Below are 72,089 nucleotides of genomic sequence, written 5' to 3'. Positions count from 1 at the left end.
CTGGAAGAGGGATCTTTAACAGCCATTTTTAAAGAGGCCCCCACCAGACTGGCCTCTAAGCCAGTAATGTATTTTCTTTATTAATGGTCAATATGGGAAGGGCCAAGCCCATTGTATGTGGTGTTATTCCTGGCAAGTGGTCCTTAGTTAAATAGGAGATGGCTGAGCAAGACATTCCCATTGGTTTCTGTTTCAGTTCCTGTCTCTAGGTTCCTGTCTTGTGATCCTGCCCTTGTTTCCCTTCATGACACTACAACTATACGCCAGACTAAACACTTTATTTCACAAGTTGATTTTGGACATGGTGTCTTTATCATAGCAATAGAAATCAAACTTAAGGAGCTTCTTAAAGAGGCTTTTGAAGAGGAGCAAAATCTTTCCTCCTGAAAGTGCCTGAGCTGCTATATTGTCAATGTGACACGATATAAAATCACCAGAGAAGGAAGTCTTAATGATGTATTTATTACCTAGACCAGGTTAACTAGTAGATATGTCTGTGGGCAGTAGTCTTGATTGTTAATTAGTATAGATAAACCAACCCCACTATGGGTGACACTATTCCCTAGGTGTAAATTTTTGTCTATATAAGAATGGAGAAATTTCACTAAGACTAGGAAGCATGCCTCTATTCTTCTCTCTTTCTTCAGGACTGTAGAAGTGATATGACCAGACATTTCAAATAGATGGTGCCTTGATTTCTTTACTATATTAGAGCTGAAACTGTGGGATAAAAATAAGCCCTTTCTGCCCTCAGTTGTCCTTGACTACTCTCTGCTTTGTTTTCTGAGCAGGGTCTTTCCCTGCGTTCGCAGTGTTGCTTCAGCTGGGTTGGCTGGCCAGCCAGCCCCTGAGATCTGCCTGTCTCCATTCTGAGTGCTGGGGTTACAAGACACAGGCCACCAAGCCCAGGATTTTTGTGGGTGCAAAGAGTCTGAACTTAGCAAGTACTTTACCCACTGAGCCCTCTCCTTAGCCCCATCAACCACAGTTTGAGTCCCAGCTCAACTATTTCTACCTTTTGAAGCCTTTACAGATGCATTCAGCCATCACAGTTAGCTGCTTTCTCTTCTAGCTATACTGTAGGCCACACTATTAAAGGACTTACATTCATCTAACCCTGATTTTATTTAATAATGGCTTCAAAGGGCAAGAGTCATGATGTTGGCAATTTGCATATGCCGGAGAGAGGCCATAAAGAGTTTCCCTCCAACAAGAAGGTGAAAGTTCTGAACTGGCTAGGGGAAAAAAATATGCTGAGGTTGTAAAAGTCTGCAGCGAGAACGAATTTTCTCCCTGTGGAATTATGAAGAAGGAAAAAAAAGAAAGTCATGCTAGATTTGCTACCACACGTCATTCTGCAAAGGTTATGACTGTGGCCCATGATAAGTTAGTTAATGTGAACAATCCGTAAGTCATAGAGTACAGTGTGATTTGCAGCTTCAGGCATCCTCAGGGGATCTTGGAATGTTTTCTCCATAGCTGGAGGCACCCATAGCTGATTTCTTTCCTGGCAGTGTTAAATCAGGGAGGGGCAACAGAGCTGGACTGAGTTATAGAAACTTCGGAAATTTCTTCAAAAATAAAAAATGAATGTTAGAGGATGCATGTGGCTTCTCCCCCATTTAAACATTACACAGTGCATACATGGATCAACGCATCACATGCTACTCCATAAATGTATACTTTGTAAATACCCTATGACTTGGTTAAATAGACTTAAATTACAACTGTGCACAAGAAGTCATTTATTACAATGGCTTACTGACCATATTTGGCTTATGGGTCATGGTTGCCAACCTGTCTTGTATTATAAGTATTTATTTATAGGTCATCTCTCACCAATCCTGTGATTCATTTTTTTAATCCGCAGAACTCATACGTAGTAAGAGTGCTTAGGTGTTTCCAAGAACACACATGTGCAGAGGTTTTCAGAGAGAGCTGACATATGCCCCACGGAACTCCAAGTTGACAAGGACTACACTTCTGTGGTCTGTCATCTAAGACACAGTAAGAAACGTTCTCCTCCTTGATCCCTGGCTGAAAGTCACTGGACCCTGCATCACCTGGACCAACTCCACACTCCTCTTTCACATTGGCGTTTAGATTACCAGGCGAGCTTTGTGGTTTCCACCTTGTTCACAGAGCACTTGTGGAAATGGCAGACATTGTGTGCACCTTCTGGGACTTCTGTCTTCCTGAGTCCGCATCAGCAAGCTTTGGTGGCTCACACACAGCTGATGTAGAAAAAGCACGGGTCCTCTTGATGCACCACCGTCCCCTCCAGGCCCCAGACACTTTTTACTCTACCATCCTGCATTCAAAGAAGGAGCATTCGTTATGCAAAAAAAAAAAAAATCAGAAAGTACAGACTTGGGATCACATTATTTTTGTTAAACAATAAAACTATTGGTTGTTCTTTTTTTCTCTGAAAAATGGATCTATCAATTTTTCCTTGTCATGTTTCCAAACTCTGTTTTCTTGACAACATGCTTACGGAGACTACCCTGACATTTTTTTGCATCATTTTTGTGATTTTTTTTATGCTTATAGGTGCTTTTTCTGTGTGGATGTGCACCGTGTGTGTCTGGTGCTCTCAAAGGCCAAAAGAGACTTCCATGCAGGAGTCAGAAATCGAAGCAAGATGTTCTGTAAGATTAGCAAGTGCTCTAAACCACTGAGCCACTCCAGCCATATAAATGGTTTTTTTTAAGAATCTGAACTTGGAGCTGGGGAGATGGTCCAGTGTTTCAGAGCACTGGCTGTTATTCCTGAGGACCTGGGTTCAATTCCCAGCACCACATGTTACCTGACAGGCTTGTGTAACCAGTCCTAAAGGATCTGATGCCACCTTCTGACCCTGTGGGCACCAGACACATACACGGTGGGGCTGACATACACACAGGTTAAACACCCATATAACATGTTTTTTTTTCTATCAAAAGAACCAGAACTCTTTTTTCTTTAGCTCCTTCCATTTGCTCAGGTAGGTATTTAGCTATTGGACAGACATCTTGTTGGCTTCGGAATCACAGAACTTTGCACACACTGCGGAACAGCTGTGTCTCGGCCCAGCCCTATAATCACTGCACTCTAAGCATCAGGTGAGCCAGGGAGCTCTGTGAAGGGTCCAAGATACGGTGAAGTTCCTCCAGCTTGTCCTCTCTGGTGTTCTCACTTCTTCTTTTTCATTAATTCTCATTTTCCTCCCCAAAAAATCCTTTGAATTTTACTCCCAGGACTGGAGGAACAAACACACTAAAGGGTTCTTCACTAAGTAGGAAGTCTCCAGTCTAACCTTTTTCTTCTGTCACATCCTCTCTTTACTGTGTGCTAGAACACACACACACACACACACACACACACACACACCACAAACACAAGTGGCAGATGTGTAGCTTGGTTTTCATGCTGGTCCTCTAATGGAGCTGCTTTGCCTGGCCCTGTGGGAGAGGATTACCTACTCTGGCAGTGACTTGATGAATGTGCCAGGGTAGGGTGACATGGGGGTTGGGAGGGACGTTTTCTTCTCAGAAGAGAAGAAGGGGGTAATGGGGGGTGTGATGGGTATAGGATGAGGGGTACTGGGAGGAGAGGAGAGCTGATATTGAGATATAAAGTGAATAAATAAATCAATTAATTAAAAAAAGACTAGATACCAGTGTGGAACTAGCTCTCAATACTATATTTCTATCACAGGAAGGAAGAAACATGCTCCAATTCAATCGTTCAGTCTTTATTCCCCTCAGTGAAGTCTGATCCCTTCTCTGGACTTTCATGTTTTGTGTCAGATTTCCCTGGTTTAGAAAAAAAAAAAAAGCTCATACTCATCCCTGGAGCTGACATTAATGACCATCTTCTGCTTCCAAATGCCCTCCTTCCCTACCCTTCTGCAAGAATAGAGACTCAACAAAAGATACGGATGAGGGTTCTTTGATGTTATTTGGTATTAACAGCTTTCAAACAAGAGCAAGCCATGTGGGGTTTGACAGTTGAAACAGAGAGGCCTGAACTCTCAGAAACACCAGAATGCTTGCCAGAAGAAATCCAGCTCTAAGGAGTGCTACAGTACCAAAGTTTTCACAGGGCTTCCAGTACCAATCAAGAACAATCCCCTGCAGACCAAGGTGGTCATCTGAGGACTGTCAAGCTCATCAGGACTCCTAACTCCAGCAAGGTGTGAGCATCATTGTCCTGTGTTTCTGCAGCAGCAGGTCTTAGGAGCTGACCTTCAAGGAAGACTTTTTCCCTGTGTAGCTCAGCCATTACAGTCTTAGAGGCTCAAGCATGGGTCAGTCTGTCTAGATCCTGGAGGCTGGTTATCGTGATCTTCTTACCCACAGCAGAAGCATCAGGTGCACGGAATCTCCAACAAGTCTTACCTAGCGGGTCTTAAAGGTATTCCCTCTTAAGAACAAGCTGGATAGGACAATAGGAGCCAGTCCTGAAGCTTACTTCTCTTTCTCGGTTGCTCCTGCAGCCACCCTGGCTCTGCTGTCCTGTACTGCGTGAATTTATAGAAGTACCAGGGTGCCAACCGGGCCCCAGCTGTGGATATGCACATTAAGTGAAAAGGTCGAATTGGTCAAGAAAAAGCTGCCAGATCTGGTAGGGACGGGGCAGAAGAATCGTGAGAAAGCCAAAGGTTGCCAGAAGTTGACAACCAGGTACACAGAAATCTCTGAGAAATCTTTGCGCTCAGTCCGGATTTTTGGTTGATGCTGTTGTTGTTTCGCTATGGTGTTTGCCCTGTGGTCACTGCTACTGCAGTAACAGCCACTTGCAGCCTACCCTCTGCAGCCAGGACATGGCAGAGGCCACCTATCCCTGACATCGTGACGTTTCCTTCCCTTTCTGACCTTGAACTGTCTTCTTCCCACAGATGAGCTTGCACCCTCCGGACGGCTGCTCCAGTCCAGCCTGGCTCTCCTCGCTCAGACCAGACAAGGACCCTGGGAGGAGGAATGCCCCATGCATGGCTCCAGCCCTTGCCTAACACTCGCCTCTGTCACGGAGCCCAAGTCCTCTGCTCTGCAGGCCTCGTCTGGTGGTTGCTGTCGTCACTTCGCTAGACTGTTCCTCAAGCTCGCTTCAGTTCCCAGGAGAAAGGCTGTGGGAGCTACATAGAATTGTGCTGAAGAGGAGCATAGGAAACGGCAGGGCCTCAGTCTCGGCCATTTCAGCTCATTGTTCACCACCAAACAGCCATCCCGTACCCGCAGAGCTAAAAATGACCGAGGTGGAACACGTTTTTCTCCTCTATAGCTGCCATCGCTAGCTAATGTGGGCACCATATTTTTATTTATCATAAATACATATTATTTATTTGTCTTGCCTTTTCACCCATATCCCACTTTGTTAAAATCCTAATTTCATGTAAAGACAAATTTGAGGATTTTTTTGACTGATATTTTCTAATTGAGAATATCTAACATGTAGTACATTTGGTAGATAAATGAATGAGATATTGGGAGGATGAATGAATGAATGAATGAATGAATGAATGAATACAGTCCCACTAAGAAATCTTATTTTCTGTAAGTTCATGGATGCCCAGGTAAGGTCTTTTCTTTCAGGCAGAAAACCACTTCTGAGTTGACCAAGAAGGGGGAAATCATTTGGAAAGTGTAGTGGCACTTCATAATGGCCAAAGGAAAGCAGACCTGGGAAACAGCAGTAGGTTGCTAGTAGATTCTAGTCAGGCTAGAAATGAGGGCTCCCTGTCTATCCAGTGCCTCTGCTGCTCAGCCCCTCGATAGAGGAGGGTGAAATCAGACCACAGACACTCAGAAAGGAACCTCTTCCTCGTGGAATTGTTAAGACAGAGAAATTAATCCTGAGCAAACAAATAGCTAATTCTCCAATGGACTGATCAAGCAATTAGCTTGGATTTAGCGACCCCTATTCCCTCACCAACTCTTAAACTGCCTTCCCTCCTGGACGAGAATTTTAATGTATTTTCTTCTGCAACTGCACGCTTAGATAAGCAAAACCAAATTGTATTAGAAACTTATTAAGCACACTGTAGAATGATGTTTTAAATACAGTTCCAATAAACTTCAGGAGTCAATACCATAAAGATGTGAAATATATTGACTCATTTAAAAAACTCATACTTAAAGCTTTCTCAGGGGCCAATCACAACTCTAGGTTCCAATGATTTATCAATGATTTATAACCTTGGCCATTGTGGCCTAACCACGTTATCTTACAATCAACATCAATCACCAATTTTTATTACAACATTTTGCAAGCTGAGCAAATATATATGTGTGTGTGTGTGTGTGTGTGTGTGTGTGTGTGTGTATGTATGTATGTATTTTGTATTTCTCTTGAGGACAAATTAAGTGCCCCAAAGTGACTCTTGCAAATAAATACTGTGAGCCATAACTCCCTGCACTAAAGCTGACTCACAGAAAACCATCCTAAAAGTGCCAAAGAAACTTAAGGCAATTTTATAATATAAAAAATAATAAAAGAAATATCCAACGCAATCCATATACCATAATGGCTATCTGGTGACTGAGTAAAGATTTCTAGTGGCTGAACGACAACATGTACTTCCATTTTTGCTTCCAATGGTTGTCATCCAAAGGTATTAAGTGTGTCCAAATATCCTTCAGGACAGACCATAACTCACCATTAAGATGATGCAAGGCCCCATTAGGTTGACAGGGAGAGAACCCCACTGGTTCCAGGCGCTCATCCGCCAGCTGGCACTCAGTAGTGAGAAAGCCATGCCCAAACGGAAGAGACTGTGCAGGATGGCTAATTGCCAGCCACACCACCAGTAAATCAGCTGACCCATTAATATGTAATGGGCCTCAATTTACTGTTAATTCAGATACTCCCAGAAAACCCATGGAGCCCTTTAAAGGTAACTGCAGTAATAATTCCCCTTTATGTAAGTCAAATAAAATTACCCTCTAATCCTGGAGTTGTGTCCTGTAGAAATAAGTATAACAATACATTATTTAAGCATTTCCAGTGCAAACTACAGGATTTTGGATTCCTGGGTTCTATTCTGGCTTCCGGCATACTACCGCAGCTCACTCTGTCTTCCTGTGTTTCCGTTGGGAAAATGGGAAGATTCGCAGTATTCCATGGGCAATGCGTACACACAAAGCTAACACTTTTAGCTGCAATAGCAAAACAGTATGCTTCCTTTTGCATTATCTACGTGTATGCGGAGCACATTTTTCCTACTATCAGCCAGAGAGAGATAACGCCCTGTTCACTAAGGAATCTGAAAGTTCATAGCTAATTGCAGAACGGAAGATAATTTTCTCCTCCAGAATGTTTTCCTCTTTTTTCCTCCAACTGTGTGGGAGAGATAATGAAATAGTCTCTTCCCCAGAACCAACGCTTCCCAAGCCACTGTGAACAGTTGTGAGGGTGATTTCTGGAAAGAATGCTTGCGTTTTTGTGGCATCTTTCTCTTGTCTCACACTCTGACTTTATCTCAGGCAAGGGGCTTCAGTGCCAACACCTTTAAGGGTCCCAGCTCCTGTCCCCAGGTTGTTGGAAAGGGAAAATGAGGTAATAAACACTAGTACTCTGCAGAACAGTAAAACCCCGCAAACACACTGGACGTGTGTAGGAAATTATTGATACAATTTAGGAATGACAATATTATACACTTAAACTCTCCATAAAAATAGTCCCTCATGGTCCATTAGTCCAAGCCCTGTCTGCAGTCTTGTATTTATACATGAAGCATGCCCTTGGCGAGCTATTCTAAACCAAATGTACACATTTAAAAAATCATAATAACTTCCAAATTACAAATAATTTGTGAATGCTACATTAACTATTAGGATGGGTTGACATATCCAAGTGGCCACAAAAGCTTTAGAACAACTATGGTTAGCTCTGTTGTACAGTGTGTTAGTCTTCAGAGGACTGAGCTGCTGCATATAATAGGTTGAGGTACCAGGTTCTATTTCTCTTTAACGAGTCCAATAGGAGATCCCTCTTCAGCCCCTTTTCTCTCACATCTGAATGTTAGAAAATGACCCCACCTTCCCCTACCAATATGAATCCCATGGATGATTCGAAGAACTTAGTTTCTGAAAAGAAAATAGGATGCCAGTAGTAGGAATTTCTAACACATGAATTGTAAGAATCCCTTTTGTTTTTGTTTCTTTCATGCATAGATTTTTTTTCAAAATGTTTACATCTAATTTTTTCTTAGTTCTTCAGTACTTGAAGTCGATTTTTCTTCAAGAAAAAGAACCAGAATGTTTAATAACTGTAGGATGATGTCATTATACAACAAGGCAAGCCCAGCCTGTCATTGGATAAGAAGGAAAAGTAGGCGGGGAAAAGTCTTGGAAGGAGGAGGCAGAAGGAGGAGCCGGGAGATTGAGGAGGAGGCAACCTGGAAGCAGACAGGGATGTTTCTCTTAGCTTATCTCTAGATGGATAAGGCTGTTGTGATTATTTCTAAGGGTTTCTATAGGTCAGTTTGTCTTATCTGGGTGGGCAGTTTATATCTTTGTCAACTGGGAACTAACCACTTAGGGGATTACACTCCAGCTCCGCACTGGAGCTGCTGCTGGCGTGGTTCCCGCAGAGTGAGACCGCGGGGCCAGTAGCAACAGAATCATTTTTATATTTACTGTAACAAATAACTGTTTTATGGTGTGCATAATTATTCTTGAGTTTGAATTTCTCAACATCTACACATGTGGATTAAAACAGTTGAATTAGTGTTGCAACTTTAAATTCATTAACATTCATATCCAAGACGTGAAAACTGTATTTCAGCCGTCTCTGAGACCAATCAAGCAAACATCTAAATGAAAGAAACTCTATAGTCACAAGGCAGTTCCTACTGTGAGCGCTCAGAGATGGAAGTTTTTGGCCAACTTCGAGTTTTGATGTGCCACACAGCCAGGTGAGGGGTGCAACTTCTCAGCCTTCAGTACAAATCTGCAGAGGACACAGCTTTCACATGGAATCTCCCCGATAGCGGCCAACAGACCGGCCAACAGACCAACTCTGCCCAGGAACATGGAGGTTTAGGAAGGGACTAGAGAGATGGTTCCAAGCTTAAGAGTCCTCTGTACTTCCAGAGGACCCAGGTTCAATTCCCAGCACTCACGTGGCAACTCAGAACTATCTCCAAACCTCCAGTCTATCCAAAGCCCTCTTCTGGCTTCTGTGGGCACTGTGTATGTGTTGTGTACAGTCATGCACATAAAACAATAAGAATTAAAACTGGAAAAATATATTTTAAAGCAATTGTGCCAGTCTTCGGATGTTGGCCAGCCCTCCCTCTGTCTCCCCACTCAATGGTTTTGTACCACAGCTGTCGTAATACATCCCACATATTCACAGGACGGAGTCAAGGAGGCTCACCAGAAACGTGCAAGACTGGGCAATGAGCGTGAAAACACAGCATCAGCAACACATCCAGTGTTCTACGTACAGGGAGGTGACTATCGATCATAAAGCCTAGTACAAGTTATTAGCAATAAGAAAGAAACGACTCAAAGGTTCAAAGGAGTGATAAGCAGCTAGAGCCATTATTCTAAATTGATAAATATACATTCTATGTATATGTATGGATATACATATGTACATGTGTATGTACATATATACAATTATTATATGTCAGTCAAGAATTTTTTGTTTATGGCAAAGGGAATGCCTCCTATCTTGATTTGATCACTACATGTTTTATACATACACCCACGAATATGAACTATCATTCTGTCTAGCTATAATATCTTGTAAGAATACCATTAAGGTAATAAATTTAACTTAAAAATAAATAAGACTTGCATGTCACATAATTCTTTTATCAGATCAAAGATACCCAAAGAGTCAGAGTGGTTCCATTACATTCCACAATAACTTCAAACAAAACTAGTGGTTATACCAAAAGGCCAGGGACTTTGACTTGTGGTTGTGTCTCCCAGTTACATCAGAAGCTACACCCATGAAGTCTTGCCAACACAACCACCCAAGCCTGAGCTGAACAAGGACACCAATGGATGTGTCAAATGACCCAGGGAAAGTCTACGAGGTTTCAACCCTCTACAGAGAACTAAGAAACTGAGTGAACTCCTGGGAGTTAGAGGGATGCTTCTCCCCAAGGAAGAGCAATCGATTGGTTGCCCAGTGCCAAATGGTCAGCACTAAGAATATATGTATACACACACACATATACACACACACACACACACACACACACACACACACACACACACACACATTTATATATGTATTCAGTAACAACCAATGAAAAAAGAAAAAATCTAGTAGCTACATATTTATTTTCACGGGTGTTCAAAAAAACAACTAGCATATCAAACCAATATCATTTATTGCTTAAAATATGACTAATTTTTTCAACGTGTGTCTATTTAAATTAGAATTGCAAATGTTAATAAGGAATAGAGAGATGGATCAGTAGTTAAAAGCACTTGCTGGTCTTATGAGGGGTCCAAGTTTAATTCCTAGCACCCACATTAGACAACTTACAACCACCTCTAACTGCAGCTCCAGGGAGTACAACATCTTCTTCAGGTTCCCATGGATACCATACATACACCCAAACACACATATAAATAAATAAAAGCATAATAAATCTTTTTAAATGTAAGGAATATAATTGCACAAACAGATAATAAAAATGATAATGATTTGCAAGTTTCTGATTACTTACATATGCTAATGTCTGTAGTCACTAAAAATGTGTATTTTTGTGGATTGTATCCTGGGTATTCTGTCCTTTTTCTGACTAATATCCAGTCATGAGTGAGTACATACCATGCATGTCCTTTCAAGCCAAAGGACCCAATCAATCCCACTTGGGAGGGAAAGGAAAGCAATCACAGGAGTGGGGAGGGAGAAAGGGACCTGGGTGGGAAAGGGAAGGGAGGGGAAAGGGGAACATGATCAGGTATTGGGTGGAGGGGGACAGAACTGAAGCTCTGAGGGCCAGTAGAAATAATGGAAACAGGAAAGTTCGGGAGGTAGGAGATGGGGGACCCTCCAGAATGTACCAGAGACTTGGGAGGTGAGAGACCCTCATTTCACCGTAGATGAAATGCCCGAGTAGATAGGTAGAACTTGTAGAGTGCACTTTCAGTAGAAAGACAGGGCATCAAGTGGAAGGATGGAGTTGCCATCCCACAGTCAAGAACTCTGACTCAGAATTACTCCTGTCTAAAAAACCTGAAGGGACAAAATTGGAGAGTAGTGTGAGGAAAAGAAGGTCCAGTGACAAGCCCAAATTGGGAATCAGCTCAAGGGGAGGCTCCAAGGTCTGACAATATCACTGAGGCTATGGTGTGCTCACAAAAAGAGGCCTATTATGACTGCCCTCCAAAGGGCCCAACAAGCAGCTGAAAGAGTCAAATGCAGATATTAATATCTAACCAGTGAACAGAAGCTGCTGACCCCTGTGATTGAATTAGGGAAAAGCTGGAAGAAGCTGAGGAGGAGGGCGACCCTGTAGGAGGACCAGCAGTCTCAATTAACCTGGACCCCTGAGATCTCTCAGACACTGGACCACCAACCAGGCAGCATCCATCAGCTGATATGAGCCCCCCAACACATATACAGCAGAGGAGTGCAGGGTCTGGGTTCAGTCAGAGAAGATGCACCTAACAATCAAGAGACAGGAGGCCCCAGAGAATGGGGGAGTCTGCTGGGGTAGGGGGTAGGGAAATTCTTGTGGAGATGGGGGGGTAATAGGGTGTGGAACAGTCAGAGTGGGGACAAGGAGGGGGATAAAATCTGGACTGTAAAAATAGATTAAATAAATAAGTAAATAAATCACACACATTTTTTTTGCCTTCCTCCTCCCCCCTCAAAAAAATGTGTATTTTTACTCTTCAGTTCAGGTTGCAAAAAATATCATTGAGAAGGTTTTAGCCTGAAGAGCCTGAGTTTGTTTCCTCTTTGGCATCTGTCTCAGTGACCGGATGAGTGTAACCATGAGCCACGAGGCTCTCCGGTGCTAAGCTGCACCAGGAGGAACTCAGGCAGAGAGGCAGTCAGGCTTCCGAGTGCGGCCTCATGCCGTGCAGCAGCCTGACTTGAATTGTTTAGATGAACTCTATGGACACTTGATTGCCTGAGAGGCTTAGAGACAATGAAGCATGGGTGGGTGCTCCGTGCGTCTGGTTGGGTATCTCCACAAAACAGGGGCAGATAGCACATGTTGCGTTCGGTCACGGTAGAAGGTAAAGGGATGGTTTATGTGATGGCACTTCAAAAATAACTACGAAACAACTCTACTGTAATTGTAGCTATCAGTATGCAGAAGGCCCACGGGTCAATGAAAGTAGAAACAGTCCCCCATTACTGCTCCTAATGTTAGACCGCAATCAACCTCATTTACCGGGAATTAGGAGCAGGCGTACCAGTCTCCCTTTTCAGATGCCACCACTTGTGAACCTGCCTCATAGCCCTCACTGCTCCCCTCAGGAGCAGATACTAAGCAGAGCATCTTTGACAAGCCCAATCCATACTGCAGAATAATGGCTGCTTGCACCAGCCAAGGTCAGCCTTCTGGATGACGTTGCAATCAGCCCATGGGCAGGAACAGAAGGGACCACAGGATGGTAGCACAGGGCAGACTACGTGTCAGAGGGGTGCACACAGCCCCACACTGGCGTTGGTGCAGCAGGCCTATGAAGCAATACTGAGTGGAGGGGCCACGGGTGGCTCACTGTCGCGCGCTCCTCGATCAGCAAGGAAAGACGGCCACCACCAGAGGATTCTTCTCAGATCACGCTTTATTGGTTGAGAGCAGGAAGCAAGGGGCCCTGAACTACCCTAGCTGTCCGCTTATATAGGGAGAAGCACATACGGGCTTGCCGTGATTGGTTGTCACCAGTCTGCTGACACCAGAGGCCTCAGGACTGGCCGGAGATAGGTTACGTACTGCGCATGAGCAGGGTGCAGCGCCTTAGCTGACAAGAGCATTACTATATATGGAGTTGTTTACCTCAAACCGTGAGGGAGCCAGCGCCATCTTGTAATGGCGTCCACATTCGGCTCCCCACAGCTCACCCCCCCCCCACCCCCCGTGTCCTATTGTTCAGGAGGCTAAGACAAAGAGTGTGAGATCAGCTCAGGCTACACAGTGAGATCTTGTCTCAAAAAATGAAAAGCAGTTAAAAAAGAGAGAGAGCCGCAATGTGATACCCAAAAGGATGGCTCCAACATGCAGGCTATCAGGAGGAGGAGGTAGGGCCTTGCAAAGGTGTCCGTGACTGTCCTCAGCTCATCTCTCTGATGTGTGCATTCGCTCCTCTGGCTCCTCACAAAGCTGACAATGCAAAGCATACAAGAGAAGGCCCCAGTATTACAAAGCAAGGACGATGCTGAGTGGCAGGACCTGTCATCTCAGAAGTAACCACAGGAATAGCAGCCAAAGAAGGTGACCAGATAGTAACAAAGAAAGTGGAAGGCCACCTTCTGCCATGCCCCCTGTTCCTGACCAGCAGTAGCTACACAAACAACCGGACAATCAGCTCACTCCATCAATCCACAGACTGCTTGGTTCGGTGTGATTTGATCCAGCAAATATTTCCAATATCCAGCAAATTTTGCCCATGCCGGATCTGAGAGTACAGGCGCCAGTAGGAGATGTTTAAAGTGCTGGATGTTTGCGTGCTGAGCGATATCCTACTGCCGTGCTGGGGGTAGGGTCCTGGTAACACAACATGCTAGAAAGGAGGCAAACCCACCAGGAATAGAGGAGTGGTCCTCTTTCTCTGCATCCTCGCCAGCATCTGCTGTCACCTGAGGTGCTGATCTTGGCCATTCTGACTGGTGTGAGGTGGAATCTCAGGGTTGTTTGGATTTGCATCTCCCTGATGACTAAGGATTTTGAACATTTCTCTAAGTGCTTCTTGACCATTCGAGATTCCTCTGTTGTGAATTCTCTGCTTAGTTCTATACGTAATTTTTTGATTCTGTTGTTTGGTTTTTGGAGGCTAGCTTCTTGAGTTTTTCATATATTTTGTGTATTAGCCCTCTGTCAGATGTGGGGTAAATGAAGTTTTTTTTTTTTTTTTCCGAATCTTTATGTTGCTGGTTTGTCCTATTGACTATGTCCTTTGCCTTACATATGGTTTTCAGTTTCATGAGGTCCCATCGTTCAATTCTTGATCTTAGAGCCTGAGCCATTGGAGTTATGTTTAGGAAATGTTCCTAAAACATTTCCGAAATGTTCCTAAATGAGCTAAAGGTTCTTTTCCACTTTCTCCGCTATTAGATTCAGTGTATCTGGTTTTATGTTGAGGTCCTTGATTCACTTGGATTTGAGGTCCATTGCTGGTGGGATTGCAGGCTGTTACAACCACTCTGGAAATCAGTCTGGAGGTTCCTCAGAAAATTGAAAACACATCTACCTGAAGACCCAGCCATGCCACTCTTGGGCATATACCCAAAAGATGTCTCACCATGCCACAGGGTCACATGCTTTACTATGTTCATAGTGGCCTTATTTGTAATAGCCAGAAGCTGGAAAAAACCAAAATGTCCCACAACCTAAGAATAGATACAGAAAATGTGGTTCATTTACACAATGAAATACTATTCAGCTGTTCAAAGCAAGAACATCCTGAGCTTTGCAGGCAAATGGATGGAGCTAGAAAATACCATCCTGAGTGAGGTAACTCAGATCCAAAAGGACATGCATGACACATACTCATGAATAAGTGGATATTAGCCAAAAAATGTACAGAATACCCAGGATACATAACCACAGAACTCAAGGTTACCAAGCTGAAGGGCCCAAATGATACTCAGTCTCACTTGTGAGGAAGAAGAAAGAAATCACAGGGGGCAGAGGGAGGGGGAAAGCCTGGGTGGGAGAGGGCATAGGAGGAATATGATCAGGCATTGAGGGGAGAAACAGGAATGAAGCCCTGAGGGCCAGCAGAATGAATAGAAATACACAACCTGGGGTGGAGGCCTCTGGAATGTACCAGAGACCTGGGAGGTGAAATACTCTCAGAACTCAAAGGGAGAGAGACCTTAGATGAAATGCCCAACAGTGGGGAGAGGGAATTTGTAGAGTTCACCTCCAGTAGAAAGACAGAGCATCAATAGAGGGATGGGGTGGCCATTCCATAGTCAAAAACTCTGACCCAGAATTGTTCCTGTTAGAGAGAGAGAGAGAGAGAGAGAGAGAGAGAGAGAGAGAGAGAACTGCAGGGACAAAAAGGGAGAAGAGACTGAGGGAAAGGGGGTCCAGTGACAGGTCCAAACTGGAATGCATCCAAGGGGAGGCTCCAAAGCCTCACACTATCACTGATGCCATGTTGTGCTTACACACAGGAGCCTAGCATGGCTGTCCTCTGAGAGGCCAAACCAGCAGCTGACTGAGACAGAATCAGATACTTACAGCCAATAGACCAAAGACAGGGACCCCTGCAGTTGAATTGGGAAAAGGCTGGAAGAAGTTGAGGAGGAGGGCGACCCATAGGAAAACCAGCAGTCTCAGCTAACCTGGATCCCTGAGATCTCTCAGACACTGGACCAACAACCAGGCAGCATCCACCAACTGATACAAGACCCCGGAAACATAAACAGCAGAGGACAGCCTGGCTCAGTGAGAGAAGATGTACCTAACCCTGGAGAGACTTCAGGCCCCAGGGAGTGGGGAGAGTGGACAGGCCTGGTGGAATGGGGATGGGGACAGGAGAGGAGGAGAGGGATGAGGAAGTGTTGGAGAGCAGACTGGGCGGGGGATAATGACTGGACTGTAAGAAAAAGATTAAAGAAAGAAAGCAAAGTCTGAGCCGGCCAGTCATCTTAAAGGCGACAACAACTAATTTCACACGGTTTAATTCACTGTCTTGCGTACTTGTGCGGTTTGCATAATTTAATATAATTATAAAGTTAACTGTATTTTCAAGAAAATAACCAGAGCGAGGTGAGGAGCAATCTGGGCAGAGTGAAGGAGAGGCCAAGTGCCACACGCGGGAATCCGTGAGACACATGAGCGCAGGAGAAGGACCGGACCAGAGCGTTCTTCCACAAAGCTCATCTGCTCCCCATTCTGACCTTGGCTCTGCATGTCTCTCTCCCCATCAGAAGTGCATTTGACTGGCAGCACTCGAAAATAATCGAGCCTCCGGGCAGTATGCTATTCCCATAAACATAGGAACTCGGTTCCAACTGCATACAACTCTAGCACTCCACGTAAGGACCAGTGAAGACCCCGAGGAACTCTGTCTGTGACGTCTACATCCAGGGAGCAAAAGGAAGACTTGAAAATTGAAGGTTGTGGAGGCCAAGCTGACATCGAGAGTGACTATCATGGGTTTCCCTAGAACGTGTATCTACAGTTGTCTAAACTCGAGCAAAGTTTCACCAGCTGCCACTCACCAACCGGAAACTGGGAATTTAGTTACCAGGAGAAATGGAGTTGTATATATACATATATATATATATATATATATATATATATATATATATATATATATATATATAACTGGTGGGTTCTTTCCGTGATAATCTCATTAACCTCTTGCTTCTAGAACTAACTGACTTGGGCTGAACTAGATACGTTTTTGAGAGCAAGAGTTGGATTCCGCTGTGTAAATGCTTCGTGACATCTAGCTCATGCCAAACATTCAACAAATGATGTAGAAAAAAAACTGATGAACACCACATGAAACAAACACATTCTTTTGTGTCGCTGACTTCTTTTCTGTTATATTTTTTAAAATGAATATCCAGAGAGATATTTCATCTTGGCATTTTCAGCTTGATGGTTGCCAAAGTTGGTTATGTTTTGTTCTGTTTTGTTTGGTTTCATTGTTCCAGGGATTGAACCTATGTATTGCTTTATAATTGTGCAGGTTAGTCAAGAGCTTTACCACACAGTAACATTCCCCAGTACTAACTATGGTATTTCCACACAAACTCCTGTTTCTGTTGTTTAAAACTTGTTAGTATATATGTAGATTAATTTCATGGCTGGGCTTCACAAAAATCGTGTGGCCATGAAATTATAAAATGAATGAGATCTACCATCTATAATGAAAATATGAAGATTTTTAATGTTAGCACAAATATTGTTAGACAGTTTGTTTGCTCACTTGCATTAATACAAAATACCTATTAACAAAAGAGAAGCTTCCCCTTCCGTGTGATAGCCCACACTGAAAGGAAATTAAATTCAAGGTCTGAAAACTCATGTAAGTTGGGGCAAAAAGGGTAGTTTGTAAGCTTAAAGGCATAGGTCTGAGAAAGTTGTAAAACAAGTCCAGGCATGTCCAGCTAAGCCCGTTGTTAAAACATTCCTGAGGCTAGGTTAACTGACCATAAAGATACCATAGGAATGCAGGACCTTATCCAGGCTGTCTTTTACAACTGAGTCATCGGTCAAATGAGCCCCTCCTGAGTCTATTTAAAAGTTATATGTTAACCACAGGTTTTCCTGACTTAGATAAGCATCCGCTCCACCAGTGTCCTGACTTCCTAACTGCACGTACTGTTCTACTGATGCATAGTCATGCTGTGGGTGAACCTTGTACTCTCGCTAATTCTTCCCAGTCCCCGACCCTCTCTCTATAAAAACCCCTAGCTTTCAAGTCTCAGGGTCATTACCTCTGTCTCCTGTGTGAGATACGTATCGGCCTGGAGCTCCGTCATTAAACTACCTTGTGCTTTTGCAGCAAGAAGGTCTCTCGTGTTTCATTGGGTAACCCCGTGTCCCGAGAGTTGAGTGGGGGTCCCCCAAAAGGGGGTCCTACAACCCCACAGTAGTTTCTATAGTAATCAACAGTGTTTAGTCCCAAATGTGTTCACTGTTCAGAAATACAGAATAGAAGGCTGAGAGCATTTGGTTTTTGTCTGCTGGTATTTATCTTATATAAGCTGTGGTGACAGGGTTGGCCTTACAGTTGCTAGAAAGGGATCTCACCTAGATAGCCCAGAATTTTAAAACATAAAAAAGTGTTCTAGATCCAACTCTGATGAATAATAAGGTATATAATCAAGTATTTTGCCAACTTGGGCTTTTTTAAAGTATAAAGATGGGGCTGTAGAGATGGCTCGCAGTTAAGAATATTGGTTGCTCTTCCAAAGGACCTGGGTTCAATTCCAGCCCAGACGTGTTAGCTCACAGCCATTTGAACCCTTGTTTCTGGCTTCCAAGGGTATCATGCACCTACATGATACATAAACTTACATGGAGTCAATATACTCATATACATAAAAATAATTTTTAATTAACTGAAGTATAATAATAAAGTGACTGGTTTAAGTTTCTTCTATACTTATAAAATTCCTGTTGAAAGCAATTTCAGGAATGTAATTCTTAAAATAACTTCAACAATCCAGAAGAGAAGCCAGACACAGTGGGCAAACCTTAGACATAACACTCAGGACATTGAGTCAAGAAGATCTGAAATTCAAGATATCAAGTTTTAGGCCAACTGGGCTGTATGAGACTCTGTCCCCTCAAAATGTTAGATTTAAAATAAAGAATACCAAATTGGTTGAGTGTCACATTAGCAGTTACTTATTTCATTATAATAATAACAAATAAGTATTTTTTAACATTATATATATTTATAAAATATTTACTTCTTAGATATTTAACAGAATTTTACATTGTGAATAATCTACATTAGGATTATATTTACATAACACTTACATATACATATGCCATATACACATTTGTACAAATAGAAGTACACATATAAATGTGTTTGTATATGTATTATCCTATTATTTTATGGATAACACAGCCAAAAATAGATAAGGAAAATTGTTTCCAATCCAGGTCTTCCTCAACATGAAGAGTTTACTGGTTCAAATTTATTTCCAATAATTACTAAAGAAACAAAACAATTAAAAGAAAATACTCCAACAAGCTAATAAATGTACAATAACAAGATGATCAATTTTAATCATGTAATAATGTCTTCTTCCAGAGAAACCGAAGGCATTTTATAGACATCAGCTTTCCTGAGAGAAAACACAGACGGCCTCTCCTCCGCCAGGGACCTTGGCTCTTTACACAATGCTGAGCCATTACCTGATATGTGGAGAATTTTATATTAACCACAAGGAAAGGCTGAATCAATAATGCTGCTTAGAGTGGACACGCACTTCTCATCTTTCCAGCACACAACCAACACTGACAAATTAAGCCTCTCAGGGTCCCAGGGAGACTGGGACCGAGTCACTATCTGTCACCGAGGGACGGAGAAAGACAGAAGGCCAGTCCACTGCCCTCAGCATTTGGGGAGCAAGCTCAGTCCTGTACTGGGGTAGGACTGAGTCCTGGGGTGAACTGTGCACCACACCCAGATCACACACAAGCTCCTGCCCCAGCCTTGCTCTGCCTTTGGCGAACAGCGGTCTTGAAACTCAGGCGCCCCATTGTCTGGGGCAGCGTTGAGAATGTGTTTTCAAGCCGATTATCTATCAACCAACACATATCGATTTTCTTTAATTCTCCCCACAGAGCATTCTTTCTTCTGAAGAGCCTGTGTGATTTGAAAAATGTATCACCTATTTGTCAGGCATGTATAATTCATGAAGACCCTTTCGTTCAAGGTCTGCATTCCAAAGCCTGCAATTCATAAGTTATTAACACGTTATTAGATATGTCCTATTAAGATCTACAGACATCCAGCCTCTTACACAAAAGCAAGAGAGACACTACATAAATTTTCACTTGCATGGTTAGGCTTAGAGGATTCTGATTTTAACACCACCCTATGAATCCATCCCACAGAACAGCCTGCCACAATAAAACAATCAAAAATTACCCTTGACTCTAAACTCGTTAGTTTAAAACAAGTCTGCTTTGGATGAGCCTCTCTTAGAATGTGTGTATTCCTTCCTGTGTACAATGCTGTCAGTACTGACTACTCAACCAGAATTTTGGGAAATTTATCACCAACATAGACTCCTGAAATGGTATTAAATAGTCCACTTTATAAGTAACCAACTTAAAAATAAGTAATAGTACTTAATTCATGAAGCAACATGCCATTCATCTTAAATGTCACTAATGCAAAGTAATTGTCCGAGATAAGCTCGGTCAAACAACAGGTTCCCCAGGGCAGGATAGAGGACTGAAAAAAAAAAGAGAGTTAGTCAAAATTGTAACATGACTTCGCCAGTCTGAGGCTGAAGTAAAACCTTCTTTTTTTTTTTTAATTATTTATTGCAGTTACTGTATTAACAAGTGTGTAGCACTGAAGAGTTGAGAATCACATTAGAGAATGACAGGCTTTTCTGTGTCAACAAAAATAGTTTGGTTTTTTTGTTGTTGTTGTTGTTGTTGTTTTTTAATTTTATGTGAGTACACATAAAATTATGTATGTCTTCAGGCACATCAGAAGAGGGCATCAGATCCCATTATAGATGGTTGTGAGCCACCATGTGGTTGCTGGGAATTGAACTCAGGATCTCTGGAAGAGCAGTCAGTGCCCTTAACCGCTGAGCCATCTCTCCAGCCCCCAAACCTTCTTTATTCAGTCCTCTTTTAAACCACTTTAATTACATGCAGAAAGATAACATCAGTTCTGAGTCAGGGAACAAGCAAGTTAATAATCAAAAATCCTGTAAACATCTTTCTGGAGGACAGGTGTGAAGATCAAGGACAAGAGGGGGTCCCCAGAGACAAAGAGACTGCCACACCTACTTCACTGAACCAGCCCTGAGCTGTAGGTGTAAATGACCTGCTCTGAGCTACAGCTCTAAGTGTTCTGCCCTGAGCTTCAAATGCAAATGTTCTTAATCTGGGCCAGTTTCCTGAGTATAGGACAGAGTCAGATTCCTGCCTTGACCAGCTTCTGATTGTCCTGGTGATGTAAAATATTCCTGCCACCAACTGTCCAGTGGTGCCAAAATGCTCTCCACAAGTAATGTCACGTTTTAGTGTGTCTAAAGATATGTGGCAGGGATCTCTGTTAGTCTAGTAAGGAAAGTTTTTTATATCCATCTTTATTTTACATGCAGCAGAAATAGAAAGATAGCTATGACCATTCCTTAGGAGGGATCATAAGTCTATAGTGTGATGAGCTACTTCCATTTAATCTCCACAGCCGGAACTTCAACCTAGTGGGAGTAATAAACATGCATAGTTTGTATGTCCTCAGAACCTGCCTACAACTAGGAATCTCAGGCAATGAGGTTAGTGCAGAGCCTAACAAAGCTGTCAAGACAAGCTTCCTTGGAACGGCCTAGAGCCCAGAGCTGAGGAAAATGGGGTTTTGGCTAGCTTTGTCTTGCACAGGTCTTATGCACATAGGTGGCTACAGCCACAACGCATTCCTGTGTGTGATAACAGGGCAATTCTGATGTGAGGAGAGTCCGGTGAGCAGCAGGAGGCAGAGGTCTCTGAGCAGTGGGATGGAATGGATAGTGGCCTGACAAGAATCCCAGAAGGCTGAGGGAGAAGCCAGGGCCTGTAGGCCACTGGACGGCTGGCCACCGTGAGACCAGGGTTTCAGAAGACACTAGGAGAGGGGCCAGGGCAAGAAAAGAGTCTTGTGAATAGTACAACAAACCATTATAAGCAAAACAGCCCTGAGAGTCTGGATTTTTCTGAAAAGATATACTAAATCAGATTTTAAGGTGACGTTTTCAGCTTTAAAAGAGGGGTTGCCTTCTCAAAAGCTCATGAAATGAGCTCAGTAGCTTACTGCAATGCCATTCTGTCTGTCTGAAGTCCTGGAGGGAGGGAGAGGGTCAAAGATCAGCAAATGAATCTTCTCCCCACTTTTCTCTGATTAGAAGCAACACCACCATGAACCTCCTGGTGTTTATCTCCTAACACACATGTATGTATGTGAACTTTTAACACATTGGAGAAACGCAGCCTATTAAATCGAACCAACAGTCTAGTTGCTCGCCATAAAAATAAGACAGCGGTGTGTTCAGTTTCAGAGAACAGTCTGAAACTGCCATTTCATTTTTCAGGCCATGGCTGAGACTATATAAAATCATCTAAATGGAGATAAAGAGTGGGTACACAGAAGTCGCCCAGAACTTGAAGCTCTGATTCTGTGGCTGGGACTCTGCAGGGTCTGATCTAAGCTTTAAGTTGACAGAGTTGAGTGTGTCTAATTTAAGATCTATGCCGAGGAGACCTAAATAGCAAAGGAAATGAGAATAGATATACTGAGGGGGAAAATGACAGGTCTGGGTGTACATTTCACGGAACAAGTTTCAAACCTCAGGGCTACATCCAACATCCAGTTACACAACAGACGCTGCAGAGAGAGGAGCTCCTCCAAGTCTGATTTTTTTTTTTTCTGTCTAACAGTCTCAGGACAGGTTCGTTTTTTTTATCGGCACTCCTGTGGGGTGATACCAAAGACCCACTTGGTCAGAACGTACCCTCTGGGTAACTGAGGGGAGAGGGAAAATACCTAAATTGAGCAGCAGTCCCCTGTGGGAGAAAGGCAAGGCTCTGTGGAAAGAAACAGTGTACAGAATCCTTCCTTCCCGAGCCAGCGGAGGGCATAGGTATACACCTCACCAGCTGCCATGGTATCCAAGAATAAGTCTTCCTAACATCTGGAAGAGAGCCTGTGAGCTGAGCTCTAAGTGCTGCCAGTCCTGCAGCTCAGACACACCAGACAGCATGTGTCTGGAATCACAAAAGATGGGTGCCTTTGATGTATAAGGAATGGGAGATATCTAAACCACTTAAGCTTGTTTTGCAGGGAGGGGAGCAGTGAGGTATTGTGTTCAAGATCACACAGAAGAATGTATAAATACAAAGCCTCCATTTTATTTTGTGTTCTTTTCCCTGTATTATATGCATTGCACATAATATAATGTATGTTGGCAATTTAAAGTGTTTATTTCCAATGGCTAGCTCGGGAATAGAGCATTTGTCTGCCGTACAGAGTTCCATCCCTACCATATAAAAACCACCTTCCTCCTTTACTTGACATTCATTTTAAAAGTCACATTTCACATGCTGAGAAAGAATAATCCCCACTTTGAAGTCAGCATAATATACACAGCAAATCCAAAATCACTCTGGACTACATGGTTCATATATGGAGAAGGCTCAGCCAATGAGGTGCTTGCTTACAAGCATGGAGATCTGTGTTCAGGTCCCCAACGGCCACATAAAAAGCTGAACACAGCACACATACACTTGTGATCCCAGTTTTGGAGAGGCAGAGATGGGGAGCTCTCTGGGACTAAGTGGTTAGCAGTCCATCTGAGTTGGTGACAAACCTGTCTCAGACAGGAACAAACCCTGTCTCAGAAAACAACATGGAAGACAAGGTGGAAGGCATCAGACATTGGCCTTTGACATCAGCACACATTGGCACACAGGTATCCACATCCACACACCCCTACACACAACTTTCCAGCTACGTCCTCCATAGCAAATTCCGTATAGTAGACAGTGTTAACACACTCAGCTGTATATTCTGCCTTTCTTTGAGAAGATTACACTATCCCACTGAGATAAGGCTTGACCATGCTACAAGTTTATCATCCATATGCTATGAGCTAAATTCCACCGATAGAGGCTGTTCCTTTTGTCGGGATCTCAAGATAAAGAAGAAACATAAGTGAGACTAGCTCACAGTTGATGCTGGGAGTAAGAAATAATGCTTAGCTGTAAACCATTAAGATTTTGGGGGTCTTTCATTGCCACCTAACCCAGTGAAAGCTGACTTATGCACCTAGCAGCTAATAGCAGTAACAGCAAAGACACTCAATCAATCATCATTAACCACGCCCATAAAATTATGAACAGACTAACCTCACATACTATTTTTGAAGATGAGGACAAATCATAACTGACTGATCCTTTTCTTTGATGCAATTGCTTCTGTGTTGCACAGAACCTCTTTTCCGAGAACAGCATGAGAAGCCCACTGTGGAGTCGGCTGCTTTATCCCACTGAATCTCTCTAGGAATGCATACTCTATGCCAAAGATGGACATGAAATGAAGGCACCCTGTGTCAGCACCACTGTGCCTGTTCCAGCTGGTGCCTGGAAAGGAACACGAAGAATAGAAACAACAAAGACTTAAAGTACCCAGAAAGCCAAGACCTTGGGGTAAAATCTCAAGCTGTTTTTCTTTTCTAAATGCTTTTTACTTACCTATTCATTTCTTTATTTATTTACTTATAGCTGCTAGGGATCAAACCCAGAGCCTGGTGCAGGCTAGCCAGACATTCTACTACTGAGCTATATCCTCAACTCGAACGACTTTCCTTTGTGCCTATGACTGTTAGGAGCTGCCAACAGCCTCGGAGGCCGACTGATTATCATACGAACCCAGCAGAAACAGCCATTCCACCAGTGTGGGAGAACAAGCCCAAGTCTCCATCCTGCAGACTTAGCTAAGCTTTTCACGCTACAACAAGACACACCAAAGTTCATGCCAAGAACCACACAATCCAGTTCAAAAAAAAAATTATAAAAGAATTCACAGTGTTTTAATTGACTTTACAATTTTATGTTTGTCCACGATCATGACTATCCTGGAGTACAGCTTATGGGCTACAGGTTAGACATCCAGCAGTACATGATAATTAGGCGAAGCCAGCTGACAACCGTTGGATGTCTACATGTGCAAGCTACTCTAAGAACACAGACTAGGTCCCTGACTTCTATTGATGTATAATTCAGTGGGGGAAAGACATGAAAATCAATTAAACTATAATTAACAGACCTTTGAGGGAAATTTGGAAAGTTAATGAGTGGATAAAGTTAGAAGCTGCAGTACAGATTGTTTCTGAGATAGTAAAAAGCCCTTGTGCCACATGACATTTCAGTTGAGATCCTGAGGATAAGAATTCGGCCATGGAGAGAAGGAGCTGCGAATGTGTATTTGAAGCAGGGGGAGAGGGTCACAAAGATTCTGAGACACACAAAAGAGCATGACACATTCCAGGAGCAGGTTGGGTTTCAATGGAATGGACTCACGACTTGAGTCTCCACCCAACCTTGTGCTGGAATATTTCAAGCTGAATCATAACCAGAGAAACAGAACTTCTGACAAACAGGATTTGAGGAGGGGAGACTGAAAGACAGGCATATCTGATCCTCCAGTGATGGTACGGCTTTGCTGGTGCTGGGCTAAACTCAAACAAGGCAAGAGCATGCACTGTACAAAAAAAAAAAGGTGTTACATCTTAATATGAGGCCTGGGTATCAGAGGCAGGTGAGTGGAAAGCCTGCCTCGTCTCTGAAAACCATCAGAGGTCTATCGTGCTCGGAGTGGGTCTCCAGATGACGAGTCTAATGACAAGTAAAGGGCTATTAAAGGTCACCGCGTCTGCTCCTGGCCCTGCACCTCCTGCTTTTCTCAAATGTTTCTAGACCTCGGCTATATCATTAGGAGGCGTGTGTCACCCTTCACTAGCTTACAATTCACCTGACCTACTCAGTCCAGCAGCAAAGTCCGTGCTACTGTTACAGGACAAGCCTTGTGACCCTCAGCAGGTAAAAGCTCTTAGCCACACAACCCAGGAACACACAAGGTACTGAAAAGATGTTGGCCGCTGTGACTGTCTGCACTGTGCCCACAAAAGACCAATCAAGGAAGGAGGTGGGGCTCACAGGGACATGGCCTTGACCACTGAACCGTTGTTACGGATAGGTTGTGGAAGAAAAGCAATCGTTGTTTGTGGTTGTGTACTCTCTGCTGAGCCTGTCAGGCTCCAGTCAGTAGTTCCAAACTCTACAGTCACACAGATGGCTCTGGTCAACCTTGTAGGTCCCAAACAAAATGAACATATCCGTAAGAGGAGTTGAGAATGGTCAGTGACCAGAACATACATACATATATACATACATACATACATCCCCCTCCCCCTCTCCCTCCCCCCTCCATCCCCCTCCCCCTCTCCATCCCCTTCTCTCCCTCCCCCTCCCCCTCTCCATCCCCTTCTCTCCCTCCCCCTCCCCCTCTCCATTCCCCTCCTTCTCTCCATCCCCCTCCCCCTCTCCATCCCCCTCCCCCTCTCCATCCACTTCTCTCTCCCTCCCCCTCCCCCTCCCCCTCTCCCTCTCTCTCCATCCCCCTCTCCCTCCCCCTCCCCCTCCCCCTCCCTCTCCATCCCCCTCCCCCTCTCCCTCCCCCTCTCCATCCCCCTCCCCCTCTCTCTCCCCCTCCCCCACCCCCTCCCCTCCCCCGCTCCCTCCCCCTCTCCCTCTCTCTCCATAGAATTTGGACATGATCCTTTTTTCTTCAGGTCCTGTCATCCTCCTGCTCTCATTAGTATAAGTAGGACAGATATAAAGCTTGGGACAAGATAATAGGACTGTTAGAACTCAGACCTTCCTGGCTGAGACAGTTTTCTCACTGGATTTTCAAGTGAGCAAACGGAAGAGTTCAGTCTATGGCAGGAAGGAGGGAAGCAGAATGCATATTAGTGTGGAGGAGACTTGGAGAAAGAGAAGCCGGAAATGGACAGAGCCAGGGCATTTCAGGTGGCACCGTGTGACTCCTGCTGCAGGCCTTACCTAGAGCCAGCCCCCACCAGGACATGTGAATTGTACAAGTCCATAGATTAGCATTTTGCTTGGTCACCTTTGACATGGGTTTTTTCTCACCATCAAGGAAGCTGTTAGTCAGCAGACAAACAAGAGAAGGGACTGTATCAAGGAGTGTGGTGTGCAGTAACTAAAGGCTTCAGCTAAGCCAGCAGAGGTCGCATAGGGCTGGATATCCTGAAGGTCATCAGGAGGTTTGGCAAGGTTGGCTACCACACGTGCCGACTTGGAAACAAGATTCTGCAATAGCGTGGAGTGTCATGGCTTCTATTCCATCACGTGGGATAAGGGAACACCCTGGATGGAGCCCATGGGTCTTTGTTTCAGGTACAGATCGGAATTGACTAGCTGTATACTTTGGGGAAATTAAGAAACATATCATAAGTGATAGTTCTCACTTCTTGAGGTTTAACAATATGTGTATGTCTTAAGTCATTCTACCTGTCTGATGCTCAGAAAACCACAAGTGTGTGTGTGTGTGTGTGTGTGTGTGTGTGTGTGTGTCAGAAACTGAGCAAGGAGAGCAGCCACCTGGGTCTTCCCAGTCTTGCTAGCCCTCTCTCTCCACTGCTGTCTATATTCCTTGGGCTCAATCTCATCCCCTGCCGATCACTTTACCAAAGGCTACATCACAGTGTGTGTGACCTATACAGAGCCGCAGGGCACAGCCCTTGCCGCTGACTTCTGCTCTTATTTTCCACGGCTGACAATGTTTCCATGTGTCCTGTTGTACTTCACCACTTCTGCGAACAACCCAAGACAAGTGTGATGGGCTCCTGGTGTCTGTCCTGAAAGGTATCACGGGCCTTCGTCCTAAGAAGGCAATTGTTTCCCGAGTAGCTGTGGTCTTCGCAAAGGTGCTGTTGCTGCTGCTGTGTGTGTGGTTTCGTTGGGTTGGTTTGGTTTTGTGTTTTGAGACAAAGTCTCACTGTACAGCCATGGCTGGCTTGAAATGTGATCTGTAAATCATGCTGACCTAGAAAGTCAAAGATCCTTCTGCCTCTGCAGCTGAAGTACTAGGTATAAAAGTGTTTTGCCATGGTTCTCAGCTTACAGCATCTTTTCCGAGGTCTGGAGTATGTGCACTCTCTTTTTCTTTCTTTGTAGCCTGGGTCCTTGGACGCTGGCCATGAAACAAAACTTGCAGGAAAGGTTGGGAGCCATAAAAAGGCATCCCTCTTATTTAGCTCAGTTGGGATCGGGAGGAGAGAGGTTAACTTTCCAACAGGGTAACACCTACCGTGTATATCAGCCCTAACCATGAGGCTTTTATTTCCCTGAGTCAGCTTTAAAAATAATGTTGACTTTTACGGTCAATACATTATAGATCACCATATTTATGTCAAGACATATTGGCATGAAAATAAATCAATGAAAATATTAATACACAAGCCTTGTGTTCAGATGAAGCCCCTCGCGGCGTCACGGTTCCCCTCATATTTCATGGTAGGGCTCTCGGGGACCTCACCTCGGACATGAGCTACTACTGAACATAAAATCAAGGCTCATTTTCATTCCCCACAACTGCTGCTTTTAATCAGCCTTGTATATAATCAGCTTCAGATCCTTACACTTTGTTCTTTTACCACGAGCATACATAACTGCCTCCCATCATTAATAGGAATGTCAATTCCAATGTATGGTTTATGCTTAAACAAAATGTCTCAGAGCAAAGCCCTGGCTGATATGTTTCTTAATAAATGAAACTCTGCATTTGGAGACTGACGTCAGTTATTATTTTCCATCCATGTTTTATTTTACGCTCATATATTTCAGAATCCAAGCTCATAATTTAGAATTTTAAAAACCAGATTTGAAAAGGGAAGGCATTCTTTTGCATGGGTCTCTAGGGAATGCATTCTTTTGCGTGGGTCTTCTCTTTTGGATGCTCTCTGTCCTCACAGGACACATGAACCAGCAGCTTACCGCCCTTCTAGGGGACCTGTGCTCGCAGAATGGTGAGGCCTGATCATTTAGTCACCAAGTGTGGTCTGTGCCTAACTGCATAAGTGCTGTCACCCCAGCTCTGGGCTCTAAGAAGAACCACACAGACCAATATGAGTGTCAGTCCTCACTGAGTGGCCTGGCCACTGGGACCAATCACCATGTCCCAGAATCATTTCTTTGGATCTGTGCAGAGATTCGATATATCCAACAAGAGCAGAAGCCAAAGGATGCCCTCGTAGGCTTCAGATGCCCAATGTTTGAACATTGCAGCACATCTACAAACCTCAAGAAATACTCAATAGAGTTGCAAAAAAAAAAAATTCTTCATGTTGGGTCATAAGTATCTTGAGCACACGCAACCCAGAGGTCGTGAATTGGGATAGGGAGAATTATGGAAAGCCAGGAGAAAGCAAAGACAGAACAGGGAAGCAGTGAGGTAGACAGGGGGAGAAGGGGGAGACAGCTTGCTCCAGGCAGAGCCTGGCAGGCCTCCCTCATCTGAAACGCAGCTCATCGGCTGTCCCCTTCCACTTCCACCCACTGCCCATCCTTTTCCTGGACTTGAACAGTAGCCCTAACCTGCCCCCAATGACCCAGCTCTCTGCTCTTCAAACAGTAACCATGGCGACCTTGCAACATGCAAATCCCGCCATGTTCAAGTGCACAAAAATCCTCAAGCTGCTACAGACATCACAAATCATCGGGAAACAGTAAGTTGAACTGTATTCTCAGTAAGATGGAGGCTGGTGTTGCGACCCAAAAGGACATGCATGTATGTATATTCCCTTACCCCACACACAATAGTCCGCACGTTACAGTCCACGGACACAAAAAACATAAATGACAAGGAGGTCCCAAGGAAGGATGGTTGAATCTCACGAAGAAGGGAAATGAAATAATCATCCGAGACGACTGGAGGGAGGGAAATGGATGGGAGAGAGGATGGGGAGGGGAACAGGGTTGGAAAGTAGCTGTAGGGAGAGCCAGGGACAGAGGGCCAGGAAAGTAAACAAAACTGGGTGGCAGGTGGGGGGGGCATCTCTAGGATGTGCCAGAGACCTAGAGTCGGGGAGGCTCCGGAAGGATGTTCCGAAGATGCCTCACCTGACGCGGCCACCTCCTGTAACCAAGCAGGACTCCCAATGAGGTGATAAGCACGCCAGCCCACCCATAGAACCTTCAACCCAAAATCTGCTCTGCCTACGAGAAGTGCAGGGACAAAGATGGAGCAGAGAGACTGAGGGGCCAGCCGGTGACTGCCCCACGCCATAGGCAAGAACCAACCTCAGTCACTATTCATAATACGCTGCTATGCTGCAGACAGGAGCCTAGCAGAACAGTCCTCTGAGAGGCAGTTGACCAAAAAAGATGCAGAGACCTGCAGCCAATGGGTAAGGATTGAGAGGCCTAAAGGGGACAGGGATTCCATAAGGAAACTAACATAGTCAACTAACCTGGAGCCTGGGGGGCCTGCGGAGACTGACCCACCAAACAAAGAGCACACACTGGCTGGACCTAGGCCTCCACACGTATGTAGGACGAATGTAGGAGTGCACCTCGGTCTTCATATCCCGTTCCCCAGTGACTGCAGTAGGGGCTGACCCGGAAACTGTTGCCGGCCTGTGGATCCCATTTACCTAACGGGGCAGCCTCATCTGGCCCCAGTAGGAGAGGATGTGCCTGGCCCTGCACTAACTTGGTATACCAAGGTTAGCTGGTTCCCTGGAGGGGACCTCCACCTTCTCAGAGGAGAAGGGAAGGGAATATGGGGAGAAGGAATATGTGGGGGGAGGGACTAGAAGGAAGGAGGCTATGCTGGGATGGGAAGTGAATTAATTAATGGAAAGTAATTAATGGTGTTGCAGCCTTACCCACAGGCAGGAAGTCAGCCTGGACAATAAAGCGAAATCTTGTCACAAAACAAGATTAAGAACTTTTATTTCTCAGAAACCCAAAAGTAAATATGAACATTTCTATAACACTAAGTCAGGAAAGCAAAGTATGAAAAAGGAAAAAAAAATGTGGCATGCATAGCTGGGAAGATTTTTTAACCTAAAATATATAAAGATATATAAATAATCTCAATTATTTAACAATATTCAGCAGATTAGCATGTGGGCCTCTGTTTGCCTAGTCCTGTCCAGAGACTTTGCTCAGTTTCTCAGAGGACCGTCCCTTAGAGCCAGGCACTCTGATGCCCTCTGTGGGGGCCTCCTCAGTAACACACCACCAGTCCCCATACGGTCTCCCTCTGTAGACATGTTTCTCAAGCCCATCCTTCCCCTCCAAAAACAATAACACATGTGGCCAGGGCTCTGCTTCCTGCGGGCTCCAAGCTAGGACAGCATCAGCTGCCCACCCTCCCTGACAGAGTGAGCCTTCCCACTGGTTTGCCACTGTCAGCGTTCTCGGTACACGCTACAAGAGAGTCTCCCTGCCTTGAAGGGAGGCTGGGTGGAGGAAGGGACCCTGGCTCTCTGAGGCCTTGAGCTACACTAAACCAATCTGTATCTCCTTCCACACAACACACAGAGACCCAGGCATGATATATTTAGAGATCTTTGGTGCTAAACAAAAAGAAAGAGAAATTTGTCTTGGACATTCTCTCTTAACGTTCTAAGTCCAGAGACAGCGATGGAGTTCCCTCCACCGAAGAGTGATGTTGCCATTTCTGACCTCAGCGTTAGGTTCAGAGTTATCACACAAGCCCCATGTCTGCTTTTCCAGAGCAGCATTAGCTCCAGAACCTCTGCTATGACCAGACAATGTTTCCATCCATCCCCATGTCCACACTGACTTGAAACTTCCAGTCTTGCCACACCCCTGTCAACAGAAGGAAAATCCCACAGCACAAGCTCACTATGGGAGCGAAGTATCCACTGTATCAGATTCAGAATAATTAAAAAGTTGAGCCAGAGCCCAGGTCCAGAGCGGTCATGAGCTCATACTGTAACACAGAATACAAACTCATTTAAAAGCTAGCACACGTGTTTATGACTCCAGATAGACTATGAAAGTGGGTAGCGGATCACTGTAGATCTGCTTAACAGTTTCCTTAAACGGTACCCGTCCCAAGGCACGCATCCCGAGGAAACCCGTCTGTGTTTAGTACTGACCCCTACATTGGCTATTCACATGCATATGCAAGATGAACTTTAACTTATAATGAGGCACATGAAGGGACTAATAACACTCAGTCATAACAGAACAAAACGACCATAATAATAAAACATTTTGTGCTCTGAGAACATTAGTGAATAAAATGAGGGCTTCTTTAACACAGAATTGTACTGTAGTACTTCATCTGGTAACCTAAATGTCTACCAAGTGACCAACAGGCAGGCAGCGTATGCAGTGTATACACCTGACAGAGCTGATTCCTAGGACAGCACAGCAAGAGAATTTGCTATGCCGCTCTGGGTGGCACACAATTTAAAACTTAGAGATTGTGCACTGCTAGAATTTTCCATTCCATACTTTTGGACTGTGAATGACATTATACAAATGTAATTTCAGAAAGTAAGAACCAGGATAAAGGGGAGCTACTGTGTTCTGTTTAGTGGCTTCTCTGATTGGAGGCAATATTCTGTGGCACGGAGTGAAGGCAGTCGGGACAGTGAGTTGGGAAGGAACTTGCTATTTCTTTACTAAGCCTTGCTTTTAGGGGCGGGGAGGGATTTGTGGTGGAGTTAGGGCGGTAAGAGAACATTCCTAAAAAGAAATCCAAGCTTGCTCTGCATGAGTCGCCCCACAACATACAATTCTACTGAACCTTAGGCTCTCTGCTGTGAAATGGAGAGAATAATGCGGCCCCTGCCTACCTCCCAGAATAGCTAACTGTAACTCTGTTTGTGTGAAAGCAACATTGTAACTATAGATGCAGACTGATAGGCGAAGGGACTGCTGCTAGGATTGGGGGGGGGGGGTCCTCAGTCCTGTTTCTTCTACAGCCAGGATGCTCTGGACAGAGCCCAACCCCAATTCAGGTTTTCATCCACATGAGGGTGTGAAGGGGGTTGAAAACTATCTGTGGTCTTTACTGCCATCCAGTGGTCAGTTGCCAAAATAACATCAAGTTATTCTCTAGTGCATTTGAAACAAAATGAATTCCATTTGCTGCATTAATCTACCATAGAATTAATTGTACACACATCCCCACCATTAAAAAGAAACAATAAAAATTGTTATGGGAATTATTCTCTTTTGTAAATCAATATTATATTGATGTAATATATGTGTGTCTGTGTCAACAAATAAATGCATAGGTACATTGATATATAAACAGATAAGCATATGCTAATAATTTTTGGAAAACAGAACTTGGTAAAACTAAACAATTATTGTCTAGGGATATTTGTCTTCGTTAAATATCTTCCTTTGTGAGAGAGAGGTCTCGGGGACTAGATGTAGCTCAGGGGTGACTAACAGGCATGGCTTCCTAATTTCAAACACCATCACCTCAAAAACATATCTAACAGACAAATGTGTATTTTTACGTACAAGAGTGTGAGACTGTAGTGCTATTGTTACAATTATTGTCACAACTGCTACTAATCTGAAACGAAACCTTGCCATGTAGTTCAGGATAGCCTGTTTCTTGTTCTGTTTGCTGGCCTTAAACTCACAATCCCCTGCCTCAGCCTTCTGAATACTATAAACAGCACCTAAGAGCTCTTTGGTAGGGCCAAAGCCAGTAATCCAAGCATGGGTCTGCCCGGCAGACTGAGTTCCACAATGTGCACTAACGGGTTCTCCAACTTTCTTCACCAGTAAGTGCTCAATGCACAAAGTTAGCCAGGTGTGTGCAATGCCCAGCGAGGCAGCGCTGAGCCTCAGCCTCTCTCTGAGAGCTTCTCACTGAGCTTGGGAAGATGGCTTCTCTGAAACTAACTAAGCATTTTCCAGCACCCTGGCATGAAAGAATACAGGGAACAAAATGAATGAAAAAAATTCGTTTAGTACCCTCTCCCAGGGAAAAAGCTTTCTTCTTCTTGTGCAGTAGATTTTTTTTAAGATTTATTCATTTATTTTATATGAGTACACTGTCGCTGTCGTCAGACACACCAGAAGAGGGCGTCAGATCCCATTACAGATGGTTGTGAGCCACCATGTGGTTGCTGGGATTTGAACTTTGAACTTCTGGAAGAGCAGTCAGTGCTCTAACCACTGAGCCATCTCTCCTGCCCTGTCCAGTAGATTTTAAAGCCAATCTTCACTATGCCTCCAAGGCCGTGGTCTCACCGTGCTGGTCCTCAGCACCAAACTTAAAGGCTCCAACTCCTCAGGTTCGTGCCTCACCGCAGTTCGTCCTGACTCGGTAGTGTCTCCCCGTCACCTGCCTGCTCTATATTCATCCGTGTTGGCTTTTCCGGGACAGAGATGACTCATCCCTCCATCCTGCAACAGCCCCACCTGATCTGCCTGCCTTCTTTCTGCCCCAGGTTCAGGACTACAGCTTCATCCGTATCTTCTTCAGATCCTGTTAGAAGGGAGTTCCAGATAGCCATGACAAATCGAATGCAGAGATCACCTGAGAATTATCACAGTTGACTCATGCTGTCTGAAATTTCCAACAGTGTAATATCTGGAAGCTGGGAGACAGGGGTTCTGATGGCAGGACTGAGTCTGAGAGCTCGTATCTGAGAACTGGGAATCCTTAAAGAACGACCTAGAGTCTGAAGGCCGGAAAGTCTAGAGCTCGGATGCCCAAGACCATAAGAGGGACTTCCAGCTCCAGTGAAGAGGGTGGGTTTACCTTTCCTTGACTTTTTCTTCCTGTCCGGACCCTCAACCAATCGGATGGTGCGATACTGTAAGGGAGAATCTTCCTTAATCTGATTCGAATGGCAGAATCCTCTGGAAGCACTCTCACAGGCAAAATCAAAATAATCACGTTCTATCGGCTCTCTGGCTTTCCCTGCACACCTAAGATGAACCGTCACCGGACTTATTCCATCGCCACCCTGCTTAGGAATGTCCTTCCTCTCAGACCCAGACTCTGCCATCTTTGGTCGTGTGGACCCTCCGCACTTGCCATCTCTTCCGAATGTTCCCCACACGGCTCACCTCCTGCCTCGCAGGCTCCTCTCCCGGAAGCTCAGCTGCTGGCTATTTTAAGAAATCGTCACCTTTTCCCTTCAATGGCTCTATCCTGCCATTTTCCGTAGCTTTTGTGGCCATTTCTCACAAAATACAATTAGCTGCACCCATTTCTAACTTTTCTGAGAGGGTGCCAGATCCTGGAGAGCAAGGGCTTTGTGTGTGTGTGTGTGTGTGTGTGTGTGTGTGTGTGCATGAGGATGTGAGTACATGTACTGTGTGTGTGTGTGTGTTTATGTGTGTTTGTGAATGTGCATGTGTTTATGTGTGTGTGAGTGCATGAGGGTGTGAGTACATGTACTGTGTGTGTGTGTTTATGTGTGTGTGTGAGTGTGTGAATGTGCATGTGTTTATGTGTGTTGTGAGTGCATGAGGGTGTGAGTACATGTACTGTGTGTGTGTGTGTGTGTGTGTGTGTGTGTGTGTGTGTGTACAGGTGCATCTCTATGTGTGTGTGCAGGTACAAACACACACTGTGTACATGTGTTTGGATGTCAGCTGTTTACTTGAGTGTCATACTTTAGGTGGCATTCTACCTTATAGCGATGAGATCTTCAACTGGGCAGGAACTCACCTAGCAGACTAGACTAGCTCGACAGCCCCATCGATCCTCCTGTCACCACCTCCCCAACCCTGGGTGTATGAGAACAGGTCCCCTTGCCTTGTGTTTAGATGTGAGATCTAGGAGTGTCAGTCGGGTTCCCACAACAAGTACTTTACCCACTTAGCTCTTTCCTCGGCAGGAAACACAGTGATGTTTTCAGTGTGAAGAAAGTTCTAGACAGTTGTCAGAAGTCAACTGAGCCCCAAATTATCCACCTTAAGCTTATCTCTTGCTATGATTTATTTTTTTCAGTGATGTTTGGTTTTGTTTGTTTTGAAACAAGGGCTTGCTATGTTGCTCAGTTGGGTCTCAGACTCTTGGGTTTAACTAATCTTCTTGCCTCAGCCTCCTTGTAGTATGGACACAATGTGTGTCCACCACCCCATTGGCTTTTCCCCACTCCTTATTTTAATTGTCTTTCTAAATAGTAAGCGCCTAGTATTAAGTCCCAGAATTATACATTTTTCAAGCCCCTGGGTTCCGTGCTAATTGGCTGACCACACACTCACTGACTTACCTAAGTGACAGAAAACGCCATGCTCCCCACATAGCCTGAAGCCTTTCCTTTGGACCTGGGCAGCCCTAAGGAAGATGCTGCACCTGGCTTCCTAGTTCAGACTTGTTTTCTTAAGTGTTCAGGAGGTTGAGATGGCTGACAAGCAAATCGTCCTCACTATTCAAATAAGCAGTTAATAAATCCTAAAAGAGATACAAATCAAAATCCTTCCCCGGAGCATCTAGGCAAAACCTGTGCTTTCCCTAATCCTGAGATACCGTGGGCCACTTTCTCTTTCACAATGATAAATGAGGCTGGCGATGGAGTGTGGCCAGCAGCAGTCCACCCCTGGGTACCGCGTCCTCTCAGCCGGACCTACTCTCCTAAGAGAGTTCCTGGCTCTATGCAAAGGGTTCTGCTGGGGGGGGTGGAGGTCATGAACTGGCAGTTTTCTGTGTCCCATTTAAATGACAGCATTGTCTTCCAGCCACACCATGCTGAGTCCCCTGATACAAATCTGCCAAGAGCAGAGAGCAGACTAGCCAAGGTGACACCACTGAGCCCCAAAAGTCTGAGCACCGAGTTCAAAGGTCGGGTTAACTCTTTTTTTTCCCACCTGGATCCGCTTGTGCTCAGATAAGGACTCTGAGACCGGGAGAAAAGCTGTACGCAGGTTCGGGGGAGGCTAACGCCCAGCTGAGGTCCTGACGCTGCGCCTTTCAGGAGAAGCAGAAGTAGAGGCCACCTTTGAGGACGTCTCCTTGGAGATGGAGAAGCCAGAAGTGAATGTCTCAAAGGATCAGGGCTCCTGCCACTTCTCTGAGAGCTACAAGCAAGTCTACCTCTCGCTAACCTACAGCGTCATCTTCTTGCTGGGGCTACCCCTCAATGGGGCCGTCTTATGGCTCTCCTGGTGCCAACCCAAGCCCTGGAGCTGTGCCACCATCTACCTGATAAACCTGATGGTGGCCGACCTGCTCTACATGCTGAGTCTGCCCTTCCTCATCATCACCTATGCGGTGGGTGACACCTGGCTCTTTGGGGAGATGCTGTGCAGGCTGGTGCGTTTCCTGTTCTACACCAACCTCTACAGCAGCATCCTGCTGCTGACCTGCATCTCTCTGCACCGCTTTCTAGGAGTGTGCCACCCCCTGAGCTCCCTGTCCTACCGGACTCACCGGCACGCCTGGCGAGCAGCCGCTGCCACCTGGACCCTGGTAGTTGTCCAATTGCTCCCGACTCTGGTCTTCTCCCACACAGACTACGTAAATGGCCATGTAATCTGCTATGACACAGCCAGCCCAGAGAATTTCGACCATTTCTTTGCCTACAGCACGGTGCTGACATTATCTGGGTTTATCTTCCCCTCCTTGGTCATTCTCGGGTGCTACTATCTGATGGTCAGGAGCCTGACGAATCCAGTGGAGGACCTCCCAACGACGGGCCAGACAGCCCGTACCAAGTCCATCCGGACCATCCTGCTGGTGTGTAGCCTCTTCACACTCTGTTTTGTGCCCTTCCATGCTGCCCGGTCCTTCTACTTGGTCATCCGCTTCCTGAAGTCACAGGACTGCCAGCTCTTGTCGGCAGCCAGCATGGCCTACAAGATCTGTAGGCCTCTTGTAAGCGTGAGCAGCTGCCTCAACCCGGTCCTGTACTTCCTGTCCCAGGGCAACAACAGAGCCCAACTCCTCCAGAAGCTGAGACAGAACAAGGTAGGTGAGCACCCCGCTGGTGTGGAAGGAGCACGTAGAGCTAGGCAGATCCAGACACTGCCAGGGTGATGTCTCGAAAGAAAGAGCTGGACACAGACTAGGGGCTGGTTAGTGGGCACAGGGCTGGGGCCTTCCTATAGGGGAAGTAGTAGAAAGGATCTTATAGGAATGGCAAGAGGTTTGGAAATAAGAGTATAGAGGGGGCCAAGAGGGGGCTGAGATTGATAGCTTGTCATTTTGATCTCAGGTCAAAGGTCAGCACCTCAGAACCCTCTGCTGCAGCCTTCCCACCCACACATGCTAGTGCTGACCTCTCTTATATCCTAACCATGCTTTCCTTTTCCCTGCTCATTGTCTGTGGAAGATTATCTCTGCTGCACCTCATCCCGTCGGTACACAGGCTCCAACAGGAAAGGGACCTGGTCTTACTGCTGACCCCCATCACTGGTCTCCACAGCAGGGCCCTGCAGAGTGCCACACACTGGGGAGAGGCTGAGGAAGTGAGTGGATGAAGAGTGGGATGAATGAAGCCCTACTGTGTGACAGCAATGTACCCACACCTCACAGCAGCCCTCAGAAGTGGGAGCTGTTGTTACCTGTTCTCAGTTAGGAGACTCAGGCACGGCACCTTAGGCTGTTGGCAGATTCATCCATCTGGAGGACACCACCCAGATCATAACCGAAGGGACACTTCGAGCAAGGAAGTGGCCCTTGAATCGTGTGACCCTACATGTGGAGCCTAGGGCTGCCCAAGTGCTCAGCAACACAGCCTGTTTCTGAAGGTCATCTGGCTCATTTCCATAGTTAGTCATTGACAGATCACAGAGTCTGCCTTCTGGGCTCTCTTACCACGTGGAGGAAAAGTTCCACCACATAAAATGGTAGATAGGGAGTCAGGTATCTTCCTGAATGACCATTTCTCTTCTTTTTATTTAAGCATGATGTTTCCATTTGTGATGACAACAACAATAACAAGACACACACACACACAATTTCCATTTTCTAATTTTTAGTTTTTATGTATTTTACATAACATACTGGTTTTCTTCTTTGATAATTTCATACATGTATAAAATATATTATTCTCACCTCCAACAATCTCCTATAAATTATTTTTTAATTATATAAGGGCCAAAGCATTCCAAAAAATAATAACCTTGACCACACACACACACAAAGCCCTCTTCTTTTAAACAATACAAACCCCCCAAGGACCTTTCTGATCTAAACAATCATCTACCAATTCATGACAATCTCCCTAGGAAGAGATGAGCAAAGTCCTTTTCATAAGAACCAAGCCTCACCCTCTACTGCGCCACTCTAACTACGGGAAATGTCAGTATAAGCCATGCATGTGTCTAAATTATAAAGTTTCATTGTGAAAGTACAGTTTATTGCTTCCAAGGCCACAAAATAATTAGCTCAAAACCAAGTGCTGCTTAGAAGAGTCCTTCAGGATAATTGCTCTAATGAACAGGCAAGGATGCTTTCTAATTAGCAGGTCGGCTGTTTCCAGGTACATGTTTCCACAAGGCAGGGGGGGGCTTCATACGGTTTATTCACTGCACACACACACACACACACACCCATTAGTAGTTCCTTTGCCCAGCACACAGGGAAGACTGGGCAGCCTGCTCACTGGTTCTGATTCTCACCACCTACATTTTAATACATGGCCACATCCCTGCAGAGTCAGAGGGCCAGTTCCCCAGTGGAGGTCCGCAGCCATCCCATGTCATCCTAGCCTACTATCCACTGCCCACAGTCCTTTCTTTCCACCCTCACGGTCTCTCGGACACACATAGCTGATTTTGATTCTGCTGAGTTTGTTTACCTACTTAGTAGGAAAGTGTGAGCAGCTATATTGATCTTACCTGTGAAAAGCTAAGGTGGAAAATGTCTAACGTAGTTGATACCACATCCCTAGTTTTCCAGAAATCATGTCTCCAGATACTAGACTCAAATTAGTGCGTTCCCACTGTGAAGGAAACTGTGGATCCTACAACACAGAAGGGTGTTATACACATCCTTTGTGATTAGGGAAAGCGCCTTACACAAGGAAACCAAAAAGACCAAATGTGCCCTCCGAGTGCGCCCACCTCTGCAGGAAAAGCTGGGACCCACAGACCCATTAGACCTTGGCTCCTCAGCATCTTCCGTAGTCTTTCTGGCTGTTTGGACAGGTTAAAAAGAGAAAACTGAAAGTCAGCAAGTATTATGTTTTCTTTAAAAAGCCATACCGAGTGCTACAATGGATAAACAGTCATGGCCACCAAGGCTGCTAGTCAGGACCCCAGCCCTCCAGGACTCATAGGCCATGGGAGAAATGAAACGTACAAACATGCTAGTAACGTGTGAGCACTGACCAATGATGGGGCAGCTGCTCGGAGGCCCTGTCAGCTTTCGTCATCAGAGAGCCATGTTGCCAGGTTACCAGGGGCAGATGGCACGAAGGCTTAGAGGAGCCCAGCAGGACTGTGCACAGTCGAAGGTGCATGTGATTAAGATACAAATACTTTTCCAAGCAGCACAAACAGGAAGTGGCATCATTATGAGGAAATTCAGTTTGCAGGAGCTCATCAGTTGGCCTCTAAGAGGAAGGAGTTAGAGACCGGGCTGGAAGGCCAGCCTGGGGACCATGGGCACAGTCGGAGAGCATCTGAGGAGGTGACTGGAAATGGAGGAGGGGAAGGTGATGTGTATTAAAATGCTCATGTTGCTTCTGCTGCTGCTGCTGCTGATGATGATGATGATGGTAATGATGATGATAATGCTCTGCTTCCTCCTCTTCTTCCTCCTCTTCCTCCTTCTTCTCTTCCTCCTTTTCTTGTGTGTATGTAGGTAGGTTTTGTTCTCCCCTTTGAGGCAGGGTCTCATGTATTCCTGGCTGGCCTTGAACTCACTGTATATCTGAGGATGACTTTAAACTCCCAGCCCTCTTGGGCCCAATTGCTGGAATTACAGGCTTGCTCCACAGTGTTCAGTGCAGTGCTGAGAATAAAACCCATGGCTTTGTGCTCCTTAGGCAAGCATTATACCAACTGAGCCATATCTCACCAACACCTCCCCTCGGTACTTAAATTGTGTGCTCACACACATGTTCATGCCTATGTGTTATGACACATATGTGCATATGTGGAGATCAGAGGACAACCTCCGCTATTGGTCCTCACCTTTTTAGGTCCAAGGATGGGGAACACGGGAGGCCTGGGAAGTGAGTCCAACTGAGATGCTTGATGTGAAATTCCAAACTTACCAATAAAAATATTATGTTGGGGGAAATTAAAAGGAATAAGGGTTTCTTTTGGCTCAGGTTCTGGAAGGTTTGGTTCCTCACGATGGGGAGGGCATACAGGAGCACATCAGCTCACTCCACAGCCGGACGAGAAGCAGAGTGGAGGCAAAAGTCATCGGGGATGACAGAGCCTCCGACAGCCATACGGACTCCTGCCCCGACCAGGGCTCTACTGCCTCCAGCTAGACTCCCCCTCAGTCTCCAGAACCCCCAGAATAGTTCAGGAGCTGGGGACTGAACAGTCCCAGCCCCTGGGAGACATTTCAGATTCAAACCACAGCACCCACCAATTTCAATTTTACAAACTCGCAAACTACCTGCACATATTCCCACTTCTTCTCTGTAATATATTCCACAGACAGTAAAAAGCACAACCTGGGCTGTGTTCTCATTATCTTTTACTTTCTTATAAACACACTAAATCTCAATTTCCGCTAAATCTCAATTTCCCAGCCTTTGGGTTTGTTATGGACTTGTTGTTGTTAATGTATCAAACTACTTCAAAGGTAACAGCTTCAGGAAGAAGCCATTGTGAGAAGCAGAACTTAGGTTCTCAGAGCAAGCAATAACTGGGCATTTTATGGTGCTTAAATCACAAACACAAAGCAAAATGTGCCATTTCAAGAAAACTGAAGAATCACAGAGTCTGAGAAGGTACCACTCTGCAAGTAGAAGAACGAACAGAAAAGAGACCTTTACAGCTCAGCCCATCGAACCACCAGCCACACTGAAGGCTCTTTATGGCCTTGGATTTTTTTTATATATATATTTTTTTATTTTTTATTTTTTTGTCAAGGGTAGGCTACACTTCCTTTTGCTACTCTATCCTGATTTCATAATCTCAATCATTCTCCCTGGATGCTGTTGCTCCCCCACCCCCACCCCATCCTACCCCTCCCCCACCCCAGTCCCCAACTGCCTCAGCCACACACTTATGACCTGCCCATTAAAGAACAAACCCCACCAGCTCATGTTTGACGTGAACAGTTTCTCCCTACCTACCCCTCAGCGGGCTCTCTTGGCTTCTGTAGATTGCTTTGCTTCCTGTTTTCCAAATCCTGCAAGAGGCAGAGGCTGTGCCCTTAGAACTGTGACCTTTTCACCCCTCCACTGTTTTGTATCAGCTCTGCATCTTGACCTTTTACCAGACCAGTTCTCTGCCTCCCTGATGCTGCCAAACCTAAACCTTGTCCCACCAGGAACCGTTCCCATTCATGTCCACTCAAACACTAGTCTAAGTATCTTGGGTACTTAGTACAAGCTTCACAAAGCCAGCACTAAACTCATTTGCCGTTCTGTGGTCTCACTGGTCAATGGGCAGCACCTTCCATCCAAGCCAGAAAGCTGGAATGTGACCCTCATCTGGCAGTCTGATCACCAGCAAATCTTTCTTGCTGCAGATGGAGCTGTCTAGTTTAGTGGTTACACAGCGCAAACACACGCACACGCACACAGAGGAAGGAAGCGCAGGGCATGGAAACCCAAATATACAAGCAAAACACCAGTAATGCAAAGAATGCCTAAGCACAAAACCAGACAAGTCTAAAACATGCCCTTAAGTTCATCTTAAGTTTGTTAACCCTGACGTGTTAATATACCCAGTGAGATTCCATTAGAGAAAACTAAGTTTTCCTTTGCCAACAAGTACCAGCTGCAGATAGTTTCTTGGTTAGGGTTGGGAGCTGGTGGCCACTTTCTGTCATCTGGCTTAAAATCTGTGCAGGTGTGTGTGTGTGCTCGCGTGTGTAGTCAGTCTTGAGTTGTGATGCAACCTTGTAATTTCTGCTCCCATAATACCAATAAAGCCCCACTGCTTCTGGGAGAGTAGTGCACCTGTAATCAGGGGAAATCTGAGTTAGAGCTCAAAGGGTCTACATAGCAAGGTCCAAACTAGCCAAGGCTATGTGGCAAGACCCTTTTGAAAAACAAAAGGAGGAGGAGGAGGGAAAGGAGGAGGAGGGGAAGGAGAAGAACAGGAGCAGAAGGAAGTAGGAGGGGAGAAGGAGGGGAAGAAGAAGGAGGAAGGAGGAGGGAGGGGAGGGGTGAGGAGGAGGACTCTGGTTAGCCAGATTGATGGTCTGTAGTGGGTTCCCCTCCTAGGGTGCAGTGATGTTTCGTACTCCCTATGAAAACTCACTTTGCCTAATGGATACAATACTAAGAAGCTAAAGCTGATACACTCCAGCAGCCCCGCCCCCATCCTCTACCAGCTTGTAGGTTAAGTTGAAGCAGTTTTTGGTGAACTCAGCACTCTTGCCAGTACTATAAGAGGAAGAACTCTATCTGTGAGCTGTCTCCAACTTCCACAGAATGAACTTCCCAAAGCTTGTGGCTTGGGACTGCTCTTCTGGTCAGAAGCCTTTGCCTAACACACGCATGGCCCTGCCCTGGCTCATCCGCTACACTGCAGACAACTCTAAACTATAAATGTGAACGATCTCGTCGGTACATTATATAGCCAAGAAGGAAAATGCTGCCTTAGAATATATATGATTGTCCAATGGTTTTCTAAGGGTAAATATGTTTTCATTTTTACTGGATATTCTCTGAATTTACATTTCAGATGTTATCCCCTTCACCCCAACTTCTATCCCCCCTCCCCTTCCCCTTGCTTCCATGAAGGTGCTCCCTCTCCCAATCAACCTCTCCACCTCAGTGCCTTGGTGTTCCCCTACACTGGGAAAACAAGCCTTCGTCTGGACCAAAGGCCTCTCCTCCCACTGATGCCAGACAATGCCATCCTCTACTGCATATGTACTTGGAGCCATGGGTCTCTCCATGTGTACTCATTGGTTGGTGTTTTAGTCCCTGGAAACTCTGGAGGGTTTGGTTGGTTGATAATGTTGTTCTTCCCATTGGGTTGCAAACCTTTCAGCTCCTTCAGTGCTTTCTCTAGCTCCTTCATTGGGGTCCCCGTGTTCACTCCGATGGTTAGCTGCAAGCATCTTCGTCTATATCAGTATGTCTCTGGCAGAGCCTCTGAGGAGGCATCCATAACAGGGTCCTGCCAGTGAGCACTGCTTGGCATCAGCAGTGTGCATGGGTCACGGTTTCTGAACCAGAAGGCGTGCGTCCCACCACCTTTTCTGGATCGTTTCTTTTGTACTGACAGTCATCCTCCAAACAGGTTATTCTAATCACTTTTTATTTTATACATTATCCAAAAGGAAAAAGTTTTGTACATACATTAATGTCCCTGCTCTCATAGAGCTGACAATCTAAGAAGGAACAAATACACCCCAAACCCACCGTGCCACAAATTCCTGGCAAATCGAAGTGAGCTAAAAAGGCACAATATGAGGTTTTCAAAGTTCATAGGTATCATAAATTGTATATGGCCTGAGTTGTCTGGAAGCTTCTATGTTACAATGACTCTGGGCTGGAAGCTTTCTTGTTTAAGTCAGATGAAACAAAGAGTGTGCACCAGAGAATACACTCTAAGACAAGGAAACCGAAGTGGACACCCTGTGACATCAACATGCCGAGGCCCCCACGCCTTGTGTATACACACAGTGGAGAGGACGGGGCCAGTGCCGAGGAGCCACTCCATCCACTTGACATGTGTGACAAGAGCCACGTGTAGTCAAAGCCTCGAAACTCACAAGTGAAGAATGGTATAACAAACTATACACCAAAAAGGAAGGAATGCATTTTCAAACTGTTGCTGTACTGTTTAAGATCCATCATCACCGTGTGTGTGAGCCTGAGGGACCAGAGGATGCTGTATCCCTTGGAGCTAGGTGCCTAGGAGCAGCCCAATGTGGATGCTAAGAACTGAACTGGGGCACTTCTTGAAGAGCAGTAAATGTTCTTAACCACTGAGTCACCTCTCCATTCCCTTGATGCCAAAGCTTTAATTACACAAGGCTGTGAACCCATGTACCCTACACCTATAAAACTATTCAACGAGACTGTGCCTAGGACATTTCTTTATTGCAGCTCTGATTTCTGGAGATGATCTTCCACAGAGAACTTGAAATCAGTGTTGCAATGTTTTAGAACTATAAGGAAGACACCGAGTATACCTTTTGCACTGGTTTTATGTACCCACGTACACAGTAGTCACATCAGTTGTGGGACACTTTTACTGTCTTTAAGAAAAAAACCAAAAGCTTTCAAAGGTTTGCTGCTCAGCAGCCATCCGTAATGACATTCATATGTAATCTCCTAGTGTGAAGCATGAGGCAATTGCACACTGTAGTCTAGGACACAGTGAGTGCAGTTAAGATGTCACCTTTATTATGTATGTAACAGCCTTCCACCCCAGATCCTCATGTTTTGTAGGTTTTTCCCTTTTTCTGCTATAATGCAGAGGAAAGGGGGTCCCTCCAGATTCCCTAAACTGTTCACTGTTGACTAGAATACTTTCATAACACATGGTTATGAAAGGCTGAAATCGTCTGCATGAACCACTTTAAGTAGGTATATTTCAAGTATAAATATATCTTCCACTCTACTGTTTTTCTAAATGACTTTTTGAAAAAGTCTTCCTGAAGGTTCCCAGTCAGCGGTGATGCTGTCCCTTCTCCCCACAGTCACTTCAGAGCTTCACCTGCAAAGCATGACACAGGAAGTTACCAAAGATAAGCACAAAAACACAGGAAGCTCCATGCGGACTTCAGAATGAAAAGTGTAACATTATAAAATACATATTGATATTTCTGTTTCCTGTTATTTCTAAACATTTTAGCCACTAAGCTTTTTATGACTTAAAGATTTTGCATTGGCCCAGCGGCGTGCATGGGTGCAGGTGCCCACGGAGGACCCTGGGTCCCCTGGAGCTGCTGTTCCAGTCATTCCTAAGATGTCCAACATGGGCACTGAGAACTGACCTCTGGGCCTCTGTACGGGCAGTATAACTCCTAACCACTGAGCCCACTCTCTAACCTTCCGTTTCCAATTTTATCACATGAAAAAAGAGGGCGCCACCCTGCTTAAGAAACACAGGTTGTTATTCCAGACTTCATCTTATTCAAGTCCCAAAAGTTAATAATCAGATGGTTTTATATTTACAAATAAATCTTTAAATCACAAGAGGCTTGTGGCTAAAATGGTTAGAAATAACAGGAGACAGAAATGTCAGCATGTTGCAGCACATACTTATAAAAAAAACTTAAACCCCTTACTGTAGTCTTTGATCTGTTATGAAGGAATCTGAGAAAAAGCTAACAGCACGCAGATATCAAGGTGAGAACTAGACAGTGTATGGTCAGCAGCAACAGACGTACACAGATCTGACTGGCCTGTGGGCTTGTCTGCTGGGCACTGTCTGGACTGTTAATTGACGCAGGCCCGTGCACTCCCAGGCTTTGTCATCCCTGCACAGGAGGTCATGAACTACACAGGCAAGGCAGGTAAGCAGGAGCCAGTGAGAGGCAGCAGGCAGCAGCATTCCTCCACAGCTCCTGCTTCAAGTTCCTGCCCAGAAGGCAACAAGTTCTATCCCTTTTCCTTCTTTCATTTTACACCTTGATGGTCATCTTAGATTTCTGGAAATAAGAATGTGCACTGCTTTTTCTGGACGTGATTATTAGCTCTTAAAAATCACAAAGGCAACTAATATCTATAAAGTCCAAACCTAACTTGAAATAAACACTCCTGGCTAAGAGTTTCAAGAGCCAGTCTTCCCCCTAAGTACTCACTCTGGCTTAGAAAGCTTCATTCGTTCCCTTTGTTTTGCAGAATAATTTAGATTCCCACCTAAAACATAAATGAACACAGTTATTTTAAGTAACATGAATAATTAGCACTCAATCATACACACAAATATTTGCATAAAGTGTGTGTGCAAGATAAAAAAAGTACTATAATCATGCTTAATTTAGCTTCATATTTTCAAGTGTGAAGGTATGTGTTGTTAGCGAAAACACTATGTTAAATGTTAGTAATACTAAAAGTTAAGAAAAACTAGAACAAATCAAAATTTATACAGGCAACACTGTGTTACATTCTCCTGAGTATGCCATGCCTTTACAGACAGGCAATTAGAAAGATTAAAAAAGACAACATCAAATTCTAATTAAGAAAAAAAAATACTCTAATGCATATTAGCATGTACTAGTTTTAAAAATCTATTATTTCTAATTCTAAATCAAATATGTTCAATCTTAAAGTGATTTCTTTTATACATTTTCTTTTTAAAAAATGAGAATATGAGGGGCTTAGGAGATTTTGCTAATACACACCTGAGATTTTATATTATCCAATACTGATTTTCCTAGAAATGGGTTGCATAGCAACAATTCTAGCGAATGTGGTGGTCCAGAATGTCTGATTATAAGCATAGGTTCCTGTCACTATGACTGGGAAATGGCCAACACAAACAGAAGAAAGCACTGGCCCGAAAGATGATCCGCCCGAGATGAAGAAGAAATCCTGAGAGCTACTCACCTCGGGCACGGTTCACCAAATAGAGACAGACCACAGCTAACAGTGACACTGAAAAACACAAGGCACACTTGTAAATGACACCCTGTTCAATCAAACTCAAGTACAGACCAAATTTCTCTTAATCGACATTTAATCTGAGCCCTGGAGTGCCACAGCATCCCCTAGGGCACCACTGCTGCTTAGCCAGGAATGGCAGAGCCGGAGACCAGGAGAGGGAGCCCCCACCCCGCCCCCAGCACCCTCCCTGACCCTCCTTCCTTTCTTCTTGTCCCCAAAACTCCTGGCAGCTCCCAACCAGTTTGTCATTTCAAAGAAGTGGCTCTGCAATGATTTCTCTCTGAGAAAGCCACATGCCTTTACAAACTAACACAATCAGAACTTTACCCTTAGCTTCCTAGAAACCCATAGCTCCTTCAGAGATCAAGGCAGAGCTTGGCTTTCCACCCTTACTTGCTAAGGCACACTGTCTGGTTTACTTTAAACAATACAACAAAGCCCAACTGTAAAAACGCTAACACTTTACGGTTATAAGAAACCAAAGGCTGCCACATGACACACTCACAAGAAACACAGGCAATGAAGAACACCTCCAGGAGCAAGTATCCCCGCGTGTCCAGTATCATGCCAGCAAGAATGGAAATGACGGCCAGCCCGAGGTTCTGAATAGACTGCATGCTACAATGTCCAGACACAGAAACGCATCACTGTCAGAAGCCTTCATACACACAAACTTCACTCTTCATTAATATTAGCATCTGAAACCACACACTGCCGGTGCTTTGAAAGACTCTCAGTCAGAGAGCAAATGGATAGGTTTTGGGTTGGGACAAGGAGACTGTGTAGCCCTGGCTGGTCTGGAGCTCACTTTACAGACCAAGCACAGCTCAGTTCACCAAGATCCACCTGACTGACTCCCAGACGCTGGGATCAAAGGTGTGCACCGCCACACCCAGCAGATTTGGGGTTTTATCCTAGACTCTTCCTGCTACTAGACCATCTGCTCTGAGACAAGTCAAGTACAAAATGTCCTCCTAAATGAAAGAAAGCTGTCTCTCAGCAGCCACGCTGTGTGCAGCATCCAACAGATGGACGCCTCTGAGGGGCCTGGGATGAAATGAACCTGCTCCTGAGAGGTCCTCAGGGGAACAGCAGCCATATCTGTAATTCCATCGTGTGGGTTACAGTTAACTCCGCCTATCTTGCTAGAGGCTTACCCTGCTTGATGGCCACGTGTAACTGCAGCTAACTGGACTGAGAAGCACCTAACAGAAAGGTACTCTTCTAGGCATGACTGTTGGTCAAATCCGAAGAGGAGTAACTAACATGGGAAAGACTGAATATGGACCACATGCAGCCCATAGGCTGGAGGCCCGAATAGATAAAAAGGCAGTGTGAGGCTGCTCCTGGTCATGAGCTTGACTGCACCGGGAACTAAAACCTGAAGAAGAGGAGCACACCATGAGGGGTATTTGATGAGGCTGAAGTGGAAAGATTCACCTCCAGTCTGAGCCACACCTTCTGCTGGAAGCCCACACAGGGGCAGCGATGAAGGAAGCTTCTGCCCTCTGCCCGTCTGCTCTCTCATCGTTAGCTAGCCCACCCTTCACGGCCATGAGAACCTACTTCTTTGGCATACGGCATATACTGAAGACCAGCAAGACTCCCAGCATTGCTGACTGAACAACTACTGGGTTCTGGGACCTTCAGTCCACAGACAGTCATTGTTAGATATGGAGGTTTGGAGGAAAATGGCCTCCACAGACTCAGAGTGGCACTGACGGGAGGTGTGGCCTTGTTGAAGGAAGTGTGTCCGTGTCTCAGCTCCTTCTCCAGCACCATGTCTGCCTGGATGCTACCATGTGTCGCCCTCTATAACAATAACAAGCTAACCCTCTAAACTGTCAGCCAGCCCTAATTAAAAGTTCTCCTTACAAGAGCTGCCATGGTCATGGAGTCTCTTCACAGCAATGAAACCCTAAGACACTGGATTAGCTGGACCACAGCATGTAAGTCGTTCTAATAAGGTTTTTTTTCTGTATATGTAGAGATGCATTCTATAAATTCTGCTACTTTATCAAGCCCTGACTAATAGAGGAGGAAGGGAAGAAAGGCTTTGGTGCAGATGTATGTATATATGAGTAAGCACATGCCTGCACATCTGTCTGCCTGTCTCCTGGCTTCCATGATGGATTTGCCTCACCACAAGAACAAAATCGAAGACTGAAATCTCTATAAAGTCAGGAGCTATACTGAACCCGCCTCCTTTGGGTTGTTTTCCTCGATCACAATTAGGGAAGTGGCCGGAAACATCACACACCACACCTGCTGAAGTGAATTAACTGATGCTCTCTCACGTGCGGGTTCAGCGTATCCCAGAACTGAGCGTAACTATGACAACACCTGACGGCACAGCTGAAGGTGCGTGTACGGTCCGCAGTACTCACAATCCATATGCAGTCCCCAGCTGGTGTTCGGGAACAATGAATGACACCATTGGCCACAACGCACAGGCCAGCAATGAGTAGGAGAACCCCAGGAGACACTAGACAGGAAGGCAGAACGGCACAGTAAGTATCAGGTGACAGGTAACTCTCAGTGACTAGCTAAAGCAGGGTACACACCTAGTTACTGTAACTAGACTAAAACTTCAAAGACAAAGGCCATCTTGGGCCTCTCTCAGTACCTTCCTCTGTTCTAACCATTCACCTGTGATATAAACAGGCGTAAACTATCTGGGCCCACTTTCCAAAGTTCTTCCCCAAGTTTTCGGGCGACCTGATTTTCTTCATTGCAAAGGCGTGAGGATGACCAGTTCTGAACCGAGAGGCAGAGCTGGGGTAGACCCGTCACCAGCAGGCACCATGGTCACGGTGGCATGCCTGTGGGCGGAGCACTGGGAGCGCAAGGCCAGCGAGGCTGCACGGTGAATTTGGAGATGACTTTAGCTACAAGTAAGCAACAATATGTCTCAGTTCTTACAAAGTATAAGTTGAACTTAAATGTAAGCATTTCATGTGCCCATCAGACTGGTAAATATGAAGTAACACTGGCACCAAGTCCAGCAAGGAAATTGGGCAGATGTGTGTCGCTGGCTAAGTTACAGGTGAGTCGTGAGCTCCTGCCTCGTCAGTCCAGGTGACCACTGCGCAGAGCCTCTGCAGAAGCACTGTACGTCTAGAATCTGCATGTCCCTGCAGGGAGGCTTCTGGGAACTGCCCACCAGGTCCAAAACTACCTACACTCAAGATGTTCCTTTAAGAACAAGCCCGTACTCCCTGGAGACAGAACTCCCATGGATGGATGTACTGCCACCTTTTAAACCCACTCAAGAGTCAAAGTCAAACCAACAGACACTAGGCTGGAAGACTGGCCACTTTCAATCAAATGACTTATTTTAGTGACATTCAGAAAAATAACCAGAAGTGATCAGCTTTCTAACCGTGCGACTATTTTATTTCAAATTCTACTTCAGCATTAAAGATTCCCTACTAAGCCAAATGAAGAGCAAACTCTGTAATTAATATATTTATTAAAAATATAAGTTAATAATTATCTTTAAAATAAATATTCACTTTGTCAAAATTAAAGTCAAGTCACGTCCCCCTCAGCTGCCAGCTGAGGTTCCCTTGGACTTGGGGTTCCCTCTGAAGCCCTCAACCTCCTTCTCAACATTACCATAGCAATCCACGGGTCCCAAAAGGTGAAGGCCAGCATCATGTGGGCCACGAGGGTGGCGGCGACCGCATACAGGACCCAGATGATGTTCTTCCCAGTTTTATCCACCAAGAGTCCAAATACTGGGGACATGGGAGCTGATATGACATACACAATACTGCCAGAGTGCACAGAAGTCAACAGAATGCAACACAGTTAGAAACTAAGAATCAAAATACTGAAACTACACAAAGCAAAGCCTAACTCCAATTTGGCACCGTTCCAAAGTGGGCGCCAGAGAACAAAACATACCAAAACCAATCCAAGAATTCTTTGGGTTTTCCCTTTACTCGAAGCCAGGATCCTGGGACTTGGGCTGCGATGTTGGGAGTTGGGTGGGGTTAAGGGGGAGCTGTGGCCACACAATCTTGTGGCCTCTGTTTATGAACACTGCACACATCACATGCAACAAGAGCCTACAGAATTACACTAAATACCTGTTAATTGCACTTGCTGACTGGGAAGAAAATCTGAATTTCTCTATGAAGAAAACTCTAAAATTAAAAAGAAAAGTGTGCACATTAGAAAGAACTTTGTTTTCAAGAAATAAAGAAAAGGTAAAATTGACTCAGCATTTAATAAGCTTCCCTTCCACAGTTATCTCCAATCCTAAGGCAACCTGCTACAGCTTAGGTACTCAGGGAACTACTTCACGGACTGAACTGCGATTGGCCGACACATTTCAGAACAGCGAATCTAAAAGCTGGAGCGCAGAGGTCTATGTAACAGAGTTCTTGCCATACAGTGACTGTGTGGTCATGAAGGTTACAAAGACACAGAAACACATTCCTAGTTTGTGGTCTCACACTGCAGCAGCCGTGACTGAGGAGAGGAAGCAGGCCTGCCTTGAACCCCTGAATCTACATCTGAGGTAGAGAGTGCACAGCCTCAGATCACAGTGCTCTGATCCAAGAACAGAAAGAATTTTAAAGGTCTTTCATCAAGAGGAAACGGAAAGGAGTAAAACAATGTTGAAGCTGGTCAAGAGTCTAAGAACACAGTGCCTGCGGTAGGAAATTAACCAAACACCGCTGACTGATTCGGTTAGGAAGCACTCACTTGCCCAGCCCGATAAAGGGGAAGACCGCCGCGTAGTAGCAGACGCAGATGGCGAAGACCAGCATCAGTGGTAAGGAGAAGTCCTTTATGTCCGTCAACTTGATGACCTCCCCTTCAGAAAGGAAGACACATTCTTTCATGAGCCCGAGTACCTATGGTCATGTTAGTCACTTTTATTCACACAATAATAATATAGACATTTCTCCAGAAATCACCTTGATATAAGTTACCAAACACTACGAGGAGGGAAGCAGAAGCTGGTCCTGTGGGAACTGGAATCACTTTACTAACGGACAGAGCAAAATCAAGACTGTACATCCTGCTAGAACATTACAGGAGGGTACAAACAAAACTGAGGACTGTCCCGAGTCCCACTCTACCTTCTCAGTGATGTACCTGTTTTTCCTTGTTCTTTATGAAGTATTTTCTCTGCCCTCCGATCCAAATAAGCAAGGGCCAAAGCACAGATTAGTGAAAGAATGCACGTTATACCCCCTAAAAAAAAAAAAGAGGAGAGAAATGTTAGAAAGGCCCAGGGGGTTAGGGAAAGCGGCACACTTCATAAAGAGCAGCAGTGTGGCCACTGAGAGGAAAGGCTAAAGACAGGCTGAGGAAACACCAATCACGACACCCAGCTTCATCACGGCTGCTTCTCACAGGGTTGGCCATCAGAAGGAAACTACTGGGACCACGCACTCCAGTCCTGTAGACCGGGGAGAACATGGCCGGCCATGGGAAGGTGAATGATCATGGAAAACACCTAACCTTGAGCTCTGGCCTCTACGTGCACGTAACATGTCACGTGCACATACATGTGCACGGAGCGATGTGGACACATGCGTGCATCACAGAAAGAAAGCTGTGGAGGCACCGTTCTCCGACATGTACACTACAGAAGCGCCGGCAGCCATGGGTTCCACGGCTGCCCCCGACAAGATGACGGTTCTGGACGTAACTTGGCCTCAGCGAGGCTCAGTTCCCCGTGTGTAACATGAGGAGTGCTCACTAGATGAACTGTCTTCTCTACCTCCAAAAACCCTACAGAGTTCCACACACGGAGACAACTAAATGCTCACCTGAGACTAAGCATTTGAGAAAAAGGATCTGGAGGGGACAGGCTTGAGTTGGGACTCTGTTAGCACTGCCCCTCCACCGTCCTCTTGAAACCAGGCATACAAGGCACAAAAGACATGCAAACGGAGCTTTCACCTCACTACCAGCAACTCTGGAGCCCTGTGGGCCTCTGACACAAGGGACAGACGCTGTCAGAGTCTGCAAGTCTGTGCTGAGCAGCTGGGACAGGACACCCAGAGCTCCACCTCCTACTCGGTGACTGCCACTCAGCAACTGGCACCATGGGAGTCTTTCAGAGAACTTAGAGACAACAGGGACACACGCAGTGTGCAAAGACCCACAACTTTTCAGGAACCTGAGACAAATGTTCTTGTCCTGGATAAAGGAAGTAGTTATGGGCAGAGAAGAATGGACCAGGTTCCTGGCCCTCAACTCTGAACTCTGCACTCTCCCACGCCACATCTCTCCAGTCCTGGCTGAGCCTGAGCCGGACACGTCTTCCTCCTGCTGCCTGTTGCCGAGTCACCTGGCTACACGCCCTGGGTGAGCTGCCGTCACACACGCAGTCTCACGTGAAAGTGACCACCCTGAGGAACAGTGGGAGAATCAGATCCTCCTTCACAAACTGACCAGTTTTTTTCTAACAGTCAAAATAACTAATGAACTGCAGAGGGAAAGCCATAACCTCTAAGGATGAGAGTCTGGCCCCGAGTCCACAGTTCCTGCCCTTTTGCCACATGTCCTGCCACAGGCCCTCAGAAGAGACATGAGACACGAGGAGACTCACCAATCATGAGTGTCACGCCCAGGGTCGTGTGGCCCGCTGAGCCCAGTGAGGCTTCAATCTTCCCGTACAGCCAGCCCATGAGGTTCATGTTCACTGTGCTTCCCTGAGGAAAGACAGAAGGTCTCTCGGTCACCGACGCTGGGACAGTCTACTCAGTGGCTCAGTGTAACCAGAGCCCGAGTGCACAGAAGGTGATCTGGCGGGACTGAGGGAGAAGACACACCTCTAAAGCAGAAAGAAACGGGGGCTAGAGATGAGGGCTTGCCTCCCTCTGCAGTCCTGAAAAGCAGCTCTGGCTGGCTATTTTCCGACAGAGTCAGATACAAGGTAACAGTCACACTCCAGGATTGGCCAAAACAGGAAAGATGAGCTTGAGAGCTGGCTATTGGTGGTACGGTTAGACGTGCTCAGAATAAGGGTGTGCTTTCTTGGTACAGCCAGTAGCATGTGCTAACAAAGTATGTCGGACGATGGAAGGAGGTGGAACACAAGATGTCACCACTGTTCTGTAGAAGCAACCACATAAAGAGAGCAGCCCTTACTGAGGAGAAACTCCAAGAGCTGATCTGAGGAATGGCGGAGAGAATGTGAAGAACTGGGTACCGTGTAAGTTCAGGTCAGGGAAACCGAACAACCTGTATGAGTCAGGAATTGGGGAGAAAGGCCTGGACAGAGACGCAAGCGAAACACTGAATACATGGGAGGAAATCAAGGGACAGCCCAGACAAGTGTCATTGGCCCAGAAACAAAGCAATCTACTCAATCCTGCAAAACCAGGTAGGAACTCCAACGCCGACAGAGGAGACATCCCAGCCTAAAGCAGTCTCACATTTACAGCCATGAAGAGAGAGAGGAGGGTCTGACAGAGAGGCAGGAGAGACACCAGATGGGGCCTGAGTCTCGGGAAATAGCAGGAAGAGGGCAGAGGCACTGCTCCGCTGGGAAATAAGCAAGCTTCCCAGAACTGCAAACTCCTCCTGGCTGATGCTGCTGAGACAGCTTAAACGGAGCAGATTACAAAGGAAATCCAAACAATACTCAATCCCCACCCCCAGCCACAGAGGTGGGGGGACACTTAAAATTTCCTATCTCACAGGATGCATTAATCAGATCATAGATCTCCTGGGTACCCTCCCAAAGACAAAATATAAAACACCACAATCATTTCTAGTCCTAAACACCAGGAATCTGGCTGACAGAGATAAGTCCAATGAGATGTAAGCATCATGTTAGGGAAGCCCAACCTCTGGCCAGATGGCTTAGATCTGGAAATAAAGATGTCTGACCAGGAACTGAAGAGCCATCGCATGTCAACTGCAAACAATGCTGAAAGCAGAACAGTGGGGCCGTCAGTAAAAGCCCTTTGTGGGAAAAGGCTTCATCTGTGTGAGGAGAAGCATCAGAAGTTTGTGGTGTCTGATGCCTTTAAACTCATCACTCTAAAGGCAGAGGCAAGCAGACCTCTGTAAGTTCAAGGCCAGGATTCCATAGTAAGGCTGCCTTAAAACAAAAGTTAACTGAGAGAGAATGTGCTGCCCCGTCAGAGTGAGCTTCCTACCAATGGAAATGTGCAGAAAGAACCACAGATGGACAGATGAATGGATGGAGAGATGGGCAGATGGGCAGGTGGGTGGATGGATCAGCGGGTGAGAAATTAGGCAAGCTTTATTCAGATGCTTTCATGATGAATGTTTGAGAGCGCTTCCCTGAAGACAGGGCTGGCAGTGGTTCTATGGCTGGAGTGCTTTGTGCAATCAGGAAGACAGGGGTTCAGACCACAGCTCCCGTGTAACAAGCCACTGTCCCCTGCATTCCTAATAGCTCAGATCTGCAGAGACAGGAGACGGGAAGGAGGTCCTCTTCTGACCTCTGCACATAGACACACAGGTAAGTATTTTTTTAAAAAAGCTACAAATCACTGCCACTTCCTCAGCTCCACGTGCGCCCTGGCATACGTCTTTCCATGACTGAAGAGAGCATCACAAGACGCAACTCCTACTTCCTGTGGTCCCACCGTGTCTGTCACCATACTTACAATTCTGGCCATGCTGAGCTGAAGTCCAAACACCAGGTTTAACTCTTTGCCTTTAAACCAACTCACAGCATATGTATTCTGGGCAACCGCTAAGGACTCTCCACCAATCCTAAACATGGGAGAAGAAAAGTCACAGCTTTGAAAGAAATCCCAGGAAGTGGGATGTCTGTGTCCTCTTGAGAAGGACTGAAGTGCTTCATCCAGTAAGACTCAGTGAAGCAAGACCGTGGGAACATGGACACTGAAAAGATGGCAAGTGCCACTTCAGTCCAACACTTGCAGCTGGAGTCCTAGGCTACTTCGTAGGGAGTGTGGCCCCCCCACACACAGCCACACAAGAGGTGCCGCTTGAAAACAAACATGCTCTTCAGGGCCCACAACCCAAGTATCCAACATGCAGATGACCCCAGCCTCCAGCCTTACATGAGTCTCTGCGGTAGATTCCAGATGTCAGGATGCAGACAACCCACCCACACTCTCTAAAATGACACTACGATTTTCTATTGTGATTTGGCACGTGATCAGGAGTCACGGGCAATGAAAGGAACAACGCCATACGTCCTTCGCAGAGCACCGACAGGAAGGAGAGTCCTTCATCCACACCTTGTACAGACGGAAACTCACTTCCAGTGTGCGAGGCTTCTGCATTCTTCTACTACTTGGGTTTTAATTTTCCTTCACTTAGATCCATTTCAACCCTTAGTCCTGCCTTGGCTCTCTGTCCTAGCAAAGCATCTTCCTTCTCATCTACACACCAGACCCCACACTTCCTTCTATATTGCTCCACTTCACCACGTGGTCATTTAATCTCTTTCATGCTCTTATATACACTCTGTCTCCTGGGAAAAGACTTCTTTCTGCATACGGCATCCCTCAGGGTAGGATGGCCAGGGCTGGACTCAGAACAGGTCTGTGGAACAGACACTGAAATGTACATGGGGAAGTCACCCTAGAGATTCTGTACTAATTCAAGACACCCCAACAGGGAGCAGAAAGATACACATGCCACTCGCTAGGGAAGAGGAAGGTGCCCGGAGTAACCAACTAGAAATTGACGACTCATACGTCTGTGAATGAGATGTAAGTTTCCAATATGATCAAGTTTTAAAAGAATTCTTGAAAGTTCTCAGAATTCTCCTCACAGGACTCCATTCTTGGACCCACACTGAGGAATTATTTCAGACCTTTCAAATGGAGCCTATTTACGTACGTGTGCTTCTTAATTGATTTAACCAAGACTCGATTTTCTGAGTGATCGTGGTTAGCTTGTAGAGTTTGGAAATTTTAAGCTTCTTCAGAAATGATGCTTTCTCTTAAATTCTTAATAAAGCACCACTAGGGTGGGTCAGTGGACTGGTTGGAATATGGGAGGCCCTAGCTTAACCTTCAGAATCGAAGATCCTTAATAAACACTCTTAAGATAACATGAAATTAAAGTATAACTTACCCAAACACAAACCTCCCAAGCTCCATCAGCCAAAATGCATTAAATATACCTCCCAGAGCAAAAATAACCTATAATATGAATAGTAATAAAAAGTAAAGTCAGGATATTTAAAAGGAGTAAGTACCATGACAAATCCCCACTTCCACAACAATTTCACTAGCCTGCACTAATAAATCCAAGAAATTAAAATATTAATGTTCATGCATTTAGTAGGACATGCAGTCACCAGGAGGCAAGCCTCCAACGTATCTGGGAGGATCTCTTGGGTTAGGTGGACCCACGTGCAAATAACCACCCCAGTGTGCGTGGCGCCATTCTATGGGCTGAGCAGCATGAAGAGGAAATGGAGCTGAGCGTGCACTTGCCACTTCCTGTTTTCCTGGCTGCAGGAGCCATGTGACCAGCTGCTTCAGGCTCCGGCCACCGCTGCCTCCCTCAAGCAGTGGGCAGAACAAACCTTTCTCCCTCCTAAGTGGCTGCTGCCAATCACAGCAAGGAGAAGGTGACTAAGACAGCGTAATTTAAGGCTTAAAATGAATGACACCACACGGCCATTCATGGCCCTGATTAACTAATGAATGAATCCATTCATTCATTCAACGTATTTTTGCTAAATTAGTTAAATATGACTGTAAAGTCACTGTCAAGTAATGAATAAATATTTTGGCTTTTCTTACCTGTCCGATGCAAACAAAACAGCTAAAAATAACTGTGCCCCATCTGTGTGAGAAGAAAATGTCATTTCACATCATTGCTGGTAATCACAGAGTTCTATACTAATAACCAGTTTGGGTTTTCTTTCCCTGCTCTGCATCTAAGGAAGGTGACCGCTCATCTGCAACCCAGAGCCAAACGCTAACACAGAGAAGTCCGGAGTTCGGACAGGATTCCCAGCAATGGCACTGGTCCATTTACACGATTGTCACCTCTTAAAACTTACATCTTCACCAAGTTCTCATTTAGAAATGGAAATTCTTTACTAAAGTTCTACTCGGAGTTTGGAGCCGGAGGCTAGTAAGAAGGATCAGTAGTTAAACCACACACCACTCTGAAGAGGACGCCGGCTCAGGCAACACCTTCAAGCCCGGCTCCTGGACATCAGACTCCAAACTGGCTTCTGGGGGCACCTCCACACACAGCATGAGCACAGAAATAAATCTTCTTTTTACCCATTTAGAACTGTCCACAGGAAATTCTACAGTGGACAATTCTAAGCTGGCTATAATTCCTGGTAACTAGAAACTACTGTAGAAGGCACGCCTATGCCGAGTTAACGCAGTCACGGGTCCACGGTCTGTTAACGTCTCAGAACAGCAGAATAGCAGCTTCAGCCCGCGAAGGTCACCAAAGCCAACTGCATTTCTGAAACTAAAGTTCACTCAAAACCCTTGGACAGTCATGGCCTGAATGTTCTCTAAAACTGGAAAACTCAATGTCCCAGGGAGATTTATATCACCCCATGAAAAGGAGCTCTTCCTCCATATAAGGGGAATTAGCTTCCCTAAAACTCAGGTCATTCTATCCCTTGGGACCCAGTCAAATCTAAACACGTCCTTAATACTCAACTGTTTTAAGATTTCTCAAAGCAAACCCGTAAAGCTGCACACAAGGGTGTTTCAACCCTTATCCATCAGAAACAGTTAAAGCCACTCAGCAGCTCCGTCTCTGCCTTCTGGAGAAAGCCCCAGCTGATGCTCCCTAAGTCTCCACTTGAAACACAGCCAGTGAGAAAGACGGAAGTGGCAAAAGCTCACAGGACCAAAGACGGGCAGAAACAGAGTGCGTGGGGGGGTCTTAAATCTTTCAGCTGAGGGATAAACCTCCACTATGGGCAAAGACTTTACAACTCCATCTCTCATTTAATCACTGTAGACGCTTGTAAGGAGGAATTACTGCCCCTACTGAGCAGGGAGGAAGCGCTGAGTGTTACCGTAACAGAGACTTGAGCAAGCGGCAGTAAGTGAACTCACACGTGAATCGTCTAACCCAATCTGAGAGCATAATTTACCCCAGGAAACTGATGGCCTTACACCAACAGCAGCATCTACTAGGCCTGACCCTAATTAATACGCCAACCAGGCTTCAAGGATCAAGTCTAGGGCTAAAACCAATCTTTAAAAAAAAACTAAATCTTCATGTCCACCAAAGGTCAACTCACAAGTCTATTCAGTTCTTTGAAGAAAAAGTTCAACCCATTCCTACATTCGAGTAACCAGGTTAAACTAACTGACCCACAATTTAACGATTTTTGCGAGCTTACCGTATTCCAAATATGCGATCTATCAAAAAGCCACCCAAGAAACACAAAACTACATTGGGCCAAGAATACCAGGCGTACAGCAGCATGAATTTCGTGGTATTCACTTGCATGTCCTGCATAGGGAGAGAAGAAAACTTTTTTCCATACAGGTTCCAAAACTAATAAAGCAAAGCAAAACCTGGTGACAGCTGCTTCTGCACAGGGCGAGTTTCTTGACCATTTGTGACCCCTTTACTCCCCTGAGAATCTGAAAGCTACAACCCTTGCCCTTGGAATAATGGCCACACCTGAGAGCATTCATCGGACTCCAGCTCCTGCCTCTGGTATGGGGCCAACTCAGTCCTTTCTCCTACATTCTTTCTTCCTTTCCCCCTGCATCATGCATTCAGAAAAGAATCGCTGTTGCCCGGTCTTCTAGACGATACCCTCCTTAACTCCTACTAGCATGCAAAGGGCAGCCTGTGCATTTTTGCTCTGCCTAATGGCTTTTTAAAAATGCACACAATGATGGCTTAAATGCCCAAGAAACAACAAATATCAAATATAATTTTACAATTCAAAACCAGACTAAGAATGCAAACAGGGCCAGTTCTTAGACGCCAGTATCTACATTTATAAAATAACAGCAAAGTTTTTCTAAGAAGGACAAAGCTGTCCCACCATTCACTCGTGGTTCAGATGAGTGTAAGATTCCAACCAAAACTAGCATTTCTGGTAACATTGTGGGCAGAGTCCATAATTATCAACCTAAAAAATAAAACCATGTCATGTCATGTATCTGTTATTCAGGAGTTCTTTAGGGAAGCAGATTTGATCTCTGCACTGTGGGTCTGGTGATAAGTCACTGGAAGAGAATGCAGACGCCTCAGATGGGGACCCTAACAGCTCACGGACACCTCAGAAGGGGACCCTGAGAGCTCACGGGCACCTCAGATGGGGACCCTGACAGCTCATTCCATCTCAGCATCTATAAGCCAGTGCCTCACAGCAAACAGAACAAGGACACAGAAAATCAACTCACCTGCTTGACCTGGGTCTGGAGGGCAGCAGGGTTGTCATAGCAGAAATAGCTACCTAGGAAAGGAAGAGCACACATTTCATCAGGAATTATCACAGCTGCATAAAAGTTTCAAGTTACAACTCATAATTAGCAACTCCCCCACCTGTTTAGGTTAACTATGGCTGGCACTATGAAAACTGGGTTGGGCTTTTGTTTTGTTTTTGCTTGTTTTACACCACTTCCCTGTCGAACATCCAAAAGAACCTCCACAATTTAGTGGGGTGCATTCACAGCAAATACCAGAAACCCAATTAAGAGGGCAACAGCGCCTGGTTTTAATCATCTTGTTTTCTTCATTCTCCCCATATTTATTACTGTATTACGTCTTCAGGAAATCGCTGCAGTCTCTTTACTTAATAATAATAATAATTCTACAAGCATCCTCTACAGACACATGTTAGCTCCTCAGTTTTCTCGAAAGCAGAGTGAACTTCAGCTATTCAAACCAAACCAGTGTTTGAAATAAATTCTGATCCTGCAAACAAACAAAAAATACCCAAGAGCAAATAAATGAGTGAACACGGTGCTAGAAACAAGAACACAACGGCAAGTCTAAGGGACCAAATGAAGAACAGCAACGCGTCCTAAGCAATCAGAAACAGGAGTGGGGAAACCAGCAGCTTGAGGCCCCAAGTTAACACTGCCCGATTCTGAGCTCACTGTAAAATACACAAAGGTGGAGGTGGCGGCTAGAGGCAGGACTCTGGTTTCTCAAACCCAATCGACTTACCAAAAGTAAACTGTCAGCTTGGGCAGGGATCATGTCTTCAAGTGTTTTGTCTTTGCTTACTGGTTATTCAATCTAAGCCTAGAAACTTCCGGTTCAGAAATTAACTGTTTATAAGAAAGTCAATACTATGGTTGGTTGGTTGGGTGGTTGAAGCCCTGGACGGCCTCTCTAACACGCAAGGACTCTCTGCCTTCCCGTACTGAGATTAAAGAAGGGCGCGACCAGCTCAATACCACGTTTTAAATCAAATGGGTACAATCTTCCCAAAAAGATAGAAACCAGAGCCCAGAGTATCTTTTATACACCAGGCACATTTCTAAATCTGATCCCTTCCCAAAAAGATAGAAACCAGAGCCCAGAATATCTTTTATACACCAGGAGCATTTCTAAATCTGACCCCTGAAAACACACTTTCAAGCCAAGCCAGTAGTTAGGAATCCCAACAGTTGCAAAGTAAGCTAAAAGCTGTAACACAGGAGGGAAGGTAGTCTAAAGAAAGTGTTTTCCGGGGGATCGGGTTTCATAAGTGAAACCAACTTAACAAGTGCGGTCCTGCAGGACGGCCTCACAGAGGAAAGGTAAGAAAAGGAGCCTACAAAGCGGGTCCGAGCCCTAAAAGAATGCCAAGGAAGGCACGAGGGTGGGGGGTCCCCTGGAGAGAGAGGAAGAGGGATTTAGTCACGCTCGGAAATTCCCCAGAGCAAAGTTCTGAAACTCTCCGGGGTACGGGCTCCGGGGAAAGAGCAGAGATTCCTTCTCATCTGCGTCCCCAGGGAGGAGCTGCTGCTGCACTCCGGGGCTCGGCAGGAACAAAGTCACCTCACTCGTGACGCTTGGAAAAAGCAGGCTTCCAAGCCCCGGCAGCAGCGGGGATCAGGGGAGCCGAACTGCAGGACCCCCAATCATCTGCCCCAGCCCAACCCGGCTCACCGAAGCCAAGAAAGCACATCAGCAAAAGCACCACCAGCCGGTGCGCCAGGCGGCTGGGGTCGCAGATCGCGGGCAGAGCGCGAGAGGCGCCCTGGACTGCGCTGTCCGCCTCGGGGCGGCCCCCAAGCAGCGCCCGTTCTTCCCCATCCTCCTCCATCAGCCTGCAGCCCAGAGTGGAGCAGGAAGTCAAAGCGGGGCGGCGGTGGCAGCGCTCACGTGACCGCGTGCGCTCACGTGACCCTGTCGGGTCTTGATCACGTGACCGACTGTTCACGTGGTGGGGTTAGTGTGCTGCTTTTTTTTTTTTTTTTTCCTGCTGAGGGGGTGGAGAAAGGGGCGGGAATAGGAGTGAGCGACCTGGTGGTGTGGAGTAGGGTCCTCATCAGCTTCTGATTTTAAGCCAGTAGGAAATGCCTACGCAGAAGTCCTGGTAGAAGGCTTGACCTGAGCAGCTAGGGTCCTTCTCACAGCTAAGTCCTCCCCTCTCACTCACTCCCAGACCTGACGGAACAACATCTGATGTACCTGGCACTTATGTAAATAGAAAAGAAGACAAATTCTCTCACCTCGGAATCTGATAGAATTTACTTAGGGTGGTGGACAGAAAATAGCAATGTGGATGAATGGATGGATGGATGGATGGATAGATGGGTGGGTGGGTGGGTGGGTGGATGGATGGGTGGATGGATAACTGCTGCTGAACCAGGCATTGAATTCCCCACTAATGCCTAGTCTGGGGTTTATACGTTTATAATTACAGGTTCATATCTTCGAATAGGAAAGAAGTCGAGAGTAAAAACAAGAAACGTCCTAAACGAGCCATTCAAAGATTCCCTGCGAGTATCGAGACCACTGGGCTTGTTTTGAGAAGCTTGGTTTGGCAGCAACAGCCTTCTACCCCACTTTCCTAGGTGTGCCGAGTCTTGGCAGTAGAGTTTGAGCAAGGCTAGCCGCAGAAGTGACCGTGAGAGGCTCAAAGCCGGGTCTTGGAAGGTCAATAGATATGGCACCAAAGAGCGTTCTAGTGACTGCTTACAAGGTAAAACGTGGACTTGTTTAAACAATAGCTTCTGAGGTTTAAAAGAGGAGGAGGACTTTGGGTGTCTCCTAGATTTCTAGGTTGGGCCCCCCAAAGAGATCCAAACATAGGGAATGGGGACGCAGAGGGACTGTCAGAGAGATGCCCTTTGGAATGTTTATGTGTAACCTGCTTGTTACCTTGCATTCCCCTGACTAACTGTGCTTTGCCAGCACAGCGGTCGTACCCCATCTTGGGCTGATTCTTTCATTCAGCATCATCTGTGCTACAGTGAAGGGCCTGGACCATCATTTACTCTCTTTGGCTCTGCCCACAGGATAGATGACTGAGTGTCTTGTGCTGGCTAGTTTTATGTCAACGTGATACAAGCTGAAGGCATCTGAGAAAAGGGAGTCACAGTTGGGAAAGTGCCTCCCTGGGATGGGCCAGTAAGAAAGCCCATAGGACATCTTCTTAATTAATGACTGTTGGGGAGGGCACAACTATCCTTGAGTTGCTAATCTGGGGTTCTGTGAGAAAGCAGGCTGAACAAGCCATAAGGAACAAGCCAATAAGCAGCACTCTTCCACAGCCGCGGCATCAGCTCCTACCCTGTTTGAGTTCCTGTCCTGACTTCCTTCAGGGATGGATTGTGATGTGGAAGCCTAAGCCAAATGAGTCCTTTCCTACATAACTTGCTTTGGCCATGATGTTTCATCGAAGCAGTGAAACCCTAACTAAGACAAGTCTAATGGTTAAGGCAAACGGCAGCTTTATTTTAAAATGTTATATATTTTAAAATAGTATTCATATTAAAAGCTATGTCTATCAGCAATACAGGTAAGAGCCCGGTGCCACCATCTCTAATCCAGCTTTTTCTAAAGTCTGAAAATCTAAGTAAAAGTAGCTGTCGTTTTATAGTCAGTCAGATAGTACTTCTGTGTTGAATAATAAATAGTCATTTGTATTTTAGCGAATGACTCAGGTAACACCCTCTTGTCCTGACCCCATGTTGTGTTTGCTTAGACAGCTCTCGGCCGTCTATCCTCCCACGGCTATTTGGGGATTTCCTCGACCCTGACCGTGGTTTGATGTAGTCACAAAACTAATTAATGTTGTACAAATATAAACTAAAATAACTGAAGATACAATTCAAAAGTAATTGGTGTGTTGTGTCAGAGATAACAATAACAACAACAGCAATAATTATAATGTTTTGATGTTATTCTGGCCCTTATCTAACTTTGATGTAAATTATGATCTTTGTGGCGTTTGCCTTTAAAATGCCGTACACCTGAGCTTTGACACATTGAGACTCTGAAGCATGAGCCCAGTTTTGGTAGCTGTGATGGTTTGTATTTGTTTGTCCCAGGGACTGGCACTAGTAGGAGGTGTGGCCCTGCTGGAGTGGGTGTGTCACTGTGGGTGTGGGCTCTAAGACCCTCCTCCTAGCTGCCCAGAAGCCAGTATTCTGCGAGCAGCCTTCAGATGAAGATGTAGAACTCTCAGCTCCTCCTGCACCATGCCTGCCTGGATGCTGCCATGTTCCAGCCTTGAGGATAATGGACTGACCCTCTGAACCTGTCAGCCAGCCTCAATTAAATGTTGTCCTTACAAGAGTTGCCTTGGTCATGGTGTCTGTTCACAGCAGTAAAACCATCAACTAAAGGGTTCAGTTTTATTGCTTTCAATAGTTTGTGGTTTGTGTTTTTCTCACATGGATGTATTCAGTTTTCTACAAATTCTCTTTCTGTTCTTGACTCCATGTTTTCAGAAAGGCTTCTAGGGTTTGTCCCTTTACTTACTGCTTAAGTAGAATCGCCAGTGTGTATAGGACTTGACATTTCCTCTGACTATGCTTTATTCGTGTGGCATCACACGTCTGTAATCCCAGCACCCCTAACGCTGAGTGTGGCATCACACGTCTGTAATCCCAGCTATTCACCTTTTAATGGTATTAAAACGTAGGTGGGAGATGTGTGGAGCAGAGGAAGCCAAGTTAGTGACATTTTAAGTGTATTGTTGACGAGGGCACATCCATGACAAGCTCCAAGACCTCAGGCCCATAGTAAATTGCAAAGCTTTTCCCTTTATGGGTCAGGCTCAGAACTGGCAAAGCCTCCTTCCTCTGGTCCAGTTATAAGTAGTGATTAGTGGATCCCTGTGTGCAAAACCCAGAAAGTACAGCTTTCTCCTTCCAGATGTGCACAGCCTGAGACTGCTTGTCTGCAGATTCTTCCTGTGCACTCCCAGATGTGCACAACCTGAGACTGCTTGTCTGCAGATTCTTCCTGTGCACTCCCAGATGTGCACAGCCTGAGACTGCTTGTCTGCAGATCCCTCCTGTGCTGTGCAGAATAAACTCTCTGGGGCTCTGACCACCTGACCCAAACACTTTTACATGAATGTACTCTCTAGGAAGGGCTGTTCGGAGGAGGCAGTGTCTCCAAGCAGAGCAAGCTGTTGAACCTTGGAAGGCATTTAGGGGAAATGAAATCCAGGGCAGGCAAGTTCACGGTACAAACAAACGAGCTCTGTGCACTCCCTGGGGAGCAGGGGATTTTATTCAGTGAGTCCATAAATGGAGGCAGTTGTTAATCTTGTTAAAACTTGTTCTAAAAAGACAGAAGCTTCACCATGTGAGTGGCAGGAGACAGGGGCCTAGCATGGCTGTCCTCTGAGAGGCTTTACCAGCCCCTGACTGAGACAGATGCAGATACTTACAGTCAACCATTGGACTGAGGTCAAGGACCCCTATGGAAGAGTTAAGGAAAGGAGTAAAGGAGCTGAAGGGGATGGCAACCCCATAGGAAGACCAACAGTGCCGACTAACTCGGACACCTCAGAGCTCCCAGAGACTACACCACACCATGGGCTGATCCGTGGCCCCAGCACATATGTAGATGAGGATTGCCTTATCCTGGAGAGACTTGAAACCCCAGAGAAGGGAGATGTGGGGAGAAGGTAAGGTGGTGTGGGTGATGGAGATGAGTGGGGGGCACCCTCTCAGAGGCAAAGGCAAGGGAGACAGGGTGAAGAACTCTTGGAGTGGGGACTGGGAAAGGAGACATTTGGAATGTAAATAAGACATTTTTTAAGACAGAAACCTTTCATTCTCGAGGGTTTTCTTTTTAGTTATTATAAAAATTCAGTGATATATTATATTCAAGAGACCCTGGATTTAACACCCAGGAGCCCACCGCCAAATACGTCTAATTGAGAAAATCAGAGAGCAACATGCTGAACCCAGAAGAGTCAAGAGGTAAGAGCAGCTCTTCCAAAGAAGGGACAGAGGAGGGGGGAAGGGGTCAAGATCAGGTGTGAGAGGAATCAGGGGTGATGTATAGAGGGTCAGGAAACTGAACAGGGGTGTGTAACTGTGGGGTATGAGGAACTAGGGATCACCACTAGAAAGTCCCAGGTGCCAGGAAAGCAAGAGGCTCCCAGGACCCAACCAGGATGGCATCAGCTGAAATACCCAACAAAGGGGAGAGAGAACCTGCGGAGACCATAGCCAGAGGTTAGGCATGGTCCCTGGTTGAGGGATGGAGCCACTCACCCTTCTCAAAAATATTAACCCAGAATTGCTCCTGTCTAAAGGAAATACAGGGACAAAGAGTGGAGCAGAGACTGAAGGAAAGGCCACCCAGAGTCTTCCCCACCTGGGGATCTGTCCCACATGCAGGCACCAAACCCAGACACTGTTGATGCCAGCAAGTGCTTGCTGACAGATGCCTGGGATGGCTGCCTCCTAAGAAGCTCTGCCAGAGCCTGACAAATACAGAGGCAGATACTTGTAGCCAACCATACTTGAGCAAGGGGACCCCAATGGAGGATTTAGAAAACGGACTGAAGGAGCTGAAGGTGTTTGCAACCCCATAGGAAAAACAGCAATATCAACCAACCAGACCCCCCAGAGCTCCCAGGGACTAAACCACCAACCAAAGTGTACACATGGAGGGACCCATGGCTTCAGCTGCATATGCAGCAGAGGATGGCTTTATCCGGCATCAGTGAGAGGAGAGGCCCTTAGTTCTATGAAGGCTCGATGCCCCAGTGTATGGGAATCCTAGGGCAGTGAAACAGGAATGGGTAAGTAAGTGGGGGGGCACCCTCACAGAAGCAGGGAGGAGGGAGTTGGGAAGGGGGTTTGCAGAAGGGAAACTGAGAAGGGGATAACATTTGAAATGTAAATAAATAAAACAACCAGTAAAAAAAAATATTATGGAAAAAGGGGTTGGGGGTGGAGCCTGCCCTGCACGGCCACCAGGTGGTATAATGGTTTGTATATGCTTGGGCCAGGGAGTGGCACTATTAGGAGGTGTGGCCTTATTGGAGTGGCTATGTCACTGTGGATGTGGTCTTTAATATCCTAGTCCTGGCTGCCTGGAAGCTAGTCTCCTCTTAGAGGCCTGCTGATGAAGATGTAGACCTCTCAGGTCCTCCTGCACCATGCCTGCCTGGATGCTGCCATGTTCCCACTTTGATCATAATGGACTGAACCTCTGAACCTGTAAACCAACCCCAATTAAATGTTGTCCTTGTAAGAGTTGCCTTGGTCATGGTATCTATTCACCGCAGTAAAACCTTAAGACACTCGGTTAACCAGTATCCAGCTGCCCATAGTGGCTTCCATCAAAGTTGGATCTTGTAGCCTATATGACTTTCCTATTATTCCTAAAGAACATTCATCGTGACTTCCTGTATCCTAAATGCAGAAAGCATCTCTCCTCAGCTTTACACATTAACCAGGCTGGCCTCAGACTCACAGAGGCCCTTCTGCGTCAGCCTCCCAAGTGCTGGGATTGAAGGTGTGCACCACCACACCAGGGTTTTTACTGAATCTGAAGCTTGGAGCCTGGTTAGAAAGTCTTCCGTGTTCAATTCATAGAGGCTGTCACCAGTTTCTCCCTGTAGTGTCTGTGATTTTATTATCCAAACCCAATTTAATGTGTTCACTTGTGTAATGAGAGGCAGCTAGACACCAGTTAGCCCAGCATCGGCTAGTGAAAGCCCATCCTCATCTGGATGAGTGGAGACAACAGTATTTTGCAGTGAATTCCCAAGTGTATTCGGTTCCCTTCTGAGAATTTCACCCCAACTCTACTGGCCTCTCTGTCTCTTTATACACCACCGATCTTATTTTAGAAGCTTTTAGCTGTGACTAAGCTGAGTCCCTCTTCACAGCTTTCACTGGTCAGTGTTTTCCTGGGTGCTCTTGCTTATTTTCCCATTGGAAGTTAGTATCAATGTGTATTTCTGTTTGTTCCTTTGTTTCATTTTAATAGTAATGGTGTACCCATGCATTTCCCTTGAATCTCATGCTGGGAAGAGGAAATCAGGGGTGAGGAGTCAGGTGGGTATCCAGAGTGATTCCTGGGAAGAGTGTTGTGCGTTGCCTTGGTGCTGTTTGTATTCTGGCGTTAATCCTCAGGAGTGGCTGCCTCTATGAGGAGTGGGTAAGGTGGTTTTGTGTGAACCTTCTCCCCATTCTAACTGGTCAGTAAAGGCTAGAGCCTGTGGTTGGGCAGTGGGAAGGAAAGGTGGGACCGGAGGTCTTGGAGCATGGAAGAAGAAGACGTGGAAGGAAGAGGAGGTGGAAGGAAGATGGACAGAACCAGGTGGCCTGAGAAGCTGCAGGTAGCAGGGGAGTAGAGCAGGGTAGTGGTGAATCTGCCCAGTCTAGGTGTGCAGGTAATAATATAACAACTGGGTTGTATGATTTTTACACAAGTGTACTGGGGTTGGATATTTACTGCAACAAAAGAGATTGTATGCCGTTCTTTCAACACGTCAGACAACCTTGCGGGAAAGACATAATGGAGAAAGTGATGGCCCGTGATGGAAGCCCCTGACCAGGACCACTTAGTTTAGCCCTAAAGCTAGGTGAGGGAGGAGTTTACTGATCCACTCTGCTCCTCTTCCCGATGTGACCACACCAAATAAATCTCTTTGCTTTTCACCATCCCTTCTCTCCTTAACTGGCTCGTTGAAGAAGGTGGCTGAGTCTAGCTCGTTAGCTCTGCCAGGGCCCTGGATCTGGCTCTAACCTCATTGGTAACAGAATAAAGGATAAGGAATAAACATTCATTTCTGATGTTGTACCCTTCAAAGTACCAGGTCAAGGCCGGGTTAGAAGACAAAGAGCATGCATCCTTCTAGAACGTCCTTTCACCCCCACCTAAGAGACTTGAAAAGGAGATGTGTCCTCCGAAAATTCCCCATCCCAGAGTAATGGCTCCCAGTAAGAGTTCCGTAGATGAAATTTAGGACAAAGAATTCAAAATAATTATCTTAAATATGTTCAAAGAAACCAGAGGCCTCAAAGTCCTAGTGAATTCCAATAAAAGACAAGAAATAAAGTTTGTGTGGGATAAAAAAATGGAATTCTATAAAGAATATAGAAATACTGAAAAAAATCTGAAATTCTATAAATGAAGTTTTCAGTAAGTTAAATGAAAAGTTTAGTGTGACACCTCATCCATAGGATGGGTGAAGGAGCGATTGGAATATCAGGGCTGGAAGACAAGACTCGGCAACCAGAACACACAGCCAACGACAGAGATAACGCAATAAAAATGTGCAAGGATTCAGTAGCAAAAATTTCCACATGTCTGAGGAAAGAGATGTCCATCCAGATCAAAGACGCATTTATAACACCCAATGTGTGTAAAACTAGAAAGAGATGCCCTCAAGAGGGTGCTGGGAAGATGCCCCAGTGGGCAAAGCATTTGCAAGCATGAAGATCAGCATTCTTAGCATCTACATAAAGCTCTGACTGTGGCCTGCGCCCATAGTTCCTGTGCTGGGGAGGTGAAGACAGGTAAGCAGCAGAGCTCACTCGACCTCCCGGCCTCGCTGAACTTGTGGGCCGTGCAATAAAAAGCTTGTGCTGGTGCAGACTTCCCACGAGTAGAACGGAGGGCCCAAGAAGAAAACCACTCGGCTGCAGTCGCCAAATTATGACATCTCCTTCCCTCCTCTCCTCCTCCTCCTCTCCCTCGTCCCCTCCCTCCTCTTCCTCTCCCTCCTCCACCTCTTTGTTCTCCACCTCTTCCTTCTCCTTCTCCACCGCCTCCACCACTTTTGTTTCTTCTTGTCTTCTTCTTTTTCTTCTACAGGAGTCAAATGCATGCATTGCAGGGCTGGGGACTTGGTTTGGTGGAGAGTGTTTTCTTAGTTCTCACATCGCCCCAGGTTCAATTCCCAGCACTGCAAAGCAGGGAGCTCTTTCACAGATGGGACTAGGAAAAGTAGAGATCCACATGCAGAAGAGTGTAATCAGATTTATATCTTACACACACACACACACACACACACACACACACACACACAGTCCTGACACAATTGGGAAACATTTCAAGGTCCTTCCCATAAAGGGCTGCAATGGCCCATGAGATCACCCTCAAGAGCTGACAAATGGGACAACATTCAGTGAAGAAGTGCTAGAAAGAGTCACAAGTAAGAGATGACCTACAGATGTGTAAAGAACTGTGAGAATGTAACACCCTCATAAACTTTCCAGTTATAAAAAGGGCTGTTGAAGTGAACAGGTTGCAAAAGAAGAAACAAAAATGACAAATAAAATATTCTTAAAGTGTTTCAACCCCTTTAGCCATTAAGAAAAGATGAATTTTAACTTTTGAATCTCAGTCTTCCTCACCCCCACCCCCTTCTCTACAGGTAAGTATCAAGAAAACACCCTTTCCCTAGGAAGCACTGCAGGTATGGCTGCCGTGTCACATGTGCGTCAGTAGGTGACAGAGAGGAGGGAGGCCATGTCTGTGCTCACTGTTCGGACCTGTCAACATCTGGATGATTAGTAAGTAGCCTGACACCCTGTCTTAGTTAAGGCTCACTGCTGTGAACACTCACCATGACCAAAGCAACTCTTATAAATGACAACATTTAAATGGGGCTGGCTTAGAGGTTCAGTCCATTATTATCAAGACAAGAGCATGGCAGTGTCCAGGCAGGCATGGTGCAGGAGGAGCTGAGAGCTCTACATCTTCATCTGAAGGAAGCCAGGTACAGCCTGGGCTTCTTCAGGAAGCTAGGAGGAGGGTCCCAAGCCCAGCCCCAGAGTGACACACTTCCTCCAACAAGGCCACACCTTATAATCACTCTCTTGGCCAAGCATGTGTAAACCATCACACATCCCCTGAGAGAAAGCAACCACCATTGGAGCACCAGGGGCTCTGGAGAGGGAGCTAGCCTGAGACCACTAATCCAGTGCCTTGATACTGTACAGACTGGGACTGCTGAGCAGTGAGCTGGAGTCTAGGCTCCTGCCTGGGACCACTGGCCGTGGGTGAGAAGCAAGCCTGGGACGACCACCAGACTGGCGCCACACAGACCATGCCCAAATTGACCCCTACCGGGTGCCATAATGCACAAGCATTATGAAACCAGTTCTGAGACAACCTCGGACGCTCAAAGGCCCCGGTGCTGTTAAGAGGAGCAGGTGAGTGGTGGGAAAGTGGAAGAGAAAGAAACAGAAGGGTGTGGACACATGAGGAGAGGCAGAACTCGAGACTCAAGGCTGGTGAGGACCAGCCTGATGTGGGGGGCTGCTGATGCCACCTGGCAATGGGGTCCTGGCCTATGCTGCCACCAGGAGTGTGGGTGTGGTGGCGTGTGTGGCCCTACAGTAGCAGGGGTTCCCATCAATGTCCTCACCTGGGCATTGTGGAAGAGCTGATCTGAGGGCAGAAGAGCAGGAGGGGTGACCCTGCCCCTAGCCAGCTGCAGTATCCAGGAGGGAACCCCACCCCACCCCAGATGGAGTTTCTGATGAGCCAGCCCTAGAGATATGAGTGTGGGAGAGCTGGCCCTGGTGTCTTCTGTGTGGTGGTGTGGACAAGGAAGAGCTGCCCTCCTCTCCTGTAGTGGAATTTCCTCCTAATGGGTTAAATCATAAAGACTGTAAGAAGCCAATCACGGGTCAAGA

General features: G+C 45.8%; 2 protein-coding genes across 2 annotated transcripts; one reads left to right on the top strand and one right to left on the bottom strand.

Annotated features, from left to right (window-relative positions):
* Nucleotides 1–35,945: 35,945 nt before the first annotated feature.
* Nucleotides 35,946–40,821, top strand: LOC308419595 (P2Y purinoceptor 3-like; the record flags this gene model as incomplete). The annotated part of the gene is made up of 4 exons (XM_080915343.1): nt 35,946–35,977; nt 36,100–36,215; nt 36,349–37,340; nt 40,654–40,821. The coding sequence occupies 4 exons, from the start codon at nt 35,946–35,948 to the stop codon at nt 40,819–40,821; spliced, it is 1,308 nt and encodes a 435-aa protein (XP_080771469.1).
* Nucleotides 40,822–43,819: 2,998 nt separating this feature from the next.
* Nucleotides 43,820–62,292, bottom strand: MFSD1 (major facilitator superfamily domain containing 1). The gene is made up of 16 exons (XM_080915117.1): nt 62,122–62,292; nt 60,423–60,475; nt 59,402–59,514; nt 57,819–57,861; nt 57,142–57,209; nt 55,695–55,803; nt 53,660–53,762; nt 52,195–52,293; nt 51,799–51,910; nt 51,177–51,233; nt 50,701–50,857; nt 49,470–49,567; nt 47,588–47,700; nt 47,026–47,073; nt 46,278–46,335; nt 43,820–45,187 (listed from the first exon to the last, which is right to left on the bottom strand). Exons 1-16 carry the CDS (start codon nt 62,276–62,278, stop codon nt 45,184–45,186), a joined length of 1,392 nt encoding a protein of 463 aa, XP_080771243.1. The 5' UTR covers nt 62,279–62,292; the 3' UTR covers nt 43,820–45,183.
* Between the last annotated feature and the right edge of the window lie 9,797 nt (nt 62,293–72,089).

The sequence above is a fragment of the Micromys minutus genome, assembly GCF_963924665.1.
Source record: "Micromys minutus genome assembly, chromosome: 4".
Taxonomy (NCBI): domain Eukaryota; kingdom Metazoa; phylum Chordata; class Mammalia; order Rodentia; family Muridae; genus Micromys; species Micromys minutus.
Note: the sequence above shows the minus strand (reverse complement) of the source record. Positions and strands in the feature narration are given on the sequence as shown.

What these genes read in the sequence shown, in the direction of transcription:
- MFSD1 (XM_080915117.1), bottom strand. Translation starts at nt 62,278, where the DNA reads ATGGAGGAGGATGGGGAAGAACGGGCGCTGCTTGGGGGCCGCCCCGAG. An exon ending in AGCTCAGCATGGCCAGAATT is followed by an intron (nt 53,763 to 55,694) that starts GTAAGTATGGTG and finishes GTCTTTCCTCAG; the next exon opens with GGAAGCACAGTGAACATGAA. An exon ending in TTTGGTGAACCGTGCCCGAG is followed by an intron (nt 46,336 to 47,025) that starts GTGAGTAGCTCT and finishes TTTATGTTTTAG; the next exon opens with GTGGGAATCTAAATTATTCT.